General features: G+C 40.7%; 1 protein-coding gene across 1 annotated transcript; it reads right to left on the bottom strand.

The window, feature by feature from the left end:
- Positions 1 to 34,816: 34,816 nt before the first annotated feature.
- Positions 34,817 to 64,314, bottom strand: PPP1CB (protein phosphatase 1 catalytic subunit beta). Its single transcript, XM_065059774.1, has 8 exons — positions 63,995 to 64,314; positions 51,906 to 52,037; positions 48,181 to 48,411; positions 47,732 to 47,836; positions 42,867 to 42,938; positions 39,513 to 39,664; positions 37,793 to 37,927; positions 34,817 to 37,178 (listed from the first exon to the last, which is right to left on the bottom strand). Exons 1-8 carry the CDS (start codon positions 64,044 to 64,046, stop codon positions 37,074 to 37,076), a joined length of 984 nt encoding a protein of 327 aa, XP_064915846.1. The 5' UTR covers positions 64,047 to 64,314; the 3' UTR covers positions 34,817 to 37,073.
- Between the last annotated feature and the right edge of the window lie 2,142 nt (positions 64,315 to 66,456).

The following is a 66,456-nucleotide window of genomic DNA, read 5'->3' as shown; positions in this document are numbered from 1 at the left end:
CTGAGAGCTTTGGTTTCCAGGATAATCAGCTCAGCACCACTGTTAGAGCCCTGCATTTACTGTAATAACACATTTCAAAACCTGCTTTGAAAAAACCCAAGCTTCTGCAGATGAGAAGGCTGCTAGCATGAATTTTGAGAGCGAGCCTTTGTCCACACTACCTAAATGTCCCTCATGTCAGTCTTAGAAGCTTGCCTACCTATGTTCCCCAGAAAGTCAGCATCTCACCACTTCTGTTGGAATATACTATTTATGTCACATACAAAGGATCATGCAGCTGGGGTCAGAGAGATAATTAATTATGCTTAGGAAAGGAAATATGCAGCATTTCTTGTTTCCTTCACAAAAGACCCTTTGTTTTCCCTCAGTTTGGGTCTTGGCTACAAACTACATTCTACTTTTTGACCTTAAGATGTTGGCAAGTAAATTCTGGGCTAGACAATTAGGAAGAAACAGAAACAATATTTGAGTATCGGTGTGAGGTTGTGTGCTTTTGAGCAGAGTGTCCTTGGCCCACTGATGGCAGATAGTCCATCATGCCTACTTGGAATTTTCTGCCTGTCTCACACTGATCCTGGTAGGAACAAGAATTTTCTTCACTGTCTCTAAAGGTTACTCAAGCAAACATTTAGAAAAAAATAAAGATCTGTCTGAAAGGCATCATACTCGTTAACAGAAAGGCAGGGAATTGTGAGGGATTTTTTGCCCATGAGACTGTGCTTGGCAACTCCATCCTGCTATGTCACATGCACACACCACAGTGCTTGGTAGAAAAACAAGAACTTAACAAGGGAAATGGCAAAATCATGCATCTAATAGGGGTGGCATAAAATGAAGCTGTAGAAGCAATAAAAGATGATATATCCACAGATACTGATTACGTTGTGGGCGTTAATGAAAAACAAAACTTCTCTTCGTTGAGCTAAACATTAGTTGGGACTGAACATTACCCGAACTTAATACGCATCAAACAGAGAAATAAAGCTATATTTTCTTAATGAATTAAATTCACTTGGGAGACAGTTGCCAAAAAGTCTAAGCAGAAATTAAGACGCACTTCAATTCATAGAATAGGACTTCAAGCCATAGGCTTCTCTTTTCACCAGGGCTCATTTTATCCTTCAACAGGCAGAGAAAGGAACATTAAGAGAGAAAGCCAACGCAACAGTTTCAGGAAAAAAGAATATCCAACTCACAAGTTGGAAAATAGCAGCTCAGCATGCTTCGTGGGTTCTTTTCCCCCTTTAAATTATCGTAGCATTTATTCCTCCACAGTGTATTCAAGTTCCTTGTGTGTTCATCACTTCAGAAAGCAATTTGAGTGGAGTGGGAGTGCACAGCCAAGTATATGATTTGGATTACCTACAGCTTTCTCCAAAAATGCAGATTTATCTCTGCATCAGCTGATTTTGGAGATGTGCCAACTGAGTAGGTAACACCCAAGAAAAGCAGTAGTCCCATTCTTTTCTTCTTAGCAATTACCTCTTCAATTAAAGTTGGGAGCAATTTTTTTCAAGTCTTTGTCATATTGTTGAAACATGTTCAAACACAAACCTGCTTGTTTTTGCAGCAAATAATCCTTCTGTCATGCAGCATCTAAAACCCTACAGTGACATATCTCTGCACAGGATGCTTCCACACTCGTGTAGAGCTTCATGACTTCACTGCAGCTCTGCAAAACGTGGAGCTTGCTGCACACAGAGTCCAAATCAACAAGAACCATCAATAAAACTTTGCATGTTAGCAATAAAACCCAACAGATTTCCATGTACCTTCCTTGCCAAAGCAGTGCCACTGTGGAAAACCTGAAGTGAAGAGGGCAAAGTTTTTTTTCCTGCTCTGTATTAGAGAGCAAGGAAAAACTGCCTGTCGCTTGCTGCTTTTCTGCTAGGTCTGCCTATTCCAGCCGACCTTTGAGCAAGGCCCAGATCACGGTGCATAAAACAGTGTTGTGGTTCAGCTTCCTCGAACCACCTGGTTTCCAGGTGAGGTTTAACCTCATTATCAACAACCCTCATTGTCGCACTCAAAAAAAAGGCACTTGAAATCCACAGGCTATAACTTAATCAGTGCTGCAACTCCCACAGAGCACTCAGTACTGAAATAAGGATGACTGCATTTCTTGGGAAGTTTGTAATATTTTATTCTGCAGGTCGAAAAATTAAGCTATCATACATACCAAGTTCACCCACTTCAGTTATTTTGCATATAAGTCTTGATTTCACTAGCTGTTCAGTATTCTACACTCATTTTATGCATAAAGATGAAAACCCCAACCAGAGTCAGGTCCTGCTGAAAGCTCTGACTCAGTCTCATATTTCTCTTTGCCCTGGGGCCTTTCTTCCTAACTTTTATATTCTTTCTCTGTAAGAAAGACGAAGAAAAAATATTTTTCCCTCCGTTTACTGATGCTAGTGAGAGTAATGACTTTTGTTCACAGTCCTAATATAGCATCATCACCATTTTCCTCCAGGTTTTCCATGAAGCAGCCCACTTCACATCAGTAGTCACCAAAGTCAGGTGAAACATATCTAAGGGCGCAATGGGCACTGAAATAAGCCCTTACAAAACCCACTTGGATAGTTTTACTAAAATCTACTTTATATTAGGTGATTTTTTATTTTCAGGAAAGATTTTAATCCTTGAGTTTCTTACGTAATTACAGGACCACCCATAGGCCCACAGCTGTCAAAGTGAAAATAGATTGAAGCATTCACTGAAGTCATGTCTGCAGCTCACATGAGAGCTCTGTGTCTTCCGCAACCAGGATGGGAAAGTACTTGTCGGGTCCAACAAATTAGCCATGAACACCAAAAATCTTTAAGAATATTTAGTTAAGCTGGTGGGCAAGCAGTCAGAAGGCAAAAGAGAAGACAGCCCACATACTCTCAGTGGTGTTTGCTGTTGCAGAGTCTAATCCTTGCTAACCTCTAGCAGATGCACCAACAGTCTTCTCTCGAGTTATGTCTCACCTTTGTTCTTATTCACTCGTTAATCTGTTCTAGGCACTATTGAAGTATTTCAGCTACAACACATAAAAAGTACTATGCTCACATGATGAAGTTTGTATCATGTGAACACTTATGGAAAAGGAGGTTTAATTATTTCTTTTTCTTTTTTCAATACAGATTGCATTTCAGCCTGTAGTCTCAGGCAAATCTTCTCACTCACAGTGTGTCTGGCATTGTCCTTGTTGCAAGTATTCTGATGGTGCTGCTCTGCCTTTTCCCGGTTTTGAAAATCTAGTTCCCATTTGCCATGCATAAAACACCTCAGCAGAGGATCAACATTTCAAGGTGGCTCCCATTTTTCTAAATGCCATTTCCTCATAAAGTGCCATTTCCTACATAAAAGTACTTTTGTTCCCTCCTAGCTTATAATGACTTTGGATATGTTACACGGTAGGATTGCTCACGTGGCAGTGCATGCAGAGCAAGGTGATTACCTCTGCTGGACTTAGTAAAGCATAGCCTACAACAACACTGAATAAAGTTTTCCTCAAGCACGGGATTATTTGGTTTAGCCATAGGCTCTTTCATGTCAGATTCTCTCATCACAGGGTTATGACCCAACTGAGGTCATTTAATGTTGGTCTAGAGCTTCCAGAACCAAAATCCAAGCAGGAGAAAAAACAAGCCAACAAAAGCAACAAGCACACACCAAACAAACAACAGTAACTTCAATTTCAAACTTCAGTTTTCCTTCTTTCATCCCCTTTCCTCCTACCTGGCAAGAAAAACAGCAGCACTATACAATCCCCACCCATAGTAGACCCCAGAAGCCATCATTTTAAAGCACCAGGCTCTGCACTCCCCAACTTCACACTATTCCCTGGTGTCTTTTCCCAGAGCTGTAAAAGCTCAACCTAAGGCTTTTGGGCCATTTGACAAGGACCTTTCTTCATTAACAGAGTCCTCACTATCATATCTTCAGTCCTAATCCCTATGTATGTCCTGTATCTCCCAGCAAGCCTGTTTCCTTTCTCATGTAAGTTTATGTCTGCTCTTCTTATCCAGGGCAAATAAACAGAATTAAGGTTGAGCCCTGTTCCTCTGAAGGGTCCAGGCCACCATATGACAGGATGCTGAACATAGATCTGCCCACAGGGCAGTTTGGCCCCTCAGCATTGAAGTGCTCATTTCACGTGAGCTTCTGGGACACTGGCTGCAGCTCAGCAGAGCAGATAGACATGTTTAACTTTAAACATGAGAATAGCCCCTGGGAATCAAAGCAGTGACATTGCCTACTCACCTACCTAAATGCTTAACTGCATCAGAGCTGATGTGACCTAGCTTTGGCTCTGGATTTAAACGCCAGAGGCTGGGTTTTTCACTTGCTGCTTTAAAGGAACATAGCAAACCTCCTTTTTCAGATATTGAACTCCAGCATGTTTAGCTAATGCCAGGGGAAATAATGAGTCTTTTGGAAATCTTTGAAATTTAGGCATATAATGTGTAAAGGAAGATTGTACAAACAATGCAAAGTAAATTTTGGCAATAAAGCAGTCATTTGCTAAGGAAACAGCATACAGGGAAAAGGAATTAACTGGGAAGTAGTCTTTTGTAAAATTATTTGCCCAATTTCCATGTAAGCTATCAGCAAATCTCAGAGATTACCTTGGAGATTTCCAGTCACTGAAGCACTGTTGCCAGCTCTCAATTTCCATGCCACAGAGATATCAAAGACCCACTGAACAATCCTCCCCTGCTTCCACACTGCTTTGAGGCGACTTTTCCACTACTTTCTCTGTGGTGACGTTTTTACACAATAAGAAAGTTCCAGCTGGCATGACACACTGTCCCTCTCCCTCTCTCCGTTTCTGAAGCACTGGAGGATCTGTGATTCACCATTGCTATGTGCACAGAGCAACGAGGGGCTGCAGACTGGCTCTAGAAAAAAAGACATCCAAATCCACTGCTTTGAAACACAAAGCCAACACCAGTAGCTCTGCACAGCCACTGCAGCACACAGTTGTTGGTGCAGAGGGAGTAATGAAGGCTTGAAGAGAGACCCTAGAAAGCTGCATTTATGCCAGTCCTCCTGAGATTCACTGGAGCAGGATCACAAAGTTAGGTCACTATTTATTTCTGCATTAACTCCACTGAATAAGAGTGGGCCAGGGACAAGCAGTAACTCAAGAATAAACCTAGCCTTTAAGCCAAGCCCTGACACTAGACAGAAGCATGAAAATGTAATAGTAAATACCTTTTTTAAAAAGGTTCCATTTCCTTTGAATATATGGATGCACTTATCTCCGGGGTTGCAGCTGTCAGCCAAAATCTATCCATCTCCAGAGATGAATAGGTAGTGAGATTATGAGATCATATCCTCTGAAATGAATTCCCTGGTATTCAGTTTCTCCAGCTTCAATTCATAAATTCTGCACAAAATGTTTCAGGGAACACAGTGCATCTCGGCTAAAGATGACTTGTTAATAAACAAGATTGTTTTATGAACACAGAAATTGGAGAAGGTCAATAAACAAACCCTATTTTAATAACATCTTTTGCATTTTTCCCCAAGAGAACCAGAGCAGCAAGTGAATTTGTGTTTGTATGAAAACTCCAGCTCCACATACTCTGCTGCTGTTAATTCTTAATTGCTCTGGGGCAAGTCCGTTTGCATCAGGTGAGGATGAGGCCTCCCCTGCATTTGATTCACTATTGGGCATCAAAAATAACTATGCTAAAATGAGCAATAGTAATACTCATACCAAACCAAAATAAAGTGCAGGAGAACATAGGCCTCTCCAAAAAGTGCAGAGTGCATTTTGTGCAGGCAGGTTTTGTGTTTTTAGAAGTAGGTCCTAATTAAACCATTTATCATTCAGTGAGTGAATGGTCAGTTTTGGGGGTTGGGCAATAAGCAGGAGAGTTTAATAATCTGTTAAAACATCTTATCCCCTGCATGGCCATTTTCAGCCCATCTATCTATGGCCTGCCTTTTGAGGTATCACTGCATTAAAAATGTTCTTCCCTGAAGGTATTTCCACACTGCAGCAGACGTCACTGACTTGGCACTGTTTGAAAGGTCTATTAAAAGTAATGCAATTAATTACTTGGGTTGTCATCACAGCACTGCTTTTGAGATGTTTAAAATGGTTTATTATTGATAGCCTGATCCTGGAAAGTGCTGAGTACCTTCACACTCAACCATGGACACAGAGACAAGGGCCAGTGCAGGCTCCAGAGTCACCGGGCATCCTCGGGTCCCCTTCTGATGCTCCTGCTCTGCATCCATCCAGCACAGGGTGCAATGCCCCCACTGTTAGGGGACCTGACCCAGCAGCAGGCACTGTGGCCAGCCCTGGGTATTCAGAGCACTGAATCCTGCATTAGTTGATGATTTGGGAAAGCAATATTCACAGCAGCCTGGGGAAGACCCGCACCGGAGCAGGGGAGCACGACAAGAAGGGAGCAGCAGAGAGGAACTGCCAGGTCCTGACCATAACCCCACTCCTCACTAGAGGGACTGATCATAGGTAACCTGTGGTGACAACAAGGGGGTAGAGAGGAAGGTAGGGGGTAGGGAGTGAAAGAGCCAAGTTGAGCCTGGGAAAGGGAAAGGAAAGGTGATTTCTCTAAGTGTTTTGGTTGTTCGTCTTCTTGATTTCCAGTACCCAAATCAGAAATTAAATACATAGATAGTAACTAGCAATATATTAAGTTAATTTTCCTCACATCTAGCCTGTTCTGCCCATGATGGTAACTGATCTCCATGTCTTCGCCTCAACACATGAGCTTTCTCATTCCTGTTCTTCCTCCTCTCTCTCCCCTTCCTGCTGAGGTAGGGGAGCGAGCAAGAAGCTGGTGGGAGTTTGCCTGCCAGCCATGGCCACTTAGGTACCAAACATCTCACATGAACAAATGTTAAATCACGTGCAGGGAAATGGGAACTATAGCACCTATGGAAACCCCAGTGAAAGGCAGTGGCTCCTGCTGCCCACTGAGCTCAGCCAGAGCTAGACTACCAACTTTGCTAAACTGCCTGGCTGCCTCTTATTTCTTCATGAGGAAGTGTCTCTTGGGTTCTGCTAAAATTCTGCCAACACGTTTGACTTCCATCTTGGGATGGAAAGCGCAATATAGCAAAACATCCTTGAAAAATCGCTGAGCTCTGCTCTGTGGCAGTAATGACAGCATCTATTGCCAATAAAACAAAAAGGAACAAATTCTGAGAAGAAAAAACCTATAGGCATACAGAGGATAAGAGAAGAGTAATCTACAACCTTGGTCTCTAAAGCACAAATCTTTGGTTAATTTCTATTGCTGATATTGCTGTTGTTTGTTTCATTTTAGAGTACCACCAGTGAACAAAAAAGAAGCATCAGATACAGGGTTAGATTATAGAAGGTAATTTACACACAGCTTCCTCTCAAAATGGATTCAAATAATCTCAGATAGGAGCCATGTCATGCAAACTAATGTTTCTCTAAATACTGTAAACAGAGAAAGAATAAATATGAATTTGAAATATGAAAAGAGGGGTATGTCTCCAGGCATCTTTTTCAGCATCCTCAGTGATACAGAAGACAGAGTCATTGGCACATTAAAGACAATAACATACAGTATTAAACAGGAACTTTTCTCAAGTGCTACTAAGGGCTAAAAAACACTACAAGGGAAGTAATCTAAGTGTGGTTAAAGTAAAAAGAAAATGCAGCACAGGCAGTTTTAGGATCTCACCTGAAGTCTATTGGATTCAGGGTAGAAAGCCTTTGACTCAGTGATGCTTTAGATCTTTCTTGAGTGGGAAGAATTCAAACTAGCATTTTCTCTGCAGGAAACAAAGCTGCAGATACTCCTCTAAGACTAGAGACAAATGTGGAAAGCAACAATAATGAAAGAACTAGAACTGAAAGCAGGGAGCTAGCTGGGTATGACTATGTCATGCAGTTTGGTAGCTACGCAAGATAATATATTTTGGGTTGCAAACACATACATATATGATGTGGTGCTGTGCCAAGGGACTCAAACTAGCTCTGAAAGAGGTAGTTGTGTTACCAAAACATTTGTGTCTGTGTTTGACACCCCATTTGGCCTCTGAGGAGTGGGATGAGTAGCAGGCAGCGTCAGAGCAGCACACGAGCGTGGCCAGCAGAGCTACATGCTGGCACAACCCAGGCTGACTAATTTTCAGCTACAATGCAGATTCTAAATCTATGGAAGTTTTCCCAGTTATTGAAAGAAGGGCTGTGGGACAAAACAAAAAAAAATTCCAAAACCGAAAAAAAAACATCCCACGCAACACGAAACCAAAAAACATACACAAAACCCCACAACGCGCAAGAATCATCTATACAGACCGTCACAGCTGGCTGCACTCCCTTGAAGAGCTGAAGTGTTCCTCGTAGCTGCTGAAAGATCTGTCAGAGGCTGTCCTCTGGCCATGGGAGTGTTCCCCATAGGGTGAACTCTCTCCTTTGGAATAGGAAAAGGCTGTACTTGATGCCAAAGTAGAGACTGTGGATGAACAGGCTAAAATTAACTCTGTTTGAACTCTATGAAATTACATGAGAAGTTCACCATTTGAGTGTCACACTATTCTGCGGTGATTTCTTTCCCCCCCACTCTTTCTGTGAGTTGAAAGAAATTGAATAAATGGAATTCAGTTGACCTTCTGTTGTTTAAGACTGAATCTTAGTTGTTATGCTCATACAAGTTGGCCCAGAACTGAGCAGACATCTAACCTAGACAGGCAGGTTTTTATGTTATGTAAAGCATAAGCAGATTTCAAAGTAAAGCTACTATTAACCTCTGCCTTATTTCTTCTAAAAGGATTTTTTAGGAATTTGAAAGCGGGGCAATGTGAAAGCTGTGTTTCAGAGTAAGGCCTGTTAAGCAAAGGCCAGTGAGATACTACATGACTCCAGCATTCTGCAATGCTTTCTTTCAGCTGTCTTTCCATTTAGGTTGAATCTCTTACCATCAGGTGGCCTCTCATGCTCTATATACTGCACACCTTGACACAATGAACCCTTGATCCCTGGGGCATCTCTCTATTTATGCAATAGTAATAATCATAACTATTCTGAGATAGCAGAGGTTGTTACTCCAGGGAAGATTAGCTCATGGTGTAGGTTTTAAGAATTTACTACTTAGTTTGGGAAACATCTGCTGAATACAAAGAAGCAATTGTACTGCTACTTTCTTCTTTGTTAATCATGTGCTAGAAGCTTTCTATTAAGGATACTGAAGTGACCTGTGTGACAAATTACTCCCTCAGTGCTTCTCCTCATGGGCACTGCCACAATTGTGCTGTCAAAATCCAGCTAGTAACATTACAGCCTGATCTTTGCAGGGACATTTCAGCACCCGGCCAGGAGCAGACCCAAAAATTAACTAGGACACACACTTCTCAGTTTAGTCCCCAAACAATGACACAGCCAGATACAACACCCAAATCCTCTCCATTTGTACCCAAAAGGAGGAACCGGGTAACCACTCCTGTTTTTCCCTTGCTATTTCATTGCCTACCACTCTGACTGTGGCTTTCAGATGCTGGAAACCAGAAGATCCATCAGGTAATGCAGCACTTCTCTCTCATTTTATAACAACAGGATGATTTCTTCCAGGTTACTGTATTCTAAGCATATATATTATCTGGTGCTCTAGTACTGTCAAGTTATTTTCCTTGTGTTTGGATCAATCCTGTCTTTTTTTGAACCCTCTTTGAACCTTTCCTCACATTTCTGTATCAGTGACAGCTGATCAAAACTCAAACCTTCCATAACGTGGGGAAGCCCAATGATGATGGAGTCCCAAGACTCTACACTAGGATTTGTAACATTTCTAACAGCACTCTGGTTCAGATTCAGCTACAGGTAGGCAGATTGAAACAGCCATCCACTAAGGTCTGACCAAGGTTAAAACAGGTCCTGCAGTTTTAGTATCTATTTTATCTTAATTCCTGCAATCAAACTCCTCCACCATACTACGTAAGGTGCTGACTTCACATCTGCATAACATACTGACAAACCTCAGCAGCACTGACTTCAAAATAGACTTTCCATCCTCGCTGGAAGATGTCTAAATGCTCAAGTTTGATTTATAATTAAAAATACAAAAAATGGCAAAATAAAATTCTGAAATTGCCTTTCAAAGTGCCTTGTACTGACTTACATCGTATGCAACATCTAAAATTATAATTGGAATGAGATGCTTTTGGCTTGTCAAATTAAAAAAAGGTTCAAAAGCTTTCCTTGAAATTTTAAACAGAATGTGTCTGTGTATGTGAAACACTTCCATTTTACTTGATCAGCAATTTCCAATACCAAACTTGTTTGCTTGGGAATTTTCAACTGTTTTGCTTTAGTAATTTTTTTCTTGTCCTCTGAACAGCTGATTATTTCCATCATTTTCTGCTAATAAGCAGCACATAATTAAACATAAGCAAGGTATCACTGCAGCATGACTTGGTAGGAGGCGAGACACCTCACTGGTACCACACAGCATTTGCAGGATTCTGAATTAGATAAAAATAACATTGTTTAGCTTTCCCCCCAGAGTTTCAGTGATTCTGGTCTCGCCTAAAAAGACATGAACAGAGCCAGTACAGGCATTCACACCATAAATCTGCACTGACAAAACAAACTTCAAATTTAAATGCAAACTTTCCCTTTAATCAGCTATGCTTTTTGTCTTTGTAGTCCTGGTACATTGTACATAAGGAATCATTCTGTTCTGATGCCCACAGAAGAAAGCAGCCCTTTGACACCCATCTGCCCAAGAGGTTGGGCTGAGAACAGACTTCCATTTCAAGCTGCATTCTTCACATTTCATGGTGAAACCGATAATACACCACACAGGCCTATTTAAGCATTTCTTAAAACTGCACAGGTCTGTTTTACACCCTTTGCTGCTCCTTCAGGTTTAAGCATTGCCATTTGGACTTAAATATGTTTTCAATACGTGCTTATCTGTCCACATGGTTATATTTTAGGGGAACAATCTTTAACCAACTTCCTGTGTCCCAATCATTGCACTGACTTTTTGCATGGTCAATTTTGAGTGCTTTTTTTTTTTTAATATAGTTTTGTAAAAGCAATCTTTACAGCCACGCATAGTGAAACCAGTTTCTGGAAGAAATTTTGCAGGGCTATTTAGCTTTGAAAGCATAAAAAGCCTGGAGAGGTGTGTGTTCCCACCCGGTACCTAATGGACATCTCGTGTATCAGAGCATCCTGGGCACAGCTGTCAGAAGTGGGCAGACATTCAGGTATTCCCCGATCCCCTGCAGCACAGCAGCGTGGCACCAAGGGGTCATCTGAACACAGAGCTGCAATAATGCAGTGCTGGAGTTATGACAACGCTGCAACATGACAAGCTGCAGACATTACCAAAGCAAAATACTTTAATAACTCATGTCCCTGACTGCCCTCCTGCTGCTTATCCTACCAGACAGTTGTCTACCCAAAATGGGACTTCACCTGGCATGGACTTAATCTGAGTAATAGGGAAAATAAGAGCACCAGAACAAGGTAGAAGGGATCTTTGGAAGCTGCAGCTCACCCCTACTATTTCTTGCATTTCCCATCCTTGAACAGCTGTGAGCAACCATGCAGCGAGCAGCTTTCGTCCTTTACAGATGGGTCTGTCTGGGCTCAGAAGCAACTCACTTTGTGAATTGCTCTGCTACGTGAGTCCTGCTTTCCACCTGTCCTTTACCAAGCATATAGGCAAACAAAGAAAAAAAAAAAGACAAAAAAGAAACCAGACTCACTAGTAGTGTCTCAGTTTAAAAAAAAAATGAGTCAGTGCAAGAGCTAGGAGCTTCTACAGCCAGCCACAGTCCTAGGATGTGTCTGTGTAGCTCATGGTATGTTTTGTCCATCTTTCAGTAACTCCATCTGTACATATACTATAATTACCAGAGAAAAGTTAAAAATACATCCCAGGTGTAGCAATACATAAGGCAGATCCTCACCAGTAAACTAGGAAACGAGTAAATCCCCCACTCTCCCGAACAATCCTTCACAATGACAACTCCCTCCTTCCCACACACGTACACTCTCACACGCCTGGAGGAGCCGGGGGTGGGGGAAAGCTGAGCTTTGCGATGTTGTCTGGAAGCTCATCAGACCCAGGCTACTTCCAATTAAAGGAAGGAAAAAGTTCAAAGCCTCTGCTGATCTCGGCTGTGAACTGGCAGTACGCTCAGAAACGACCATGCTCACTGCCGAGACATGAGTCTCCTGAGCCAGAGGAGAGGGTGTACAAGCCTGTCCTCCTTTGAGAAATAAAACCAGGATGGGAGGGAGCCCCCCAAACCTACTGAGGTGGCTCGTAGTACTGGAACATGAACTTGAACTGACAGGAGGCAATGGCAATTGAACCCAAGTGAAGTGCAGAGGCTCCCGGGCACTGGCAGAAGATGCTGAGGGTGAGCAGAGACTGAGGGGACAAGATGTGCAGAGGGGAGGTGATTCCAGCACTAGTGACATCATCACACTGGATGGATCTGCAAGGTTCCCAGCTGAAGCTGCTTTGCAGCATTGGCTTTTTCTTCCCTACATGTATGTGCTTTTAAAGTCTTTGGGTTTTAGTCCCTAGAAATTGTACTGCAAAATTAAGAAACAGCCTTCCAAGAGAAGACTAAGGTATTTCAGCAACCAGCAGGAAAATGTGCTTGAGGATGAGCTGTAGTTTGTCATATCATTTCCCTTCTACCAACTGTTAAAGGATTCTGAATTGAGATAAAAATTGCCCAGTTTCTGCCATCAGCATGGGCCTAGATTCTTTGCATCACACATCAAATCTAGAGAATCAGCTCACTGACTAGAAATGGATCTACAAACATAGATCTTGCATTCACTGTGACAAGTGCAGTGACAACAGTTGTGGCAGCTCCCCTCTATAAGCTTTATCTGGCCCTTGAATGTCATAGCAGGGAAGAGGAGCAGGGAGAAAATACCTACTTGCATGCTGGTGATAACAAAACAACTTGAAGCAGAGGTAGGTTCCTACTGCCCTCTGCTGTAATGTGTTCATAAAACTTCTGAGAAGGAATCACCAAGCAAGATGGCCTGGACATTACATTCAGACTGTATTAAAACTGTGATAAGTGAAACAAGACAACTGGAAAAAGTAGTCTTTGTTTTCTTCCTGTGGGTGTTAATTCTTGAAGTGAATACACACTTCTTGTACACACACAGAAAATGGACCATAAGCTGATACAGCAAAACCTGGATAACCTTTTCTTCCATTCATTTTCTTCTGTGTTCTTTCTCTTTACTACTCAAAACTAACAAGGCTAAATTCACTGAAGCTGGTTAAGATATCACAGAATGTTAGGGATTGGAAGAGACCTTGAAAGATCATCCAGTCCAATCCCCCTGCCGAAGCAGGAACACCCAGATGAGGTTACACAGGAATGTGTCCAGGCGGGTTTTGAATGTAGGAGACTCCACAACCCCTCTGGGCAGCCTGTTCCAGTGTCTGTCACCCTCACTGAGAAGAAATTTCCTCTCATATTTAAGTGGAACCTCCTGTGTTCCAGTTTGCACCCATTGCTCCTTGTCATATTATTGGTTGTCACCGAGAAGAGCCTGGCTCCATCCTCATGACACTCACTCTTTACATATTTACGAACATTAATGAAGTCACCCCTCAGTTTCCTCTTCTCCAAGCTAAAGAGCCCCAGCTCCCTCAGTCTTTCCTCATAAGGGAGATGCTCCACTCCATCATCTTTGTCGCCCTGCGCTGGACTCTCTCCAGCAGTTCTCTGTCCTTCTTGAACTAATGGGCCCAGAACTGGACAGAATATTCAAGATGTGGTCTCACCAGGGCAGAGTAGAGGGGAAGGAGAACCTCTGTCAACCTACTAACCACCCCCCTTCTAATACACCCCAGGATGCCATTTGCCTTCCTGGCCACAAGGGCACAGTGCTGGCTCATGGTCATCCTGTTGTCCACCAGGACCCCCAGGTCCCTTTCCACTATGCTGCTCTCTAATAGGTCATTCCCCAACTTATACTGGAACCTGGGGATGTTCCTACCCAGATGCAATACTCTACGCTTGCCCTTGTTATATTTCATTAAATTTTTCCCTGCCCAACTCTCCAGCCTGTCCATGTCTCTGGATGGCAGCACAGCCTTCTGGCGTGTCAGCCACTCCTCCCAGCTTGGTGTCATCAGCAAACTTGCTGATAGTACACTCTATTCCCTCATCCAAATCATTGATGAATATACTGAATAATACTGGCCCCAGTACTGGCCCTTGAGGCACTCCACTAGATACAGGCCTCCGATCGGATTCTGCCCCATTGACCACGACTCTCTGGCTTCTTTCCTTCAGCCACTTCACAGTCCACCTCACTACCTGATCATACAGTCCACACTTCCTCAGTTTAGCAGCAAGGATGCTGTGGGAGACTGTGTCAAATGATTTACTGAAATCAAGGCAGACCACATCCACTGCTCTGCCATCATCTATCCACCTTGTTATGTCCTCATAAAAGGCAATGAGGTTGATCAAGCATGCCTTGCCCTTGGTGAACCCATGTTGACTGCCCCTAATGACCCTCTTATCCTTGACATGCCTTGAGATGACACCAAGGATAAGTTGTTCCGTCACCTTTCCAGGGGTGGAGGTGAGGCTGACCAGTCTATAGTTACTCGGGTCCTCCTTGTTGCCCTTTTTGAAGATTGGAGTGACATTTGCTTTGCTCCAGTCCTCAGGCACCTCCCCCATTTCCCAAGACTTGGCAAAGATGATGGAGAGCGGTCCAGCAATGATCTCAGCCAGCTCCCTCAGCACCCACAGGCGCATCCCATCTGGACCCATGGATTTAGAGATGTCCAGATTGCTTAATTGCTCCCTAACCCAGTACTCATCAACCAAGGCAAACTCCTCCATTGTCCCGACTTCCTCTGGGGCCTCAGGGGTACAGGGCTCCTCAGAATAGCCTCTGGCAGAGTAGACAAAGTTACATTAATTAACTCTGCTTTCTCTGTATCTTCTGTCACCAGGGCACCCATCCCATTCATCAGTGGGTCTACATTGCCTCTGGTGTTAGTTCTATCTGCCATGTATTTGAAAAAGCTCTTTTTGTTGTCCTTCACCCCTCTCATGAAGTTCCATGATCTGTAAACTCTCTTCTTCTACTTGAGCTTGCCCAGCAGTTTCCTGTTTAACCACACAGGTCTCCTGGCTCCCTTCCTTGACTTCCTACATGTCGGAATGCTCTGATCTTGAGCTTGGAAGAAGCAGTCCCTGAATACTAAACAACTATCCTGGGCCCCTTAGCCTTCAAGAATCTTTTAGCACATGATTTCCCTAGCAATTGCTTGTAAAGGCCAAAGTTTGCCCTACTGAAGTCCAGGGTTGTCAATCTACTTGGTATTCTGTTCCTGCCTCATGAGATCCTGAACTCCACCATTTCATGGTCGCTGCAACTAAGGCAGCCCTCAACCTTTACTGCTTCAACCAGACCCTCCTTGTTAGTGAGGATGAGATCCAGCAGTGCACCTCTCCTAGTCGGCTCCTCCACCATCTGCATGAGGAAGTTATCATCAATGCACTGGAGGAACCTCCTGGACTGTGGCTGGCTGGCTGAATGGTCCTTCCAGCAAACATCAGGGAAGTTAAAATCACCCACAACAACCAGGTCCTGTGACTGTGAGGCTGCTCTCAGCTGTCTGTAGAAGGCTTCATCAACTTCCTCACCCTGATCTGGCAGCCTGTAATAGACAACCACAACAGTATCACCCCTGCAGCCTGCACCTTAATTCTCACCCATAGACTCTCAACTCACTCCTCATCCGTGCCTGGACAATACTCAATACACTGTAGTTGCTCTCTCACATAAAGAGCAACTCCACCACCACGCCTGGCTGGCCTGTCTTTCCTGAAAAGGACATAGCCACCCATGACCACATTCCAGTCATGTGAGCTGTCCCACTATGTCTCTGTAATTGCCACCAGGTCATAATCTCCTGCCCGACCACAGGTTTCTAACTCCTCCTGCTTATTCCCCATGCTGTGCACATTAGTGTACAGGCATTTCAGAGAGCGACCTGAGCACACTGATTTCACCCCAGGGGTATGGGAGGCCTCCCAGTCTTCATCAATTCTATAGTGCTGCCCCACTTATGCAAGCCCAGCTACAACCCCATCCCCCTTCAAAACTAGTTTAAAGCTCTGCAAATGAGCCCTGCTAATTCCTGTCCCAGCATCACAGAATCACAGAATGTTAGGGATTGGAAGGGACCTTGAAAGATCACCTAGTCCAATCCTCCTGCCGAAGCAGGAACACCCAGATGAGGCCACACAGGAATGTGTCCAGGCGAGTTTTGAATGTCTCCAAAGTAGGAGACTCCACAACCCCCTGGGCAGCCTGTTCCATCCTTTTGCCCCTGTGAGATAAACCCTTCCCACATATCACTATTCAGACAAGTGTCTTGTAAAACCAGCCATTATCATAGAATCCAAAGTCCTGCCTGTAGCACCAGTCTTGCAGACAATCATTTATGGACTGAATTTTTCTATTCCATCCCACGTCACCACCCAAAAACAGAAGGATAAAATAGAAAATAACTTGCGCCCCAGACTCTTTCACCACTATCCCAAGGCCTTGAAATCTTTTTTCACTCCCCTCAGACTGCGGGATGCAGCTTTCTCCCCATCTGTCTGGAAGATCAGCAGTGGGTAGTAGTCCATTGAGTGCATCAGGTTGGGGACTGTCCTGGTGATATCCCTTATCTGGGCTCTGGGTAGACTGCACATTTCCCTATGATGGGGGTCAATTCTATATATTGGGTCCTTTGTCCCTCTCAGAAGGGAACTGCCTACTACAATTCCTCTCCTCTCCTTCCCCCCGCTTTCCTTTCTTTCTTATCTGAGGTGGTCTTGAGGTGTGGAGTCAACCGCCTGTTCCTATGTCACCTTGTAGGCAGGCTTTGCACAACAACCTCACCTACCTCTCCTTCAAGATCCAGGGCCTCAAACCTATTATGGAGGGGGACCTGTGGAAGCAAAGCAGGTAGGGAAGGGTGTTGCCCACAGCAGTGAACTGGAACTTGCTTCCAACCCTCCTCAACAGTGCCAGGGCAGGGGCTGTCTTGGGTCTCCCCACTCTGCCCGACAGGGTGGAGGGTCCATCACCTTTTAGGGGGTATCTCCCTGGGGTCTTTCTGACTGGCACACCCAGGAGTCACTCCACCAGTCAGTCTGCTCCTCGCACTCCCTGATGGTCCTCAGTCTCTAGACCTCCTCCTTAAGTTCCACCACCATGCTGAGCAGATCTTGCACCTGCTCACACCTCACACAGGTGGAATGTCTGCCTCCCTCCCCCAGCAGCAGCAGGCTCTGGCACTCCCTGCAGCCAGACACCTGAACAGCCACAGTTCGGGGCAGGCCCCCTGTGTGGGTTGCCAGAGTCTTTTTTGTGACAAGCTCTCTGTCTGGAGGAGACCATGATCAGCTGCAGTCTGGGCCACTGGCAATAGGTGAGATGGTCTAACAAGCACGAGTGACAACCTCTGCACCCTGCTACACAAGCTACCACACCCGCTGCTGCAGCACAGTGTGGGTGGCACTCACCTGCTTTTCTCTTGCCTCTACTGTTCATGCAAACAAAATCACTTCCTATAGAAAAGAAGATATATTTAGGGACAGTAAACCAGATGCAGCTATTCTGTTTGATTTTTTTTCCCCTGAAATAAAACATCACCATGATGGGAGCATTACCATAACATGGCAATTTTAACTTGGCAACATACATGTGTGAAAGACTGCATATAAGTCACATGTATAGAGGCTGCATGTAAATATAAACAGAGGCTGAGATTCTCAGTGCTGTTTAGATGTATGAGAACTCCGTATGAGAAAGAAGAGGATCTGGGCATTTAAAATCATTCTAGCAGATTTGAAAGCCTCTTCTGTGCACAGTTTTGGATGCCAGCATTTAAGAATGAAATTGCAAGCAAGAATAAAGTATTTTCAATACCTCTAGAAGCAGCTATGTTTAAAGAGGGAGTAGAATTCAATGGGCAAGGCTGCAACACACAGACACCGCATGGGCAAGGTTCTGACCCACAGATAAACACACACGTGCACATATCTCCATCCTTGTACAAGGCTAACAAGATTCCTTGCCTTTCTACCACTCTCCATGAACTTTGGATCAACTTTCCTGTATGAGCTGCTACACCTTCAAAGAACAGAGCACACAACTAGAGCTCCCAAATGGCCCAAGGCATTCACTTCTTTTTTTTTAAGGTTGCATTCAACTTCCACGTAAAGGACAAACAGTAACTAATGAGGCATTCGAGTTATGAGAAGGCCTGGGAACAAACTGCAGAACAGAGCCTGCAGACAACTGCACAAATGTCAGTGAGATCAATAATGTACAGAACACAATGGAAAGGGCTGCAGACACCTGTAGTACACAAGCATCATAAGCTTTGGAGAACGTTTGATTCCCATCTGATGTTCATTCTTAACTTGGGGCACACAAGATGGGAGAGCCTGCTATCCCTCTGTCACAATGTATACATGATCTTAACACTAATGGCAAAGATCGGGGGATGAAATTGTAGGTCAAAAGCCACATTCTGCTTCCAAGTGCAATCATAGCATTTTGCTGAGGTCAAAGAACACTTGAAAAAAAGCCAGTTTTTTTTTTATCTTAAAAAAAAAATAAAAAAGAGAAAAGAAAAGATGGGTGGAACATGCGACAAAACACTGCTTTGCTAAATCCTAAGGGACCAGGAAGCTTCTCAAGGAAAGATCAAACAGGTACTGGCTTAAGTTACTGACTGGAGAAAGCATCCACAAACAGGATAAAGGTGTGAAACAGTTAGGGAAAGATTTGAGGCAGCATTAATGTACTTTGCTGTCATGTCAGAGAGTCTCTGTTTATAATCCTGATCATAACTTCTGTGAAGTTCTGTGTGCAAATAGTCCTAATGCTTTAAAGGGAACCACTTCTATGCTTAATTTTAAGTACAAACTTAGGTGCTCCACTGAATCAGTGTTTAAAAGGATTAAGGACTGCTAATCCATGTAAAAGCTTCCTTCTACCTTATATATCTGACAAACATGATTTAATAAATTGAACTGAAGGGCTAATTTATACTACTGTTCTACACTATATTTCAAGTGCAAAACTACCAAAACATAATGCAAAACCAGCAGAACCCTAACATGAGTAACGCCTGTGGCAGTCGCACTTTCACCCCTGAGAAGTGGTGTGGCAGTTGCACATCCCCCTCTGAGAACTGAAGCCTTCAGTGGGGCAGTTAATGGCTCTTTTGTGGGACCCAGAGTCCGTTGACAGGGTCCTTAGCAGAGGAGGGACCCAGAGAAGCTGAGAAGCTTCTGGAACGCCCACAGACAGATCTGATCAGACTATAAACGGGGTTCCCGCTGAAGATTCCCTTTGTGTGGTCTTCTCGGAGCAGCAGGTCTGTGCCAGAGCCCTGCCCTTAGGCAGGAATGCCATCTAAGGAAACTTACCAGGATTGGGAGCACCTCACCTCCTCATTTGGGTGAGTGATGATTTACTAGATATATCGCTAAATAAGTGATAGTTTACCCTGGAGTCTGAGGGCTCTGGTTTGTTTCTTGTGTGTGCATGTATGCTGTGGATTCTCATTATTCTCATTTTGCTGCACCCCAATAATCTCCTCAACTGATATCCAAACCTTTACGTTATGTTGTCAGAGTGCTAACTAATTGTATAAACCCTGTTTCTAGTCTGTTTATTTGCTGCACTTTTCCGGCCAAAATAAAGTCAGTTTTAGAACTTGTTTTCTGCCTAAAACTGACTTGGGGTGCCTCTGTGACAGGCCCATTGGCTTTAAAAGCAATACTCAAATTACAGGAATGGAGTGATACAGGGAGTTAACAATTAATTAACTAACAATTAACACTTAAAGACACTTAGCTAACCCTTTAACCTACACCACTATTGCCTAGACTTGCTTAGCTCTGTGTAACTTACTGTATGAGAAATGGGACTTCACTGACACCTTGCAAAGATAATAATCCTTGGTGCATCCTTGGGTGAACTAGATATCAGAAACTTGGGCACAGGACAGGAGATACACCAGTTTTAACCAACTCAGCAGTCTGAGACCTAACCAACTCATCACACTAGACCAAAGGTGACCGTGTACAGAGAAAGAGGACCTGGGTTCACGATCACTGTGCAGCTGCAACCAGGAGGAGCCAGAGGTGGAGACTATGGAAATGGTCTCCCAGAACTCATTATAATAAGAACTGCCTTCTCAGGGACAGATTATGAATATGTATAGGCATTCCTAGAACTTTCATGAATATGTAACACTTTACTGCATTTAACCAAGCTCACAGCTACTGTAATTTTACACACACGTATTAGGTGAAATGATTCCCTGTGTGTCCGGTGTCGTAAATAAATAGGTAAAATACATACCTTCCTTACAACCTCAAGGGTTGTAAGGTCATTTCCGTGCCTCAGTAGTACCACGTCAAGTGATGAAGTGTTTCTGGTTTCACTTCCATCTCCATTAATTCTGACATTTGCACAAAGCCTCCTCTTTTGGAACATTTATTTTACCCACTGTAAAAGAATACACATGCAGCAAAACATTTCAAATCTTAAATTTTATACTATTCCTCTTGGCATACAAATTACTTCACAGAGGCTGATTACCCAAGTGGAAAGGCCTGTCCTTTTTCTCCCACAAGCCAGCCTGATTGATTAAACAAGCCAGCCTTAACAACTGATAGCTGCTACTGTCTGCACTCTGCAAAAGCAAGTCCATATATAGACAAGTCTACAATACTTCTTCACCAAAAATTATGATGTCCTCGAATCACAATGGGTTAAAGGCAGATGAAGCAGATCTGCCCGCAAGCAGCAGCATCATAAGGAAGAAGGAAGGACTATCACCTTATTTCCTCTTCAGCATGAGAAAGTGTCTCTGTGGGACAGCTCAGGCACTTGAAGGTAGTCAGGTTTATCTTGAGGTTTCTTCCTCTTCCTTGGAGAAGAGTCTCACAAGAGAGTGGCCAGTTGCCTGCTCGAGTGAGAATTCAATTTCTTAAGGCTGCACTGGATACAGGATTAGGCTTTGGGGCAACTTTCCTAGAGTTCATCTTGTATAGCAATTAGATGCTGAACAGGATGACTACAGGGAGAGGAACTGTTGGCAAGGGCTTGATCGAAGTTGCAACTTAAAGGTGATTTATGACTAAACAGGTTGCATAGGTCATGTTGTGCACTGTCCTTCTGGATGCACTTATTGGTCTTGCAGGACTCACAGTCACATCCATATGAGTAAAGAAGAGAGGGCCAGAGAATGGGGCCAAGCACTATCATGCAGCTGCTGTACTATTTTATTTTCAGCACACACCTAGACACTTTCACTCATGTCAAAAAGCCATTTAGAGATAACATCTATATGTATCCTTTTCACACCACAGAAGAGAGGTTTGCAATGCACAAAAAATTATACTATGAGAAGGCAGAGGATTTTCATTATCTGAACCTGCTACATCTTGCTATAGACATTATTTTGTGAATACTTGACAATATCTAAGACAATAGAAATAGATTGAGGTGAGTGCTTGATCTGAAGAGATCTATTATGTACTAGGGACACCTATTACAGGAACCAACTAGTCAGGTTAGTTTCTTATTTCACTATTATGTATTATAGTAAGTTTTTCCCTCAGGCGTGCCATCTCACCACAACCAACAGGAGGTCAATATAGGCAAGAGGATGCCTAACCTACTCCTGGTTTGCATCAGTGGAAACCTAGACAGAAAGGCGGTAAGAGCAAAGAGGTAGCTGCAGCACTGGGGGCTGCAACAGTACCTGCGGTAGAGAAGCACCTCAGAAAAAAAAGATGCTGTTGCCAGCACAATAGATGAGTGCAAGGGTTCTGGGCATCAGCCTCTGGGCTCCCACAGAGAGTTGGGTTTTGCTCTGGCAGAGCCAGAAGAGGACAGGAGACTCTACTACCATCTGCCCTCCCACAGGGTGGAACTCGTCCTCTGGGAAAGAGGGCTCAGCTGGCACAGGCGGCACAACACACATCTCAGCAGAAGCCAGACAGAGTCTGTTTCGTTTTAGCAGAAATTCCAGCTGCTTCAGATATCCCGATGATAAAGAACAAGCCAAAAGAAAGCAATCCAGATCCTATCTTGTAGCTTAGTTCCAAATTAGCAACTGTAGCCTTTTTATTTGTTGCTTTATTTGCTATCATCTATGAGAAAAAAAGTTGTTTGTCATGCTTCAATTAATACATGACCTGACACAGGTTCTCTGTTGGGATCCAACAAAAGACAGTTTTCAGATACTAATCAGATGACAAGCTCCAAATAAGACTTTTATGTTCAATAAAAGGTTGATTCCATGCAATAGTAGAAAAACCTGGAGCCCAAATAGATGGGTTTTGTACAGTGTGAGAAGGAGACCTTGCCCTCCTGTTTTCTTTTTTGACTAATACTTTTTAATGATCCATGCAGGATTCTGGCCAGAAAGCTGACTCACTAGGCTGGTCTGCCTCAAAATACAACCATCACAGCACTGAAAGCTTCACACTGGGAACGGTTAACATTGAAAATGAGCATTTTTTCAGTGCCCAGGGCACTTTGTGCAGCACTCATTCCTGTTTTGCTGCTTTTTCAAGGCTTTGCATGTACCTTCAACAGTACACTTGCTGTGTGGCAGGGATCAAGGAGAGTTCACAACTTATCTTTACTACTAGCTTTCTTCATGCAAGTGAGACTGATTCCTCATAAGTGCAAGACTGCTGTGCCTGAGGCTTCTGAAATGAGCTGGACACATATGTTCCATTTGCTTAAAAAGTAATTACAGGGATCAACATAAGCTCCTTGCTTTTTATGGAACAGCATTTGGTCTTATTAGTGAAATAGCACTTCAAGAGAGTCAATAACTACAGAAATATAGCTGTATCCACAACCAATATATTTTGTAACTATGTCAGAGTTTTATGATTTTGAAATCAATGAGCATTTAATATGGCTAACAAATCACTTTTTTTTTCTCTGAAGTATCTGCTATGACAGTACTGGTTTGAGTTAATGTAGCATGTGATACAGGGAAATCTCCAAACACAAGATATCACTTGCTTAAAAAAGAGAAAATCAATTCACTGATGCTTTGTCAACAAATAGTTAAATCTCTACCTATCATACATAGGATATTGACACAGGGGATGTTCAGGAACATGCTCATATGCCCAACAGGCAACAACAGATGGTGTATGACTGCAGCTAATGTTCTAATCTACAACAGTTTGGATTTCATAAAAAAACCCAGCAAACCACACAGTCTTGCATTATCCCACATCATAAATAAGGTATGAACTGTTGAAATAGAAGCATGAGGTGGCAACACCTTAAATTAAGAGGTCACCTCTTTGGAAGGGGAAGTCAAAGAGGTTTAGAAATAGGCCAGGTTCAGAGCACATGGACTGAACTATTTAGATGTTTAGGCTTGTGGCTCAGTCCTCTGTTCTCCCTGCAGCACCTCCATAGTTCTTAAGAACATTGCCCCAAGAGAAGAAAAGTGTGTTTGATATACAGATGACCTGCCAATGAAAAAAGCCACATTTTTTCTTTTTTTTCAGATATTCATATACAAGCAACTATTTCTGTAGGACACTGAATTCTTGGGAGATGCTAATTATTAATAGGTCAGCATTTTACCACATTCAGTTTTTCTTGGTGGAAAATGGAGAGACTTGATATAAATTCTAGCAATATCTTTGCTACAGCTTACAGAACTCAACTGAAGAATTCCTTTTAGGCAGCAACAGAAACTTCTAGAGGTTATTTTTCCAAATTACTGCAGCTCAAATGGCATAAAGGCATATCCATTTATCTCTTCATATGAAAGGCCACTTTGTGGCTACTCTTTTGGCCAGCAGGATCACACATTTCAAAGATGTATTTGTTCTTGGGGTTGTTCACACCAAGTTGTATTGTTTATAAAGCAGTATTACTAATCATAATCACCTCCAGCTGCGTAGCTTTAAAACAGGGAGCCTGGATACCAGTAAAACACTTGATGAAGCATTACAAAACATGCAAACACCTCAGCAGGGTAAGTTACCTTTACTTTATGCTACTGCAATTAAACTGCTTCTATTTTTTAAATGAGCTTGGGGGTCTAGTGGCATTCAGTGGTGACCGACCCTCCAGCTGGCTACCCTGATTTTCACTCCAAAGAAAGGAGTCAGAAGATATATTTGAAAATGTATATATACACACCCCACCCCCAACCTGTAAGAAGGGATGTCAGAAGTCACAAGCTAATAAACATGGAGCAGAGGAAACAGAAACAAAGGCAGATTTTCAGGCTGGAGAAAGTGGATACATAAAAATAAAGATCACCATAACTGGGTAAGGAACTACACAAGCAGCTTATTTCCCACCAGGTCTACAATGCTTAGTACTCCCAGAATCAAAATACTAAAGCTGGTTGAAGTCACACGTGGACAATTTTCTTGCAAAAAAAGTCTTACTGAAACAAGGATAAGCATCAACTGCAACACACTCCTTTTGTTTTTCCTATAGGGAAATTTTTAAGAACAATTGACTTTCAAATGTTATTTCAGAACAGAATTTTGAGCAGTAGGCTCAGATGCCTGTCCCAAAGCATGTGTATCATTCCAGTGCTCTCTGCTTTGAAGTTTCTCTCATAAGCTGTACAGGACGATGTGTGCCATCTCCTACATGGACAGATGTACAATGACTTAATATCACAGGCTAACGCCATGTAAATTCAAATATACATGCTGCTTTTCTAACAAATGGGGACATACGCAAAACAAAAGCAAACCCGGGTTTTAGAGAATTACAGTCACTTGAAGTTTGTTGACAAGAAGCACCTCGTGAAATTTCCCAAGTCCAGTTCGTACCTCATGGACAACATGTTGACACAGGGTCTTCCACAGCTGCTGGCAGCCACAGGACACTAACAAGTGGCTCCAAAGAGAAGAATGCAGACAGACGCTTTCAACCCCAGTCTTTGCAGAAAACATCTATCAAAGCCATGTGTAAGATCACTGTGGCATACCCAACAATTATCCCAACACAGCACAGGTCATCCTCTGGTATGTGCTAGTAATGAAGCTGAGCAAGGTTCATCATTTTTATCTTGTCTCGCAATGGTACTGCTGCTTTCTCCGTTGAACTGATTCTAAGAAGTGCAGGCACCAGTTCCAAGTACAAACAGAAGCGATCAATGCCTAGTAGCAATCCAAGGAAGATGAGCAGCCAACAGTCTAGGGCAATCAGAACACTGCACATTAACCCTGCAGTAGGTCAGTGCTACAGCCAATAGACAACACTCTCATGAAGGAGGGATTGAGGGATTGCAATGTTTTCTTCAGCTCCTACTTAGAAGTGTTATTTGTGGGTCAGCAAAAATTCAAGAACAAAGCGGTGTCTGATATGGGTGGAGGAAATGTGGTTTGTTTTGGTTTTTTTTCCCCCTTATCGCTCATTCTTTGAAACATGAAAATGAAGGAAGAAATTAAAAAGAAACCAGGATAAAACAAAGACTGAGGAAGAACCAAAGTTTTGGAAGAGCTCCAAGAAAAAAAAAAAAAAACAGAACACTTTATTAGGAAACTGTGGCCTGTGCTGCCAGTGTTGTACACAGAACACTTTAATTATTGCCTTTAAGTAGGAGTCTAACCCTGACTGCAGGCCTGAGTCAGGAACTCTCCCATCTTCACTCTAGTCCTCACAAGCACTCTATTGTCAAAAAGTCCTTTGATTTTTTTGTTTTCTACCATGATACTCATCTACATTTAAAGATTGTGAGTCAGATTTATTGCTTGGATCCTTGTCGTTTACAGAATATTTTAACATGAAAGGGGCATAGGAACTTACTATATTTGCAACATAGAACAAATATTTCTTGTTCATAAAGCACCAATTTTGTGAACTTCAGCCACTCCAGGTTTCTTCACTTCTAGGACACTAAAACCAGTGACTGAGATCAGTGACCTATAGAAAAAGCCCTACCTGCATTAATTGGTAACCACACAAATGCAGTTTGAGTAACTGTGTACAAAAACAAATACATTCAGTCACCCTAAAAAAAAAAATCTGACCAGAATTGCCAGCAAATATTAGTTCTTGATTTAGACAAGTTCCATAAAAATACTACACTTCACCTATGTAACAAAGTGACTCGTACAGACATGAGTGACTAAGCAAGCACTGGAAAAATGTTCACAGTGAACCTGCCTCCTTTCAGCGACACTTTGAGACTCAAATGCTTTTTGTGGTACATTGATGCCACCTCCCGGCCACTTTGATAACTCAGACACTAAATTTTGTATCTGGTACTGATTCATTTTTTTTTTTTAAGGGACAGACAGCAGTTTATCTGAGTGCAAAAATTACTTAATGCCATTAAAATTTATTACCAGCTTAAAAAAAACCCTATACAACACTGTATGGGAACAAACTCATGTCTGACAAGTATGTGACAGCCAAGATCTTGCATGATTCCTGAAGGTGCCCAACAATGTAAGCCCAAGCCCACCTCCACAAGCTGGCCACAAGTTTCAAAGCTTCTCCATTTCCTCCTCACCTGCTCTGTAGTCTCAGGTCAATATCTCAGAGCCCTGAGGGCATAAGCCATTATTTCTCAACTACCTGATACAACTATAAGAGCTTAACATACATATTTTATAACCGAACAGATATATGCTACTCATCCCATGTGGATGTTTGAGTCAGTAATTCAGTAGAAGCAATCCATTTATTCTAAGCCTACTCTTTGCTGAAGCAGCCTTTTCAGAGTTAGCACAACTTCCAGCTTCACACATGGCTCAGTCTGTAGCCTAGAAAAACACAGGTCAGGAAGTCAGGTAACTTAAGATGGAAACCCACAACTCTGAGTGGTCAGAACACTTGAGCTGAACTGGAATGGTTCAGCAAAAGTGTCCAAACAAAAGTATGTTCCCTGAAAAGCGGCCCATAGTCCCTGTGTGGATGAGCAGAGACAGGCCTTGGGGGAGCCAGTGGAGCCTAGATCTTCAGAGATAGGAAAGAGACAGGAATCACCAGACCAGTATGAACTTCTCCCAGGAGCTCAATGTGGCCCACTAGGGACTAATAACCCAAATTTTCAGTGAGGTCTAACCAAAGGGGCAAGTGTCACACCCCCAGTTCTGAGGAAGTCTGGAGGTCCAGCAAGCACTCTGTATAGTGTCTGCTTCCATGCCGCATTGCCTCATGCTCACCTACATGAGTGGAGAGGGTATTTGATGACCAAAGGTGTATGAAAGCTAAAAGAGCCAAGCTGACATTCCTTTCTTCCTGCAGTTGTCTCATGACTCACTGCCCAAGAGCATGTTGTGGGAATTCTGGAGGGAAATCACATGCCCCTTGAAGATACTAGTCTTCCCACCACCTTCCTGGAGTCTCCTAAGATTTAATAAATCTGGCACACAGGCTGGCCAAGAAATGCTGTAAGGCCTGCTACAAGTTCTAGGTAACTGACCACAACTATCTCCAAGCTCTTCTTTCTCTAGTCCCTTCTCACTTTTGCCTTAGACCACAGCTGTGAACAGCACATCTTCCAGCATGGCCTTCACTCACCAACCAACAGGGATTCTTGTGACACACAAGCTTGTCTACCTCCCAGTCAGCTGCTATATATTTGCAACAAAATCACGCCAGCAAGCAGGACAACACATCCTTTTTCTCCTGCCTTGGCCTACAACCAATCCATGACTGCACATTGCCTACTGAGAGAGCAGTTCTGCACCTGACGTCCAAGCCTCTGATCCCATCAAAGAGTGGTAGGAGGCATCTCCTCTGGGGCAAGCTCCATGCTGCTGCTCCCAGGGCCTGACTAAGGAAGCGCAGCCATGAAACCTTCCAGGCTTGCTGGTATGCGAAAGGGAAAAAAACATTACTGCAGTGTCAGCAGGTAACTGCCTTTCATTCCATGTAAACTGAAACCTCAACCAATATTTGTCATGGCTACTGTTCACAAGGTTACGTCTAGTGTTGTTAGCTCATACCCTACAGCATTTACGGAGGGGAAGAGGCTGTTTTGCCTCTTGGAAGTAGAGGATGGTTACATGAGTACATTACCCTTGTGTGCAGTTTGCTTAGTTTCTTGGACAGACCTCCCACAACAGGAAACCAGCACTTTGGGACAGAGCTGTTTCATGGTAGATTTCTCCTACAGCTCACAGCCATACAGAATTGCTTTTAAAAGCCTAAGACAGCCCTCCTGCTCAGACTAGTGCCTCATTGCCTCTCCACACGCTTGGACCCATGCCCTAGTTCCACCTGAAGCCTCACACACCTGTTCTCCCTCTCCAGCCTAACAACACATATAAGGAAAGCAGGGCTGAATCTCAGCTGCCACAAGCACAGGAGGCCCTGTGCTTCCGAAGAGATCTCTACAGTAGCACTGCAGTAAGGACATGCTATGACACCTCAAAATCCGGTTGTTGCTCTGGTCTCCAAGATGACTTCTTCCACCTTCTTGAACTACACGCACAGCCCAATTGCTTGTCTCCTGGTAGTCAGTGACTATCGAGATACACAGCCTGCTCCTCCTGCTGCCAGGCTATCCAGCTAAACATTTCAGTCCTCTCATGACAGATTGAAAATGAGCATTTCCTTGCAGCCTAAGGTGCTACCATATCAAAACACCTGGGAAGCCAGAGACCTTGACACCATTGGCTAGAAAAGCAGTCAGAAAAGAGAGAAAAAAAAATAAATGGAGAAACAGAAGGTATAACAGAAAGAATGGAAAGGATACTGAGGAAAATGCTGGGTAGATTGTGGAACAGCAGAGTATGACTCCAGCGTGACTCTTGACTGTGTCCAAAGTGGAGATGCCAGTTCCACTTTACAGAGCATGGGAAGCACTGCAGCATCACATTAGCTCTTCACATTTTCATTTAATTCTGTCAGTGCACCCATGTGTCACTCACCCTTACTAGGGGACTTCACAGTGGTAAGGTCCACTCAGTAGTTTGGTTCATTGACACCACAGGCATACACTGGAAACAAATTTCTTTTGGATGAAACTAAACCAAAAGATCTAATTAGCACACAACAGAATGAGCTCTGCAATTCAAACCACTATGTGAGGACAATCAGGTTTCATTTCAAAAACACATAATTGCCCCAGACTAACACACTAGCGTAGATACAGCCTTTCAAGAGCAACTTGTAGACAACTAGGGGAACCTGGCTAAATATCAAGCGACTCCTCCAAATCAGGTTTAAACTCCCAAAAATCTCTTTTCAACAGTATATGCCTGTGATACCATGTCCGTGGGTGGAACAGAGGAAGAACTGCTTAATTAAAAGCAACACAAATTATGCAATACATAGGATGATAAAGGTACTCACATTTAATGCCTATTCTGACAGCATCTCCCAATTAGTTCTCAAAACCTAAGACAGAACCATTTTTTCTATGTAGTTATATTGTTCTATAACAAATGTAAGCATACCTTTTCTTACATATTTTCCACCAGTCCTCCTCCAATCACTGGAAATTTATATAAAGAATCGCACCTTACTTGGTTAGACTTGGGAACAGAAGGTTCCAGAGTGGGGAAGAAACCTGGAAACCTTTGCCCAAGACAAAGCCTGCTTTTCATGGCAGCTTCAACATTTTTTTCCTTTGGAATCTTCAGATAATTTTAAAAGACCTCATGAAGTCTGCCAAACATAAGCTAAATAAATTTGTACATCAAACTGAAGTAAGCCTAGTTTCAATGCAGCAAGTTCTGAGTTATTATGAAGCCATGCACTACGAATATATTTCAGTACTGTTCAAGGGATACGGTTTCCACATCAGATAGGGATAAACATGCAATAAACTGCCAGTTCTGCACCAAGAGCTTTTCATGCCCTGGCCTTCGACCACTAGATGGCATCTGCGTGCTAGACCAATTCTACCATGAAGAAAACAGCTAGGTTACATCTTTTTCATTAAATAACTGTGTTAAATTCTTGTAGAGCATTTGTACAATCAAGGCAGACCAAAGACAATAATGTCATCTTATTCTAGGTGGTGATGGCAAGGCAAAAGCCTCTGAGACTAATATGTCAGTAGTTTGTGGTTGGACCTTTAGGTAAGAACCCTGAGTAGGAAAGAATTACGACATTTGTTCTCCATCACTGCTTTAAACAGAACGGGGCCTTGTCTTAGATATCATCCTCTTAACCCAGCCTCCTGGAAACTAGACTCAATCATGGTGCAATTAAGAAGTTCATTAAAATACAATTCTCATAACATGTTCCCTCTCCCAGCATTTCAGAGAAATGGAACGGGTTCTGTCTTTGTGGAAGGTGCAAGAAACCACTCGGGAAGAGCAACCTGAAATATAAAATATTCTGGGGTAGATACTGGAAAATTACTAATTTATACACGCCCAGAAATTCAACAAGACAATGAAGGACTTACATGAGGCACTGTAGAAATGCTGCTAGGAAGCAGAGAGACAGAACAATGTGAAATACTTGGAACTATTTTTACATTATTACATGTATGTTGGGACTTCAAAGCAAAGCCATCGAGAAGAACATTACATTGGAACATATTTACTTGCCAAGGTTGTCCTCTGCATTCTTCAATGTTGTGCACTCCTCTGCTTCATGTCATGAGCTGCACCAGTTTGTCTGCAAGATAGTATCAGTTTTTGCCTGGCTAAGCCTTTTCAATAGTTAATTGGATCCATCTACAGCATCTCTCTTGCACCCTGAAGATTCAAACCTTTAAAGTAACATGAGCAGGTAGAGCTCTGTACCATGGGGAAAATCAGTGACTCAGTTATTTTGCTCTCTGCAAATATAATGTGTCATTTTTGAATAACAGCTATCTGTAAGAGATAAGAAAAAAAATGTAATCCAGCCTATTTGCTTAACTTCCTCCATTTAACAGCAACTCAGGTTAAAACACTGACATTTAATACCAGGCACATCTACCATATTTCAAAAGGATTTTCAAGTGGTGCTTGTTTCCAGAGGTCTGCCTGGGAGCTGTCCTCATTTTTAACATCCTTACATCTCCACCTCAAGATACAAAATGGCTTTTACTGATCTTTATTAGTAGTTGGATCGAGTGAGCACCTGCTTTCTGATACAGTTGCTTCTAAGATCAAGTCTGCAGGAGGCTGAACAGGAAGCCTGGGCTGCAAGTTCTGTAAATAAAGCAGGAGAATCCAGGGAAGGGGCTGTGCTCAGCCACACGCAGCGCACACACTCTATTTAAAGCTCCCTCTGTTCTGACTGCTTTGGGCAGCAACAAGAGTTCTCCTTGGAAAAGATTGCTATAGCCATGTATTGGCAAGGGCTTGCAGCAAATGGTTATTTTTAATTATGTTTTTAAATTTTAATTTCTTGGGACATACAGATGCAGAGATTAACATGAGTTCAAATGGGACACTGGGAAACAGAATTAAATTTTGTCCTTATGATCTCAAGTTAATTGTTCCTAAGTATTTATTTTAACAAGGCACAATAAGATATAGAACAAGTAACCAGACAGCTTTGCTCATTTCCAACAACTCAAGGGATCTGCAAGGAAGATGCTCAGGCATTACCAGTTCCAGAAATCCAAAAAACCAGCAGACCCATAACAATATACAGTGTCCAAACTTGTGTCTTACCTTGGTGTAACTTATTTACTGCCCCAACATGGACTTACTGTCACGTGGTTTCCCAGTGTTCAGTTCAACATGGCCTGAGGTTCCTTCAGCTTTGACCATTTGATACATGCACTGAGAACGCTTGGTTATAAAGCCCCTGAGTTATCTGCAGCCACCTGGTTAGATGCTGTCACCAAAATCTTGATTAGCCTTTGGAATAAAGCAAGCAAAATCAATGTAGGATCCAGGGGGAAAAAAAGTTTAGAGCTGCATTGAGAGCAAGCTTGAAAATCCCTACTGCTGACTAGCAGAATCAAACAGATGACAACAACAAAAATTATCTAGGGTTATGCATAAATATCCCAAGCCTGACAGTGAATCATGGAGTTCCTTTTTGTTGGTAAGAATGACTCTGTGCTTAGTGTGCAGTTCTTGTGACAGTCAAGGATCTCCACAGACACATGAACTTGGCGCTGGTGAGGCTGCACCTCAAATCCTGTGTTCAGTTTTGGGCCCTTCACTACAAGAAGGACATTGAGGTGCTGGAGAGAGCACAGAGGAGGGTGATGATGCTGGTGAGGGGTCTGGAGCACAAGTCTGATGAGGAGTGGCTGAGGGAATTGCGGCTGTTTATCCTGGGGAAAAGGAGGCTGAGGGGAGACCATATCACAGGCAGTCTACAACTGCCTGAAAGGAGGTTGTAGTATGGAGGGTGTTGGTCTTTTCTCCCAAGTAACAAGCAACTGGAACTAGAAGAAGGGAGGTTTAGATTGGATATCAGGAAGAACTCCTTCACAGAAAGGGTTGTCAGGCATTGGAACAGGCTGCCCAGGGAAGTGGTGGAGTCACCATCCCTGGAGGTGTTTAAGAGACACACAGATGTGACACCTAGGGACATGGTTTAGTAGCAGACTTGGCTGTGTTAAGTTTACCATTGGACTCGATCTGAAAGGTCTTTTCCAACCAAAACAATTCCATGATTCTTAGAACTGGAATTTAAACACACACTAGAACATGAACTTGATCACAACTCTGTTTTGTATTAAAAACCAAAAACCACACTGGTCTCTAAGGCATATTACTAGCCCACATGGACTCAGACATTTGACTGTGCTGTAGTCACCTTTGCTCCAGCATAAGGAATGTTCTCTCACCCCTGCTTTTTCACCAGGTCATTTGAAGCCAAATATCCACATTTACTCTCATGTACATTACAATGCAGATGGATGCCAATCATGAGTCAAGTTACAACTCAAAAAAGTTCAAAAGCAACACCATAATGACAATATCACTTCACCTCTGCTCTTTGCTAAGCTGTAATGTTACCTGTCAGATTTTGTATACAGTGTCATCTCCAAGAAACCTGACTGCAAGGGAAGTTCCAGAAACAGCAGCCACAGATACAACATTGACAGTTTGCCCAGAAGAAATTCAACACCAGTTATAGGCTAGGTTTTTACAGTTATTATCTGCATAAGCCTCCATAAAGCAGATACCCGTTTCTGTTAACCTTTGAGCTTTACACCAAAAGCCACACATAGGATATTTATGTTTGTCATCTACAGATTCTGAAAATTCCAGCTAGAGTTACTCCCAGGTGACTTTCAGTTCAACCATATCTGATAGCAGTAGTGTCTTTAGTATTTCCATTATTACAGAGGAAAAAAAATGTTTACCAAGCCCAAACTAACCACATACAGCTCCACTAATTTAATCTGACAGCTTCAGCAATATCCTCCTGGACTTACCAAAAGATAATCCTTAGACATGAACACTTATTTAAAAGATACCTTGGCTGCTCATCAACTCCTATCATCTGAAATACAGCAGAGAGGATGCCTGTCTTCAACCAACCTTAAAACAGGGAGGTAGGCTACCAACAATAAAAGCAACTTCCTTCCACAGATGTGAAGAATTTCCATCGGAGTTTCCCAGGTAAGTACGTACATAGGAATGCACCGCACTGGGGTACTACAAGCTGTGTCAGATGTACCTATTAGCTCCTCTCTCAACAGAGAATACAAAACAAATGCAAACCATCTTCGTAACAGGATCATGAAGCTTGGTGACACCTACCAGCAGTACACTTGCAGTTAATTTCACAAACTTAGAAACAAAAAGACCAACTCATACTTCGGTGGCCACAGTTACTTCGAGGTGTCCAGACATGGAAAACTGAATACAACCCACCAGTATAAGACTTGTTACAGTGTTTTCAGTGACTCTATTTCTACAGCATTTTTTGAAACACAGATCAGATCAGTACAAGCAAGTCTACCTAAACAGAAACAGTGTTCAAGGTATTAGAGCAGCACAATACCTACAGCAACATGAAACACTATTTTCTTCCTCCTTTAAAGTAGCAATAAATTATGAATACTCCATGCATAGAAAATACTGACTACTACAAAGCATATAAAAAAAATAAGTGATGTAAAACAATCTCATATCAAACAACACAAAAGAGACCAGAGAAGCACTGCTTGCACCAATATTTTAAATTAGATTAAATCAATTATTTCTCTGGTGTTTGAGAATCACAAAGTGCCAGTCAACCTTGTCTTGTTCCTTTTGGGTTATGTGTCATGTTGCACTCTGTGAATCCAGGAATGGATATTACTGACAGATAAAAGCAGGTGAGGGGAGAACATGCAAAAATATCCCTCAAATAGTGTAATGTTTTATACACCCCTTAACAGCTCATTCGATAACCCTCCTTTTAGTTCCCAGAATGCTAACACTGTGCTATTTAGCAGCATTTTAGGCTTGTATGGACAAGATGTTTACATGGAAAAAACTTATTAGCTACTAGACCACTAGCAAATTTCCATGGAAGAGTTAATTTTATCTGAGTATAGTTAAATTCAGGTTCTCTTTTCTACCTCTTCCAGAATGGACAGCAGTAAAAATACTAAAGACCTATATTAACAGTGTAAACATAAGCTGAAGTGGTTCAGTTCTGTTATGTATCTGATACTCCTGACTTGCTTCTAGTATGGAATATCAATAACTGTAAGGGCCAGGTTATTAAATCATGTGTTTTTCCCCAATATAGGATGATGAGGGATGTTAGCAGTTGTCCCAACTCCCCAAAATTCAGAGCAGCACTCAAATCCTTTGCAAGGGATAGCTGTTATACATAAATAACGATTCTTCAGAACACCACCAGATCCGGCCTTCTAGAGCCATAAAATAAACCAAGAATTTCCTGTTTCTTTAGGACACGTAAGAAGGCCTGAAGACTTTATTTTCCTTTTGACATAGCATCTGTAATACAAGCGAGCATGTTAGGTACTCACATAACATACAGCTTTACACCCAGACATTTCATGATACAGAAGACATTGTTGCAGAAACCACAGAAAAAAAAAAATGGAAAAGTGTTAACCCAGATGTTTGGTAACGTGACGCTTCTTTATGATAGAGGCTGGCACTTGGTAAAAACCCAGCATTTTCAAAACTTATAAAACTAAACCTCAAGTAAGCAATGACTTACTTAGAGCAGGAAGTTACCCTGCCAAAGCTTATCGAATACATGTCATCAATTACCTTATCACAAACTGAAGCTATGCTTACACAGCTCTCACCACTGACTTTCAAGAACAGGTGTCTCTGAGCAATATCAGAAGAAATCTACTTCTGCATTTTGTCCTATGCATTGAAACTCTGGTGCTTGCTTCAAGGTGGGGTAAGTTAAACCATTGTTCAGAACCACAGAGCAATCCCATATAAATCAGTAACAGATACATATGACCTTAAGTTATTGGATTTTTTTAAAAAGAAAACAAACTCCACACTTCTTGAGTAACAGTAAGGTATGTTAAAATAACCAGTCAGACTTCATTCAAATGAATTAGACAACTTTTACTAAATGAAAAAACCTACATTTAAAATATGCATTTAAAACAAAATGGAATTAGAAGAGACTTAAATCCATTTTAAAGAACTTGCTCACTGTGTCAAAAATCAATATATCTCTTGCATTATATAATGTGCCAGTTCATAAAATGTAAGTTACCAGAATCCTCAATTTAACATTTTCCAAGACAATACTGAAGTCAAAGTTTTACACCTACTGATGCACATTAAGAATGGTATAAATCTGAAGCCTTCCCCCAAAGAATCTTACAAATTTGACAATATTCAATAAAAGCTTTTGTAGTTGTATCCAATAAGTATTGCATCCTAAAGCATCACAAATCTGTGCCTTTCATTTATCCTACTATAAATGTTGTATCTTTCTGTATCTTGCCATTTGCCAATGTTAACTCTTTTAAGAAAGGAGAGAACTGAAGAGAAATACTGCATAACTCTTGATCATGTACAGAAATTATTGCTACTATAGTACACTACAAAGCAGAAATCTATACAATAGTATACGAAATTTGATCATGAAAATCCAAATGACAATCTGACATAAGCCTTACAATCATGTTGGACATTCACATAGCATTTTCAGCTCACCACTTGTCTGTTGATGAACATCCATTTAAACACATCCTCTTCTGAAAAAGAGTGTCAGGTTTCAAAGGCTTAGCAAATACAGATCTTCATGTTCTGTGGAACTATGCAAGATGAACTCCGATGCAGGTAGGGAGTTACCTGGAAGCTATGCATGCCAAAGGTGTTTCATGCTAATAAAACTAAAGCCAAGGTACCACATAATCAAGTTACCAACTAATAGGCAATACCATTTTTGTCCTAAGTTAAATGAAGTGCCATAGCACAGTGTAACATCAATAATTTAAAATAGTGTAGTGCACAAATTCATTGTGTGGCAGTTTAAATAAAAAAGTCAAGACAGGTATTTCTGTCTCAATTTATGATGGCTGTCCAGCTGTCCAGTCTGGGCATTTCGAACTTAGTTTGCCTTTTAATCACTACCTTACTATAAACTTTGCATTATAATGGGGCACACATTTGGGCGGCATTATTATGAACAACAGGGAGCTAGGGGAAGGATAAGAGTGCTGTGCTAAAAAGCCCTGTCCTTATTTCAATTTTAAAGAGATCTGGGGGAAAAAAAGACTAGATACCATATTTGCATCAATCTAGCTACAAAATAACCAAAGTAAAAGCAATCAAGCAACAACAGGACCACATTACACAAATGGAACATCATGCTCTCATCTGGTTTAACTATTACAGAGAGTTTTAACTGGGATGTTGGTCAACTTTAAAACCCGTGGTAAGTGTGAATACATAGTTGCAATAGTTTTTTCCTAATACTTTTTTTACTCTATGCTGGATATTAGAACTTGGAGCTATACTTGTTACAATACAGTGTCGCACATCTTTCTACTAGAAAAAATTAATAAAGATCCTTTACCCGTCTCTTTAAGTTAAACGTGTGACATCATAAAGGGTGTCAAATGGCTGGATGGTTTTACAGTGCACACTTATTATATACTGTAATATGGAGTTTTGTCCTTGACAAATCTGATGGTGTTTCTACATTATTCCTTTCTTCACCTCTTCTTCGGTGGATTAGCTGTGCGAGGTGGAGTGACTGGACGCCCAGAATTCAGTCCACCATACTGGTACTTGGCTTTCTTTTCAGATGGTTTCAATATCTTAGAGGAAATAAAGAAGTTCTTTTGAGTCAGTGGCAGCTAAGAACATTTCAAACACTGTTAAGCCAACATGAGATCTCATTCAGCAGGAAAAAAAGGGGTGAAGGTGTGAGGGAAATCCCATCACAATCCTACAAATTTCTTAGTTCTACATACAACAGTAACACTACTTCTAAATCCTTCTAGATCTACCACTGCATTGGGGTGAGAAAGGGAAAGGAAAGGGACTAAAAACACATCCAGCAATGAGTAGAGCTTAAAAATCTCAGAGTAACCACACCAAAAGGGTTCCAACAATGTGTTAGCCTGCAGAACCAGGTACTCTGATCACTAGGTATGACTAAAAAGAATCATCCAATTAAACTCTGAAATAACCATCTGAATAGAGAGAATAACTTAATACGCAGGAGTGTGGAAAACAGCAGATCCCACACAATTCTCTGGAGAACAGCTGGTTTGCAGTTCTGATTGTCCACAAACACCGGCCTGTCGTGCAGTCCTTTCTGTAGCTTGAGTATAATTACCCTAGACTAACAAGTATGTCAGCAAGCAGACTCACTCAGTACACATAGCCCAACACCTAATGTGATACTTAATGTACAAATATGCCATACCTGAAAGGAACACATCAGAGTTTCATCCACACTCATCATGCCCCCTGCATTGTCAAACTCTCCACAATAATTTGGAGCTGAGAATAGGGTGACCAACTGCCGTTTAGCAAAGAATTCGTATCCATCTTCAACCACCTGTCACACACAGAATCACAGGATGTTAGGGATTGGAAGGGACCTCAACACCAGAGAAATTAATACAGCTCATATAAGAAAAAATAAACTTTTAAGAGAAAAGCCAGTCTTGAAGCAAACAGAACTTAAAGAGATGACAATAACTCAAAAAGGTACGTCTTGGCTTTCAGACAGGACAGGTTTAGTCACCTTATCTGGACATTGAATGCCAAATTGGGTAGCTTAACCTGTCTGACATTTCCAATGTTAAACATGCATCAGCTTGACTATTCAATATTTTAATATTTGAAGTCCGATAATGCACACTGCTAGTCTAAGGATTCCAAGCATTTTATGGCTTATACACAGAATTTGGATGTTTGACCTGCAAGTCCCAAGCACACAAAGTTTGGATACCTTCTTCATTACAACTGTAACTTTTAAGTTTCACTTACAGTGATGTCCATTGTACAAACCTCAAATGTAGGCTTTTTTAAACATTTTGATGCTCTGAAAGCAAAGTGGTTCTACCGTATTTCCTCTAAGAGCATAATTCATCTTTAAAATAGCACAAGTAGTGTGATGCATCAGCTAAGGATTTTCCCTCTTCCCCAAACAGAAGCCTCATGTTATAACACAGTTAAACTAGTGCACCAACTGCTCAGTTCAGTCCAATCACCATAATCTTTTAGAAAATGTCATATTTCCTTTATAGAGAACTGATATGAGTACATGAATACAGGAAATCAGCAGAAATCTTCATGAGCAGTTAAAATCTTAATATCCATTCCATACACTGACTCTAATGTTTCAGCAGTAAAATTGCAAGGAAAATTAGTGAAGTGTTCTGATAGTATACCCAAGCCTAACAGTGACACAGAATAAAAAGCCTATTTTGGTTTCACAGCAGGAGAGAAATTTTAAAATAGACTAAATAATGAAACTGAAATGTTATACAGGAAATTGAAACCTGGTGTCCATTTAACTAGGACACTTGCTTGAAGTAACTTAATAAAAACTGCAAAAAAGTGTACTTAAACATTGATGATGCCAAAAATAACCTTGCTTTCTGCACATTTCAGTACGTCAATCTATGCCAAGGTTCTCTAGATAGCTGAATCAAAAGGAAGGCAACAGTGAAAGCTTTTATATACAGACTGATTTGCAAAAACATTTGAAATGTATTTAATACTTTCATGAAGTGAAGCAGAGGTAGTTAAGCCACAACTACCAGAAAAATGACTACTACTGGAATGGAAGAACCCTGAAGCTTCAGTGTAAAATTCAAATCCAAGTCACTTTGTGACTTTAAGCCTGGACATTTTACCTCTGATGTTCATGAACAGCAGTCTTAATAAACAGACAGTACAAAAGAAAGATCAATGGGGAAATCTAGTGTTAGTATTTTACTTCACTGACATTAGACATTCAGTTCAATATGAGTCAACAGAAGCACAGAGTCTTATAGCCTCTTTATTAGGAAGTACTTTTTTGTCCTAAAAGTAACACAATGCAAAGTAAGTTTCAAATATATCCTACTGATAAGCAGCAAAGAAGCAGCAAGTCTAGGAGAGGTTTTAAGAAGCAACAGCAGCATAAGTCATACCTGGTGAGCTCGACAGATCAAATCCAGGTCATGACGATTCAGAAATTTACTGACCACATCAGCACCAAAAGTGAAAGAGACTCCACGATCATTTTCACCCCAACCTTGCACATCTTTGTCTGGGTCAGACCACAGCAGGTCACACAGCAAGCCTTTGAAAGACAATACATGTGAAGATGTTAGTCTTAGGAAGCATCATTCTATAATGTAAAATAGTTGTACTCTAATTATCAGAGCATCTCTCCTAAAGAAAAGAAGCCTTAGCAACAAATACAACAATACTTAAACTGCAACTCAGACAAAAGATACGGTCTGTGTATATCTGGAGATTTCGCCCCCCTTAACCACTGGTAGTACCTTGAGATGAAACAAGTCAGACCCAAGTAGTTATTTGAAATAATATTTAATTGTGTGTATATCTGGAGATTTCGCCCCCCTTAACCACTGGTAGTACCTTGAGATGAAACAAGTCAGACCCAAGTAGTTATTTGAAATAATATTTAATTGTAATATTCAGCACCTTTACAGGGAACATTTAAGAGTTTAAAAATATTGCAGTGGATGCATTTTAAAAGGCAATCAATTTCACAGCTCACCATGAAAGCTTAGTTTGAAAGCTGCAGTAAATTTAAAAATCCTATGCAAGGCCAATCATAAATACAACAAATAAATTTGTACAGCATGCTTCTGAACACGGAACAGCTTTGATTCTTACCTTTCTTACCACACGAAGAATCTTATGTGACTAAATCAAAATTTAATATTGCAAAATTCTGATATATTGTTTCAGGTAGCACTTCCAGTTTGCTTGACTATTGTTGAGTTTTCAAAAAGCCTCGTGCCAACCAGTCTGGAATCCAAATCAGAACAATAAACCCCTCTGGTGTTCTAGCACAGGTCAAGACCTTTTTTCCTGCTGCCAAACAAAGGTCAGCTAACTCTAGAGTTAAAACCGGGTATTAAAATAAAAATTCTCTAGATCAACTGCAATGTCTTTATACATAGAACTTTCAAATAACTTTTTTCACATAGGAACCAGGCCAATTCAATTACAACGCAAAGAAAAAAATATTTTATTTGCATTTAGAAGACAAAGAACAGCAAGGACAACTGCATTTTAGGTAAAATATCTATCTAGAAAAAAACTACTGAATGTGGACAGCACATGACAAAAACTGACATTATTGAAATTTAGTTCTATATTGAATAACATGTTTTTCAAAACAGAATAGCTGCACTGCAATGCCTAATTGCTTCTTAACATGAACTTCCAACACATGACAGAAGCTGCATGTCTCAGCTGCTTAGGAACCACTTCCTCTCCTATTCTCTCCCCCAAAAAATCAAATAATCTTTAGGGTTATGAACAGTAGGAGGCAAATCTGTCCTATAGTCTTTAGCAGTGGTGTAACAGAACCCTGAAACAAGTTTACCTATACTAAATAATGCTGCCCAAGTAGGTCTGTATTTCACCATGCAATATCTACCATTGCAATAGCTTGGGCTGACCAGGAGCATACTGTAACACAGCTGATATGCAGCACTCAAGATGACACGAGTTAGTTTCCTAAAAAGCAAATGGTTGCCAGTGCTTACCAAAACACAACATTTATACCTTGGCCTCATAAAATGCAAATACTCTAACGGTTACCGAAGACAACTGATTTAAGTTGGAATACAGTATCAGATTTAAGCTAACAGCTTCCAAACCCCATAGACATGTCACCAAAATAAAGGTATTTAAATTGCAGTCACGGTATAAAAGGATTTTTTATCAAGCTAGAAGAAACCATCATAATGATCTAATCTTCTCCACACAAACCACACTAATATCTACCAAGAATTTCTGTACCAACATTAACATCAGAGAAGTGGCACTCCTCCACAAACGGACAGCTTTTAAAGCTGTGTAACTTTCACAGACGTGAGACCACTTCAGCTTATTTTTCCACAAGATTTATTTCCATTCTGTAATATCAGTTGCCCTAAGTAGGTCCCAAAGGCCAAGACCTTCTGTGTCACTGTACCATACACACACACACCCCTGATGGGACATTTCATTTTACCTCTGCTGGCAAACATCCAGCTATTGCTTCTGAAAGCAAAATTAAGACTGCAAAGCACTCTGTGGATTAATAACCTTTTTTAAAAAATCTCTATACTTATTTTTAGGAGGTGCTAAGAATACATATGATTTCAGTGAAGTGTCCATGGAAACCAGAATTACATTCTGCAAGGGCATTCCTGAAGAGGGGGTGGCTCAAGAAATAGTACTAGTGTGTTGAACAGAACTAGCTTTTCTGAGAGCTCTGATAAATGCAAAGATAAACTCGTTTGTACTGACATTTATTTGGTTATGCATTGAGTGAATTCATAGCATAAATGGAAGAACAATGTAGTAATTTGTACTACAGAAACACTCATACAACAGTCTAGTAATGCTTCTCAGTGTTGTGAGTATACACCAGCTTGCACAGAAATCCTGTTGTTTAAGGTACAGCATATATATTAGTCCAAGTCACTCCTGGGCCTCAGCACTGAGGAACATTACCGGAAGCAGAATTCTATTCCAAAGTTTAACTGCAATTGTAATTTGTGTTTCAAAAAAAGTTTTAGATGAAATATCTCCTCTGAAAGTTAATTTCAGACCACTGTTGAAATCAACACTGGAAAATATCCCATTGTACTGTTTGACAGTCTTTTCAATCCACTAGTAACAAAATTTGGAATAAATTGGACACTGAGGAAGATTATTAATTAAACCATTCAAAAGAATATTGTGCAGAAAGCACTGGCAATTTGCATCCAAGATCTATATTAAAAGAATATATTAGTGGAGGAAAATTTCAGGACCAGCACATTGATACAAGCAATTGAAATCCCAATTGCAATGAAGTGGGAACTGTACTTTACAATTTAAAGAGGAAGGAGACATGGACTCAAGTAGAAAGAAGCTTGCATACTTTAATACTTAGCAGGCTTTAAACAGTTAGGCTCTTTGATAGGCTACAAGGTTTGAGTGTGCCTAAACAAGGCAAAAAAAAGAACTAGCTATTTAGTTTCATTTGATCTTTCATTAGATTTCTAAGTTTGTTTTAATGCAAACATGGGTAATGTAACCCAACTTGGATAATGTACCCTACTCTAATGACAAGCAATAACGACATGGGCAACAGCCTCTAGCATGTCAGGGAACTTAGCAATCATAAGGAACAAGACTCATGCCTTGCACAAACATACATCAAGGAATACTGTACTGTGAACAGAGGTTAAGTCACTGCATTGCCTGTACAGAAATTGATTAAACCTGTTTCATCATTAAGACCTATTTACCGCAAATTCCATATCACTCACCTGTGTCAGGAACATCTGTAGGTCTCATAATTCGCCGGATCTGCTCCATTGACTGGAGGTCTGGAGACAGACCTGTAAGTACAAGAAAACAAGTGACTTATCTATGTACTTTACCTGTAAAAAGGGTTCCAGAGAACACACAATTAGAGGTTCAAAGTCATACAGCATCCATTGTTTCCGCTGTAACATAAACAAAACACAGTTTTCTATAAGACAATTGAGGTCCTGAACAGAAGGACAGAGAATATCACAAGTGAAATTAGTAAGTGGTTTTAACTGTTTTCCTACCATCCTTGTAGCCACAGAGCACAGAACTCTACAGTTAAGTATGTTCTCTTGAAGAGCTTACCAGAGATAACCAGTGAAGGATGTCATTATCTAACACAAACTGGATGCAGATGACCTTCTTTACAATCACCTTACTTTACGAAAGCTAAAGGAAAATGCCTACCCAGCTTTAAAAGACCACAGGTCAAAACAGCCTGCAGGTAGCACTGGAATCATATGCCACATCACTTATTTCAGTGTTTAACCACACATCAGCTGAGCAGAAATCACTGGATGCTATAAACAAATACTAGACTGTGCAACTGCAATAGTTAAGGAGCACAGATGTAGTCATCTCCTATAGCTCAGCTGCTTAGTCATTTATAAAACCAGAGTACCTTGATTACTCAAAACCTCATCACAAAGACACAGCTCTTTTTGTAGTTTTGCCATATTAACATGTAATTACAGCCAAAGCATGGGATTCCAAAGTCACCCTTTGAACAGTTAAAGTACCCACTCTAGAGCTTCTCTACTTGAGGCATAAGGCATGAAAGAGAGCCTAATACATGCTCTAGCATCTAAATATATCCTTTTAGTCAGGGTCCTAAAGTGACTTAAATGATAATTAATAAAGTTGCAAATTTGGACATAGATAAGGAAGACCTAATTTGTGATTAGACACAGTTCACATTAGCAAGCCACCCTCAGTCCAGAACTATGATAGAAGAAAACACATCATTGGAAAGGAGTCACCATGTAAAATAATTTCAGCCGATATCAGAGTTTGCACAGTTGCAATGCAGGTGTTACAGGAACAAAGACTCCAATGCATTTGATATAAAGACATGAGGAACTTTTCTTCAAGTGTTAAGACTTAAGATTGTTTAAGCAGTCTTATGATAAAAGTGATCTATCCTCATCAGCTTGTTAAAGCAGTCTTCACAATATTACCCTGAGGTTGTGAAGGATGGCAGAAGTCTTACATTAAATAGCATATCAAAGGAGTTTTAGTCAATTCTACTTACACAACAATACATGGATACTAATACAAATTCATACAAATTCAGCTTTTACAATTTGACCAGCCTACCTTTTCCCCTTCCCCAGAACTGATCTATTTGCATGCAGATTACATTAGCACAAGACTTGTGGATTCTGCTCTGATTCTCCTCAACACCACACCTCAAGATAGTAAAGGACAATCTCAGTGAAATAAGCACAACCAGTCTGTGACCTTCTATGAGGTTACAGCTCTGCATTTCAGGCTGCACCCGGAACATAAAGTTCTTTAAAAGAAAACATGCTATTAGCAACCATGTCTCAATCCTGTAGCTGTTAATTTTTATACTATTTTACACCACTGTAAAATGGCAAAACCCCAAAGAACTGCCTGCATACTTGCAGACCTCTTTGTAACCACCAAAGAGGTCATTTTTTCCTAAAATAACTTCCGAGCTTATATCTCAAATTCAGACATCCAGACAAAAGTTGTACAAGATCAGCACTATATAAAGGAAATAAGAATGCAAACAAAGTCTTCTCAAGCTCACTGTCAGGCTGCTGCCACTAGTGATCGCTGCAACCAACTGCATACTGAAAAAAAACTGAAAAGTATAAAATTGCATTAAGCTGTCTTATCACATAATGACAGCTAAGCACAGAAAAAAGTATCTTTCAGCATATCATCTTCTTGAAGCATAAGAGCACCCATTCCCTACAGGAAACAAAAAAATTGTCATTACTCCTGGCAGGCTCATCAGATCCAGGCTCTAGGTTTGAACGACTGCTTGATCAGGTGGAAGTGATAAAGAGTGATATTTATTTTTATAGTGTAATCCAGGAAGCTCATCGGGTCTTTTTGGACACTATGTTAAGATTATCAAGTAGACTTCACCTTCAACATACATTTAATTGTAATTTATGTCACTAGAAAAGCAGAATTTCAGAGCTTGAAAATATTATGTATATCCAGTATTCTACTAAACCAACATGACTTCTATCTCTGAGCTTAAGTCCAATATGATAAGAACTATGTGTTCCATCAACATGACACTACAACATGGACTTAATTTATAGAAACTTGAGAGTAATAACATAAGGTCTGTAAAGATTAGAAGGAGAGTGGTGTCATAGATAAGAGGACAATATTTTACAGAATACAAAGCAGAGCAAAAGGGAGAAGTTCAGAATGGTTATGGAATAAGCTTTAACAAAGCAAGATAATGAGCAAAGTCAGAAGTTGAGAGAACCACCTTAAAAAAAGGCCAAAATACGACCTGTTATGTTCCATGTGGAAAGACTGGGAAAAGAGAAGGAAGTGATGAAAAGGATACAATGAAAAATCCTTTCAGCAGCCATGAACATTCAGAGACATGAAAGACAAGAGAGGTTTGATTTGTATTGTGAGATAGCACTCAGAACAGCAGATGTTCAGAAAATCCCAGGTAAGAAAGCTGACTCAAGATTTTAAGCTATTGTATATAGCCTACTGGGGTAAGTTAGGTGCCTTTTGTTTTACTATGTTATGCGGTTTTGCAAAGTTTTATTATGTATCCCAGAGGACAATTTTTTTTAAATAAACTATGCAAAAATGCGCAATATAGTAAAAAAGGCACCTACCTTATATCTACATGCTAGCTTCAACCTCCTGCAGAGCTGAATGGTTTGTGTTGCTGCCTCAGTGTTTATTATAGTAGTATCATGAAAAGGCGTTGACAGTCCATGACTTCATGGGATCTGGAATGCAGTTTGGATAGAATTGGAGAAAAGCAGAAAAAGGGCAAAATTGATATATGTGCTGAATGTCCACTTCCATTTATTAGGAGCCCACAGCACATTTAGTAATCTTTTTCACTTTATTTCACAGCTGCAGATCAATTGTGACAGTAATTTCAGTTACAGACGAAGCCTGTACAAGTTTAAGGGACAATTAGCATTCAGTAAAGTAAATATTGCTTTTTGTAAGAGGATCCTGAAAGAGCACTGCACAAAATCAGTTTTCCTACTTGAGTAAACAATAAATCCCCCCAATACACTTATAATAAAGCTTTATTTTTTTCTTGAAAAATAGCTTTCTAGGCTTCTTAAATTTAAGTCAAGTCTCAAGTACATATACACACAAAACTATCAGTTTTGTCTCAGAACATAGTATTATACAGTACCTGCTAAGCTTCCTTGATTACCTTCTCCCACCCACCTAAGCTTAATTGTTTGCCTAGAACACCACAATATTTTGTCACCATTCATTCTTTACTGTTTCCCAAATAAAATTCATAAAATATAATGCTACTAAAAGAGCAGTTCCTTTCCCAGTTTTTTTGGAAACAAATGTATTGGACAGCCACTGATAACTTGCTCACTCAGTGCAGAAGCACTTTTGTAGCTCACATTCTTAAAATCATGTGATCTAGCTCATAAGACAGGTACCAGCTCTTAAAAACGAAAGACACCACACTGATTGAGAATGAGATGAAAAGATGACCTGTGAGACAACGTGTACTTCCTCTAACACATCAGTGCTACCTGGAGACTGGCACAGACTCAATTGTCTATCATTGCATTATTGCTGTATTTATAGAGACATGACAATACCTCAGAGTATACTACATATAAGACTGATAGCTTATACAAGCAGGCACTGAAGGCAGAACCTTTCAACACAAGGTTCAGAAAGAGCCAGGATAATTTTTACCACACATTCCACACAGGCAGAGCTCTTGCAAAGATACCTGTAATTAATAAGTGCAGGATGGTAGCCATCAATATCACTTCACAAAGCCTGTAAGAGTCTTGCTCAGTGATTTCTGGTGCTTGTTATTTCTAATTCCAAATGGAGCTGTTCAAACTAGAGGTTTCTACAGTGCTCTCACTTCCACTAGTCTCTATCTTACTGGCAATGCCGGTGTGACACCAACCAGACCATCTCTGGATCACTCAGTGCAAGGCATCAAATTGCTCAGTAATGAAGGTAGTTGCAAAGACAGCTGCAAAGAGGCAGGGATGGCTCTTACTACAAGTAATTTGAAATTGTTCTAAGTTGTTCGAGTTCTTGTGACTCTGCAAGATCCCAAAAACCTGTAAGCCATGGCTGATCTGCTCTAATGTTAACAACTGTCTTACTTCAAGCAGCAGGCTTGACGATGTGACCTCAGAGGTCCATTCCACCAACATTTTATGAAACCAGTTCAAGAGACCAAGACTAAAAAGCTGGGGTTACTTGGAAAGTTTTTCTTTCACTCCACTGCCAGGGATGACAGCTAATGCTGCATCAACAGACAGTAACAGCAACAAGTCATGTGGCTAATTAGACAAGAATTCTAGCATTCAATATCCTTTCACACATGGACATACTGACAGGAACAACTAGATATGTGCTTGCCCCTCAGGCACAGAGGACCACGTGTATCAGGTAAGGATGATCTCTGTTTGCTGTCAGGTGCATAGAAAAGCACAAGGCATAACAGCAACCTTTGCAGACAATAAAAGGTTAAACATATCCAGCTAAATATCAGGTATGCACATCCACACTCCATTTTCTATAGCATTAACTCAAAGATCAATTTAGACATAACCTTTAAAAGTGGTCATCAGCTTACCTCCATGACAGCAGAAGATCTTCTCATCCACAATGGCTGCAATAGGCAGACAGTTAAAACAGTCTGTGAAGGTCTTCCACAGCTTGATGTTAAATCTCCGTTTGCCTATAAGAACAGTGAATGACATTAGAAAGAGAAGGCTGTTTTAAGGCCAAGCTGCAATACATATCACAACCTGACCAAAAACGTTAGTGAACTGTCTTTACAGGCCTTTATTTCCATTAGTGTACTTAGGTTTCAATCTCCTGCAAAAGCATTTCAATGACAGCAGAAGAGCCAATAAGAAGTTTCTAAATGACTCTAACCTTGGTTTGAAATGTACTTTTAAAAAGTTCCAAAGCAGGTTCACAGAGTATTGAAATCTTTGCAGTACAAGAGTCACTACTAGAAGAGTCTCCAAAACACAAGATCAGTCTGAAACAGTCTCAAAAAAAATAGGTTTTGCTTACATTCATCATAGAATCCATAGATCCGATTGATGCTAGCACACTCGTGATTTCCTCTTAAGAGAAAGAAGTTTTCTGGGTACTTGATTTTATATGCCAGCAGCAGGCAAATTGTTTCCAAAGACTGTTTGCCTCTGTCTACGTAATCTCCAAGGAAAAGATAATTAGCTTCTGGTGGGAATCCTCCATATTCAAATAATCGAAGCAAGTCTGTATACTGACCATGAATATCACCTGAATAAGAAAATGTTTACCAAGGATTAGTGCAATAAAGAATATAGAAATCAAGAACTTATGTCAGCTAATCACTTTTAATTAATTGATCATAAAGAACACCATTATTTCCTTTAAAAACAGGCCAGCAATAAGTATCAGAAACATGAGAACCACATTAATATTAGAAACTGAAGTGCTCACTAAATGTAAAAAATCCATAGTATTTGCAGAACAGCTATGTCAGTTATGAAAACAATCTGAAAACCAAAAGCTACAGAAGTCTTCAAGTTTACACTTCCTAACCAAACTCTAATTCGCTCAAATTAAAACAAGGTCAGAAAGACAGTCTTTAATTGAACAGTTACATGGCCAGGAAGCCAATGTATTGAGGAAAAGCTGTCACATTATTTACCGCACAAACAAATTAGTAGAGAATCTAGATAGACTGCAGAGAAACTGAACATTGTGCTGGCAGAGAGCACTTCAGAAGTCAACTACTTGTCATCCTGTAACACTGCAGAACTGGGATTCCCATTCCCCTGCATTTAGGGTAACTCCTCCTTGCATACAGTTATTCATATAAAAACAGTACAGAGACTCAAAGACTTACATCCCTTAAAAGATATTCAACCCTGCAGGTATATCTTCGGAAAAATAATCGTAATGGTATTCATCACACTGCCAGCTTTAAAATTCAGTAGGCTTTCCATGAAACAGCTCCGTGTGGCAATTACACCACCACAGTGCATCATATCAGACTAGCTAAAGCTAACTATCTGTGAGCTGCCCGTAAGGTCAAAGAAGACACCAAAGCTGCTCTGCAGTAACTTTTAGAATACATATGTATTCCAGCTGACTGTAGAATTCATTACCGAAATGATGGAATGCAAAAAAGAGTTATGCAAGAAGCCTTCAGTACCTGCTGTATGCTGTTTAAACTTAGTACCTCCTGGTCCTTTACACTAAGCATTCCATGAATGCATTTTTGCTTCTGCTGCTTTTTCAGTGCCAAAATCCTCACTTCATTAAGCACAGCTACCCTCCAGTAGAGTGCTAACTACTATGGTCTTAAAAAAAAAAAGGCAAAAATTGCAACACACACAACTCTCTGCAACTTTTTCTATGATCTTAAAGAAAAAAAGGTTCCCAAACCTATATGCTCTCCAGTTCAATTCCTAAAGCATACAGTGGTGAGTAGAGTATATAGCTATATTTCTCTTTACTATTACAATTAGAAATGCTATACTTCTTCCTTTAGGCAACATTCTTCCATAACTATTCTGAACTCGGGGAAAGGAATCACTTCCCACCTTTCTTCTAATAGTTGGGAACATCTTCCACTATCCAATTCCAGACTAAATCTGAAGTTTCACTGGCTAAAATCATTTTGAAATATGTTGCAATGATTGCTACTCGATATTTAGAAATCTCCAGGTCACAACCAGAAAAAAAACATAGAAGACTCCTCAAGATGTCCTTGCTATGCTGAGTCTAGTACTCCAGAACTACACTACTAACACACTCTCCAAACTTCAACACCACTAGAATTAACTGCCAAGTAAACATACTAAAAAAATACTATAAATGTGTTCATTGCCTAAAATTACTTTCAGTTACACACATGAGCCAGAGGGACCAAAGCACTTTGAGAGTAAAGGAACATTTTATAGAAACAATTTTGTAAATGAACCAAAGCATTTAATATTTCATTAAAGGCACTTGGCATTTTAAAAATACAGCTTCACATGGGCACAAGTTGAAGTCTAACAGATACAGCATCTTACAGTAAAAACTGCACCTATTTTAAAATGAATGTTTACATAAGAATATCTTTCATCTTACATTAAAACACAGCCATTAAAGATGTAAAAGCTTCTTTTGAACTGACTTGATTACAGGAAAAAACAATCCTATAATGGTTCCTCAGGCAATGCCAGAGCAGACTACAATAGTAGTTCAAAGCAGTACAGCTGCATATTTTGCTTTTGGTGAAAGCGATCACCTTTCTTTTGCTTTTATCTAAATGCATCTTTGACAATTGCTCTAATATTAAATTTAGATGCACCTGACACTTCCTGGTGCTATCATGGTGTTTGGAATCCAATTTAAAACTAACAAATGCTTTTTTAAACTGTGCATTTCCTAGCCTATTATTGTGCATCTAACAGTCCCTTCAACCACCTCGATTTAAGCAAATTAGAAAGTAACTCTGAAGGAGGCTAATTATACTTTGCAGACATTGACTTGTGTGCAATCTAAATATTTGAGTTTTCATTTTTTATTTACCTAGGAATATGATGAGACTGTTGTATTCTTTCCAGTGTATCATAAACACAACAAGGTAAAGCTGGATTTTAATTTCAACTTCATGCCATTATGCAAGCTGGTCTGCTTTTTCTTCCCCACCCTACACACAATTGGTCATTTAAAAGTGACTTTGCCATGAGTGTGACAGTTTTTTTTTTTTAATTGGTTCTATCCTACCTTGATGTGAGAAACATTGCTACACTAGGCCTGCCAGGAAGAAGCCTAGGAAGAATCTGATCTATCTTTGAGCATGTTAGTTACAACAAAATCAAAGACTGCTTCAATTTTAATACTAATACAGTTTAAGAAGCCTAATTTCATAAATTTAGTGCTTTCTAAGACTGCATCTGCTTTTAATAACTTGAAATATGATTACAAGCCAGTATTTACAATACTTTTGCAACAGATTTTAAAAAGCTTGCATACCTATTAACAACAGCATACTTTAAGAAGTCTAGAATCTTAAAAAGCTTTAAATAGGTAAAGAACACACACATTCTGGTTTTATCCATGTATTTGTCAGCAATAACAATGTTTGTTAAAATTTGCTATAAAGGTCAAGGAACTTATTACATGGTAACTAAGCCTATCTTAACAGTCTGCATCCAGTGTGGTGTGTGTTTTTTTTTTTTTTTTTTTTGTTGTTGTTGTTGTTGTTGTTGTTGTTGTTTTTGTTTGTTTTCGGCTTTTGTTTGGTTTTTTGTGCCTTTTTTTTAATTGAAAGACTAACAATGCTTTCTTCAACATTATTTTTGAAAGTCTTCCACTTCTCAACAGGTAAAAATCTTTGTTTTGCTTATGCTTTGAAGGAAGCAACTACAACATTAAACATTTGCTATTTTTAAAGAAGTCAACTGCTTTTTGAAATAGCAATTGAAAGAGTAGCAGCTCTGTGCAAGCAGTCCCTAGGGAAGTAAAAGGCACAGGTTGCAAAATCTATACTAGATGAGGGCACAAGCAGTTCTCATTGCAAACAGTACTTGCTCCTAAGTAGTACTGGAAGCATCCACAACCTACTGTTAGCTGCCTTCTCTCAACTTAATCCAATCCAGGTTGAAAACTACATTTAAGATTGTGAAGACCTCACTCTAATCCATATCACCCAAGTCAAGGTCACTTGCCTGTCTTGGTATCCTTCCAATCCACCTAGCAGACAACTAGGTTAAAACACCTACATAAAACACATACATATGAAGTTCACATACCACAAATTTTCAGAGGTGCCTCTAGTTCCAGGAGAATAGGCTGGCTAAGAAATATTTCCCGTGATTTTATGCACAAGCCTCGAACTTCTGCTTCGGTCATCTGAACGATCTTCCCAGGACGACATCCTCGTACTGAAATGAGATTGGTTAACAACTGAAGGTAACTATCACACAGATACACAACAATAGGTAAGTGCAGATGAGCTGTATTTGAAATCTATATTTGACAAAAAGCTGGCAGCACACATCTAGCAAATGTGTTGGAATTATATATTCCAATGAATTCTAAAATTAATCTCTGCTACTGTGGTAATCTATGCTTGAAAGTCTGTGTGCATTCCTGTTAAATCAGGGTCTCAGAAGAGAACAATTTAAGCCTTGCTTTTGTCCACATTTGGACAAATAGCAACTTCAAGAAATGTTTAATTTAACAATCCCACCATACTGTGCATTCACAATAGGCAAAAAAATCCTGAGAATGGAAATCCTGCAAACACTTTCACATTAGCACAAAATAAGCTTCTTTAGGACTATTAAGTTAAATGGGGTTAGCTAAATACAAAAAAGAAAATACAGGCATGTTTACACTTTCAGCAGCTGAAACTGCCTTATTAGGAACTTCACACTAAAATCCATGAAAGTCTGATGAAACCTTCATTCATATAAAACAGCTCTTGAGTTATCAGAACCTTTATGTCCAAAGACATTCTAATTAGAATCAAATTGAATTCCTAAACCAATAAGGTACTCATACCTATATTTAGCACTAAGTTTTCGAAAGCATTCATGTGTCATTGCATTCAAACCAACATTCTCTGTCAAGTTTATATGCAGCTGTTTCTTTCGACAAATATCTATATTATTCCTCTGTCAAAGGCTTTAATGTGTCTTTAGTGAGGCAGCAAAACAGAATAAATGTGTTTGCATTTTGGCTGATCCAGTTCAGTCTTGCATCTCAACATGAACCAAACTTCAAACTAATAAGTCAGAATGTATCAGTGTCGACAACAGGCAAACATCCTGTTCTGCCACCTGCTGTAAATGGGAAGCAACATTCAGAGTTAGACTGCAGTGGTACCTACAAGACAAGGTGGTACAAAACTTTAGCAGTTTAAATCCAAATACTTTCAAACACATACAAGATAATACTTCATAAAAATTTTAGCTGCAACTTCAGGAAATATAATAAGGTTTGAAAAGAGAAGAGCAAAAAGTAGTTCTTCACCATAAAATACACGAGTTCCCCGTTTCCCCTCTCCAAAAAGAGATTAAGCTTGGAACTTTTTTTTCCATAAACTATAACACGCCTTTTCTTTTTATTTCTGCTTAGCTCCTAGAAAAACATACTTTGCAGAGGAGATCAATATCACCATCTACATTGTGCAATTGGGAAAAAAGGATGTGAGGGGAAGTAAGTTTGTCCTAGGTCACCTAGTGTTACAGTCCAAAGTGTTAAGCTCAAAAATATCTACTTTGGTTATCACTGCATACTTCTGTCCCACTGTAGCTGCACATCTGAACCATGCCAACACTGTGCTATGAATTTTTATTTTTTATTATAAATAAATGCCAGACACTTGTTGAAATGAGGTTAGGAAGCAGCCACAGGAGCATGTGAAAACGCAGAAATTAAAAATGGTTTTCTCAAGCAGGGAAAAGAATATGTGAAACTAGATGCTGGGACAGCCAGTTTGAGTGCCAAAATAGCAGGAAAGCTAGCCTATCTGCAGTGAGGACACACTGTAAATACTTCACTCATAGAAGCCCACAGAACAAGGCTGTCACATACAGGACTTCTTTCAGTAAAACTCTGAACCAGTACCAGGTGATATTTACCATATGGTAAGTCACATTCCTTTTGCTAATTAAGATTGCAACTATATTTGAGAAAGCAAATAGCTTTTTATTAACACTTCTTTCTTATTCTTCATGCATGAAAATGCTGCCTTACCTATTAAAAGAAAACAAAGGCAGACATTAGAAAAAAGCAAGGTGACTAGAAAACAAATGCCTACAGGCTTCTGTTTCATCACATCTCAAACATCTACAAAGTGATGCACTTGTAGATGCATCTTCAGCCCCATGGAGACCATTAGCAAAAAAAAAAAGTCAGGCTTGATAGCTTTGCACAGGACTTAAATCCAATTTTGCAAGGTACCAAAATGCTTCAGTAATCTCCTTTTCAAATGCTTACATTCTGGTAGCTTATAATGTTCCCTTTCATAGAGCAGAAACTCATTTTGATAGGCACAACAAACTGTCATTATAGATAAAGCACACACCTGAAAACACAGAGTCTCAATATCACAGCCGTTATTATTTTCCTCTATAAACCATGCATTCTTTTAACCTGTTCTGATAAGCAATTAAATTTTCCCCTGTATTTAACTACTTTCATAATGTTTTACAACACCAGAATTAAGCCAAGAACTGACTTAACTGCACACTTTTTCACATATACTCTAATTTGATACTCAGACTCAGGAAAGCCCACCACACACGATGTTACCCTAGGTAGCTCCAGACCAAGCACAGAGTCCAAAATTGAGACAGCAGTTCAAAGGGACACTCATAATACTTAAAATAACTTTGATCCAATCAGTATTTCTTAGAACACCAGCCTTTAGCTCCCCCTGAAACTCACATGGAGGTTTAAACTTGGAACAATTGTTTTATGGGATTGAGGCTTTAAGTGCTGCTGGATTTTTGTGCCAGAAAATGCAAAGAACGTGCAGTTCCTGACTTCAAAATTAACTAACTGCCATAGTCAGTGCATCCAGTGTCTTCATATTAGTTCTTTATTTTTTACAACAGAGCCTTAAATGTTGCAAGCCTGTAAGAGACAAACCTACAAACAGGGCAGTGACTTATTACCACACTTGGGATTCTCCAGATAAGAGAAGATTCTACAACTATGGCAAGTACATCACTCTCAGAGGAGGTGGCAACACACACCTAATGATTGCAGTTACTTCCAGCCCTTGGAAAGGATACAAATTTGGGCCACCGTACCTTTGCAAAGGCACCTTCTGCCTCCCCATCCCAACAGTCAGCAGGCTCTACACAGCAAACTTGTAAGCTCTGTTACATTTGAAGAAGTAGGAAGACTGGGGTTTCATGAGCAAGAATCATCAATAGAGTTAAGAGAAGTTTTCTCCCACAATCCCTTTATCACCAATAAAGGTACTACATATTGAAAAATAAGAAGCTACAGTGATCCTGGAAACCTCAGCCCTTTACTAGATTCACAAAGACACTGAAAGGTTTGCCAAGCTGGCAAAATTCTCACTTGAAACAAGTGCGCCACAGTTGTGGTACAAGAACATAAGCAAGAACAAGCAAATATTTCACCAGCTTACACTACGACTAGAATTTTGTAGAACTTTCCTTGACTCAGCTGAGCACTGTATCGATTATAAACAAGAACATCTCTCGCCACATCTGGTTTTTCAAAAACCAAATCTCCAAGAATAGATTTTAAAGCAGGTTAAGAGAAGATAGTGTGATGTTTTTCAGACTCGTTTACAAATTACTGTTTCTACCTATTCTTAAAACATACAAGCCATAGTTTCATGCATTGTAAAATCTGTACCTCACAAAAACCTTTAACAGCATTGGGAAAACCATCTCTTTAATGGCTGTCATTTACCCAGAGCAGAAACAGCATCTCAACATTAGACGTAAATTAATTCTCTTTAATCTAAGACACAGATGCAGCAAACAAGCTTTGATTTACATAAAAGTCTTTCATAGGGACAGCAATTCCTATTGTAATACACAATCCCATGTGCATAGTGCTATGTCAGAACAAACCTTTGCTGCAAGGAGCTTAAAGCAAAGTGACATAGCAGCGAATAAAGAGAATTAAAAGCAACTATATTCATTGTACTGTCAGGCCATTATTTTAGCACAATAGATCCTATAGTAATCCAAAAGCTGCTCTAATCAATACTAAAAATGGTCTCTGCACCTACACAAGCTTTGATAAGCAACCACAGCAAGTCTACTAATAGCAATTAGTAATCAGAGACATGAGTTGCACAGTGGTAGGATAGAAAAATTTCAGCAATAATAATCAGTTTTTTTTTTTAATCCCTCCAAATTCATGCCAGGGAGTAGCAGATAATGTAAGGCAATACTGGAGAGGAAGAAAAATAAATAACACTAAGGAAAGTGGGTCAAGAATGGACTGTTCGAAGTCCTATGAGCATCACTTTCTGCCATACTTTTATGAACTGGAGAAAATAAATTTAACTTATTCTTTCACACTGCTTCTGGTGTGCCTTTCACTAAGTAACTAAGCTGCTGATTTTGTGGAATCACTAGTAGAAGTTTCTTCAACTACTAATCAGCTGTTGTATGCACAGCTGTCCTAAACATTTATACTGTGTTCTCTGATATCACACATGTACTATTTACTGGACAAAACGCTCACGGTTTTAGCACAACATGAAAACCTAGACAGACCTCTAATTCTCATTCAAAATTGGGACAGCATTACTGATAAGAAACCTCCTTCTTTCCCTGCTCTTTTGCAGGCATATGCATTTGTGTGGCTGCACAGTAAACTGCATCAGTGAACTGATCTTTTCTTCATAGTACAAAGATGCAACAAAACAAAAACAATCTAGATAGTTCACCGAGCTGGAGAATACATCCACTGTGAACTCGGGCTAGGACTAGTGAAAGAATAAGCAGCTGGTTCTGCTTCTTTTCACAGTAGCTCCAGCCAAGCATATTTCTGAAATTACGGCTTCAGAGATCTATTTTGCCAGAGTATATCTAAAAAAAACCCCCAAACTACAACACAAGACTGCAAGCATGCAATTTTACAAATTGCACACAAGCAATTCCCACAAGCTTATGCTCCCTCCCCAGCTTTCTGTGGAATGTTTAATGTTTGGTGATTAGCAACTATGACATTTAACTATTTCTTGTACTTCAAAGTACTTTGGCTATTTGATGAATCCTTAACAGCTGCTCAGCAGCAGAAGCAGAATGGATTTGGAAACCAAGGGTGGCATTACCAATGACTTGGAAACAAACAATTCTTACACCAATTTTGGAAGCGTTCTGAAGTTATCAACTCCAAGCATTTTTAAATTCAAGTGATGTATATTTGTGGTTTTAAGTCAGAAATCCTACACTGGGTTTAAAAAGTGTCTTTAGTTTTGGAAAGTGAAACGTCTACTCCCTTTGTTATTTAAATTATTCAGCTGTCATCCAGAAGTAACCACTCCCTATCTTGCAGCAAAACATTTGAGAGTTAATTCAGCGTTGCTGTAACAGAATTAAGCTTAGAATAGCTTTCATTTATGTGTTACATGGCTGGACATCAATAATATAAATGAAGCCCTGCTAGAACTTCGCTCAATACAGTAAGTAGGCTATTGCTGAATACACAGCTCCTCTGCATGGTTTATGCAGCAAAGGTTTGTACCTTTCATAGGGCACATCACCCAAACTCCCCACTAAAAACAGAAGACTCGGCCTTCTAGGGAGTTTTTTCCTGAAGAACTGTGCTTTTTATATCCAAGTACTCCTAAAATCTTATTAAATTAACCTTCATTGGATGCCCTTGACATTAAGTATTTTGCTGAAGAACAGAGTGACTGCTTGTGAACTCATTTTAGTAGGACTTATTTAACATAAAAAAAATTCACTGCAGTGCAAAAGACTGCCCAAGCCTATCGTTTCTAACCAGGAAAATAACTAAACAAAGTGTTCTTCTACCCAAACTTGAATTTACATTCTTAAAATACATACTATCCAGCAGAATTAATGCTCATGGAGAAGGAGGTTTGTTAGAAACTAATATCTAAAGTTGCTTCAGGGGATACCCAAATAAGGCCATGAAAAGACAAGTTTCCCTGCATCAGCCTCACCCATTATATTTGCTTTTCATGGACTACTTGCTTCCTTACACAGAGGTTCTATAAACTAATTTATGGTCTCATTCTGGACCATGCACAGTTGCAAGAATTGCTGAATTCAAGGTTGAAAGACAAGATCACATTAGTTACTCTACCTTGTAAGCAAAATGTGTAACCTTAATGCTTGTTATCGGTCTATATTCACTGTCTGCTTAACTACATTTGAACCTCAAACTCACACAACTATAGGAAAGCATGAGGTAGAAGGCACTCACTATGCTGGATTATGCAGCAGCAACATTTCCTGTTCTAGTCCACAGGGAAAGCTAAAAATCTCATGAAACAACAAATTTCAGCTTCTTTCTCAAGTTTGACTTTTCCTCTAAAGCAGGGCTAATGGAATTCCTAAAACTTGAGGAAAGCAGAGGCAAATTACAAAGTTACTTCCTAACTCCTGAAAAGTACCAAGGAAAGAAGTTAAATACTTAATACAAAAAGCTAGGGTTTAACATTAGTTTTTCACCTCTTCAATTTCTCAGGTATTTAACTAATACGGCTCTGTGGCACATACACACAAAAGCTTTGCGTCAACCTTCATATTAAAAAAGCCCACACAGAAGATGGTGCTATGAAACTAAGATGACCTAGCCAACGTACTAGACAGATCATACAGCAGTAAGAGAAGACAGTGAACAGGTTCATTTCTATGTTAAAGTTATGAAGCAGATCCACATCACATTAGAGACACCTCAGGTTGTAGCAATGAGTAGATTCCCCTGTACGCACATCCCCTTCACCAAGTACAGCATCTCACCTTACTGAGTAATAGCCATATATAGCATGCTTGACTTCACAGTGCTAAACCATATATTGTGTTTTGGTGGGTTTCTTTTTCTTTTTTTTTCTTTTTTTCACCCCCAAAACTGACATACCTACATTCATAGTGGTCACTAATGAGTACTTAATTGCAGCCACCAAGTATTACAAATCCTCATATCTACACTAAACGAAAACAGGGTGGTTTTTTTTTCCTTTTATACTATGATTTAGCTGTATACTGAGCAAGACACTGAATGAGTAAAGTAAAAACTATTCTGTAGAATATCTAAATGAAACAGTTACTGAATCATTTAGGCTTCAAGCCAGAAAACAGACGGCCAGAATAAAGGAACACAAGCACACTTTGCCTGTCGCTGGACTCATGGCCTTCAGTGCAATCTTTCAAGCCAACTATCCCATTCGTCATGCACTTATAAAGCTAAAGATGAACTGGCTGATACCTGCACTGCTGTACAAACCCAGAAAAAAATATCCTTCTTTCCATTCCTTCTCCCTGTTTAATACAATACCTACCCTGCTTGAAACATTAAATATACCTGTTATCTTTCTCTCTAAAGCTTATTTCAAAAATACAACCTTTGTAAGAAACTTACTAAATTGTCCTTATTTATTTTTCTAATAACAGATTATCCAGTGATTTCAAACCAAACCAGGTAATCACCCTTGTTTATTCAAGCTTCACCTCAATGGTTTGTGTTTATACTGTTCTGCAACAGATCAATAAAGTCTATTTTTTTTTTCCCCCTACAACTGCCTCTCTTTTTCAGTATCAGTTACTGTGCCTGTGGAACTGCGAGCACTACTGCTGTATCACACCACAATGCCAGGCTGGCTGCACAGCTTAATTAGCTAAGACACTAATCAAACAAGAAAGACATTGTTGACCATAATACATCAGTGCAGTAGCACTACAGCATTTAAAACTAATAAGGAAAATCTCTATTATTTCATAAGCATTTAAAATCCAACTTCCATTTGAAAATTTGAATAACATCAAAATTTCTATTTTTATCACAACATGCAAGACCTCTGAAATCAGAATGAAGTTAAGGTTGCAGCTTTCTTAGAGGACATCACATGACACAGTAAGAAGACTACGCAACCAGCTTTTACAAGGCAATCATAGAAATCACACTTTGAGCTGAACATTGAAGTAATAATCATTCTTCAGGTCTTCTTGGATAAACACTTCCCAGCTTTCTTGGTGGGTCAGTACTATCAGAACTAGCATCCCTCCTAACCTCACAAAAAATAATTTTACTTCAGAGCAGATTCACATTAAGTTCCATCAAGTGAATTCAAGTTGTTAATTTGAAATAGGCTAGCCATATCTAGGCAAGCAAGAGGTCTTGCCTATACAAGGTAAATTTGTTTGTACAGCTATATAAATAAACATTCCTCACAGAAATCCAGCTTGTATTTACAGCTACTATATGTCTGGGTTTCCCCAACTACATCCTCTCTTCCATATGGTAAATTCCTCAGTGTTTACCGAGACAGATACATATATATTTGAAATTGCAGAAAGTCCAGTCCAGCTGGGTTGCCTTATATTCACACTATAAGAGACATATATATAGCACAGAAACAGGAAGCACAACACCAGGACAGAAATACGGCAGTCTCACTTAACACCGTGCACAGCACTCTGTACAAGTAAGGTCACACCTATTCCAGCACCCTTGCTTTGATACAGATGGAACTTTTGCATACATCACCAAAGCTTAAATTAGCTTAGAGCCTGTCTTAAATATAAGCCTAGTGTAACAGTTTAGTGCAGCATTTTTGCAAATTTCAGGGCATTTCCCACAGAGGGATACATGGTATGCTTAGATGAGGCAAAACACAACATATTCCACATCTGCTGTACTCATGACTGTCCCGTGTATGTGCACACTCCTGTGCTGTTCACAGCTAGAAGGGACTGGAAACATCTATCCACCAGGTGGCATAGCCGGGAAAGTAGGAAGAATAATAAATAAAAAATAATAATAATAATAATAAAAAACAAAACAACACACAAACCAACCAAAAAACCCACGACCCGCAAACACAACAAGAAGAAAAAAGTCAGGACACTGAAGCAAAAATGAGAGGATCACCTTTCTATGTGCCATAGTGTGACTAAGTCTGACCCATGACTAGAATTTTGAATACCAGTGCAAGAAGGAAAACAGTCTTAACACTAATTTGGCTCATTCACTTTCATGGCTACACATTAGTCAGAGTGTTTTAGTGAACTATGGAATTTTGTGTTTACATGACCTACAAATCTTTGGAGATTCACTTACAAGTGATTTATTTATCAAAAATATTACAATAAAGATAAAAGTATCACCAACATCAGTCAGGCACACACCTAAGAGCACTAGCATTACCTTCATTTGTCTAGTAAAGAAAGAGGAATAGGATGAAACCATATACTAGACATACTAAAAGAGAATTCAAAACAAGCTTTTATTCTTAAATTCACTAGTTAGTGATACCTTATAAATTAATTCTATTTGGAGAAAAGTAAAACTACAGTGTATACTGTATGCATCAAGTCTGAATGTAGCAATGCCTTCTCTTATTTGCCCTACCTCCCATTCCTCCATGGGAAGAAAAAAAGAATAAGAACATGGTATATACAAAAGAACATGGAAATTGAAAGCTAATGTCCTAGAAGACTATCACGATGCATTAACACTACAGTTCAGTTGAGTCTTTCTGAAAACTATCCCAAATTAAACTAAAGAATTAATCAATCTGACTTTCAACACTCAAAAGATCTCTAAAGTACACACACATTCAGGCTAGGCACGCATGCACACATCTTGAGGGCTGGGAAGATGTTCTTGATGAATTCTCCCAAGCAGCCTGGCTACACCTCACATTGATAGCTCAAAGAAAAGAAAATAAACAACAAACCACAGCACATGGAGGGTAAGATGATCTAAGTAGGTAATTCCAATCAAAGGCAAGTTAATTCGTTATATATCCCAAAAGATATGTAGTCTTGAACAAGGGTAAAATCAGTTAGAGTAACCTAATTAAAGTAAGAGCAAGAACTCATGACAACTAATGTCACAGGCTAGAAACAGGTGTCACCAACCCACAATCCAATGACAGCAGGAAAGTTTCCTGTTGCTGTGGCTTTTGGTATGTATTTGCTAAAAGGACTAAATACATGTCTCATGACATTTCATAAAAATGTCTTTTGATTATTTTAATGCGCATTTTTGCAGCTCAAAAGCCATGTTTCCTTGCCCTTTAAGTCAAAATTGAAGTGTAATGGAGAAAAAAAAAATGCTTTAAACTCATTAATTGCTGCAGAGATGAGAGTCAATAGAAATTTTTCTGTGCAAGCAGCACAGGAAAGGATCCATATTCACTTTACCAGAACAGGTCAGCTATGCAATAGCAGGAGCTCCAGAATATGTGCTACCAATTGTACAAAAAAAAAAAAAAAGCTTCATTGTGAAACACTACTATCCAAATCACAGCTTAAAACATCATACACTAGCAGTATCACAAACAATATGTAAAATTGAAGCAAAAATAATACACAATGCATTCTTTAAGTTGTTGGTTTTTTTTTTTTTCCAAACAGAAACTGCAAAAACCTATTCCCTTTCAGATACAAGATGATGTACAAGGCACTCCTACTACTGTTAGCAGGTAACAAGCAGTGAAAACCCACCCAATTTCCCTTAAGAATCTTCCTCATCTCTGTTCAGAGGGAGAAACAAACCAAGAAACAGAGATGAAAAATTATGAGCAAAGCTTGGTTCAGAAGTTGCACATACACGACCCTAAAGATTAAAGTACTATGGAATACAAAGCACGGATTAGATTGCTCAAACACAAGGCACCCAACCATAACCCAAAAAGGCAGAAAGTTGCAACACAAGTATTTATGGTGTACATAAAAGGTATGAAACATTTGAAAATTCTTATTTTAAAAAGATAAGTAGAGTAATACTTAAACCAACCCACCAAGTTGCATACCAAAACATGACAGAATGCCCTCTTCTTAAAGGAATCTGTGTTTAAGTAACTACACTAACGAGCAATGAGCAAAAGTATCAAACATATTTTTAAGTGTCTCTCAAAAAATCTCACCACCACACATATACATGCATTTTAATATCCCCAAAAAATCTGCACTGCGAAGTCAACTTTTACTAGGTTACTATTTGTCTTAAAAACCTACGTACTAATCTGGGTTTCAACATCCGGAAAAAGGGAGTTTTATCAGTATTAGCGATCACACATAAACATCAACGGATGATACCCAGGGTTTCTACATACCATACTACACTGCATACCTTAAATCACAAACATAAGCACAACTGCCGAAAGTCTTTATGTATTTTAAAACACTGATTTTATTGTTCATAATTAAGTTTCACATCTAAAAAGAAAATATAGGAATTACTAAAAAAATCCTCAAAGCCCTAAAAACTCTGCTTTGCAGTAACTCAGCTGAACAAAACTTTCAGACTTACAAAGCTTGTTTCACTTCCAGAACTGTACATGCTCCAGAAATTCCTTTCCATAAAGCCTCCTGCAAAGTGATCCAACGACCCACGGAGTACAGCAGCCAAGCGAACAGCACATACCCATGCATGTACTCTCATCTCCAGCATACCAGATATTTGTTGAATGTGCAATGAAAGATTAATGTGAGAAGAGGCCTAAGAAGACTAAATATGCGAGACATAAATAAAAAAGAAAACGCTTGGAATAATTCCTCAGCTTCTCCAAAAGCAAGGAGTCAGTTTCCTCGTTCTTTAAAGGAAAGACTCGCTACTTAATACACAAAAAACCCTTCACAGCGTTTATTAGCCATCCGTGAGAGCCACTTTTGGAGACGGCCCCGCAGGCGGGCAGAGGAATGTCAGGCCACCAAAACCCTTTGCTTCCACTGACACGTTCATACAACCCCACACCTAACACACAGTTTTAAACACGGGAGACTGCGACCAACCAAGCCGGAGGAAGGGACCAGGCCACTCACAGCCCCGCTAGCGAGGCTTCTCCAGCTCGCCCCTCAGCCAGGCAGCTGTAGCAGGGGAAAGCCAAGACGGAAAGCAAGGCATTTTTTTTTTAACAGGAAAGCAGCCACCGCACGCACGGCCTGGCCCGGGGCTGCGGCGCGGCGCTCCAACCCCCTTCCGGCTGCCAGCGCGGGCCGGGCGGCGCGGAGGAGGCGATGCCCCGGCCCCCCGGCCGCGGCTCGGGACCGGCCCACCCCGCCCGCTTCCCCCTCACGCCGCCAGCAGCCCCGGCTCCCGCGGGGAGCCCGTGGGGAAGCACGGCACCCTCTCGCCCCCCCTTCCCGGTGCGCGCAGGGGGCGGCGGGCGGGCTGGGCTGCCCGGCGTCTCGCTTACCTTCCAGCAGCCGGGTGATGAGGCTGTCCACGTTCAGCTCCCCGTCCGCCATTTTGTGGCCACCAGACTCAGTCCCGGGCGGGGAGAGGGCGGGGTGGACGGCGCTTCACGGAGGAGGAGGAGCAGGGAGCGGTGGCCGCAACTACACTGGCTCCCCCCACCCCCCTCCGGCAGTCCCCTGCGGCCGCCCGGCTTCTCCCGCGCTGGCAGCCGAAAGCGCCGCGCCCGCTCCCTCACCACTAAATGGGGGGACGCGGCCACCCCTCCTCCCTGCGCCTCCTCCCCGCCTCAGGAGCCGCCAGCGCGCATGCGCCCCCTCCCGCCCGCCGCCCCGCGCTCCAGGCGCCGCGCAGGCGCCCAAGGTGCTGGCGGGCTCCGGGGCGCATGCGCGAAGCGTCAGCCGCCTGCTCTCGCGCGTCCCCGCGGGTCTCCAGGTTGCGGTGCGAGAGCGCGGTCCTGCGGGATGAGACGGACACACCGTCAACTGCCGGTCTCCATGAGGCTGGCAGGGCCGGGGACCCTGCGGGGCGTCCTCTGGGGGAACGGCCTCCGCAGAGTGCGGGGTGAGGAGCCCTCTTCTGTCGCGACGCCAGTGCCGGATCACAGAATCACAGAATGTCAGGGGTTGGAAGGGACCTCGAAAGATCACCTAGTCCGATCCCCCTGCTGGAGCAGGAACACCCAGATGAGGTTACACAGGAATGAGTCCAGACGGGTTTTGAATGTCTCCAGAGAAGGAGACTCCACAACCTCCCTGGGCAGCCTGTTCCAAGCTCTGTCACCCTCACTGAGAAGTTTCTTCTCATATTTAAGTGGAACCTCCTGTGTTCCAGTTTGAACCTATTAACCCTTGTCCTATCATTGGTTGTCACCGAGAAGAGCCTGGCTCCATTCTTGTGACACTCACTCTTTACATATTTATAAACATTAATGAGGTCTCCTCCAAACTAAAGAGACCCAGCACTCAGCCTTTCCTCATAAGGAAGATGCTCCACTCCATCATCTTTGTTGCCCTGCACTGGACTCTCTCCAGCAGTTCCCTGTCCTTCTGGAACTGAGGGGCCCAGAACTGGACACAATATTCCAGATGTGGTCTCACCAGGGCGGTGTAGAGGGGAAGGAGAACCTCTCTCAACCTACTAACCACACCCTTTCTAATACACCCCAGGCTGAGGGGTCAGGCTGACTCCCACTCGGGGGGCAGCTCCAAGGACTTCACCATGGGTGTGGGGACACCTGGCACTTTTGGTGGTGCCCAGCCTCCTCATAACAGGCTGCTGCAGGAGAAGGGTGGCTTTGCCTTTAATTGACAGCCATCAGTTATGCACCAGAGACAAGAAAACGAGGCCTAGTAGGCTGCGTTTAACCTGTGTGTCACCCCTTCTGCTGAAGCTGCACCTGTGAAAGCTCACAGTTTATTTTAAAAACACCAAACTGTCAAAACTGGAATGACAAGTATAGCCCAACTTTAACATGCTCGTCAGAAAAGCCTCCCAACCAGTGTGGTTTAGGTTTCATTGTGGCTGGACCTGCTCAGAGTAACAACAGATGCTTGCCATGGATGGACAAAGAAGTGCTTTAAAATGTGGGTGGTGAAAACGTCCTGTGAACTGGGACAGCAGACAAATACATGTATGTTGACAAAATAACAAAGTGCAGATGTTCTAGAAAAAACAGGCTGCTTATTTATATGCCTAGGCACAGCTGGTGTTAGAGAAACTTATTTCTGTGACCTCAAGCTTGGATTTTTCCATCAGTCCATACAAGCCAGCAAAATGCTGTTACCTTGAATAATTTCAAAATCCATTTTTTTTATCTCTTGAGTATGAGCAAAACTAAAGCAATTAAGACAAGGCGGGGCAAAGATTAGGTGTCGGATGATCCTAGGTGTCCAGACAGGTGGGTAAAAGAACGCTCTTTTGAAATACCTGTGCAATGATAATAAAGATTCACTTGATGCACCGAAGAAAGAGGAAGAAACTCCAGAGAAGAAAATTGATTTTGTATCTCGATTTATAGGCAGCATATTTGGAAATGTAATTCCAATTCATCTGCTGAACACATATACAGCTATCTTTTTTGTTTTTCAAATTCTTCTACTAGTGAAAAATCTAAATTTCTTTTTTTTTTTTTTTGTGAAAGAAGGAAAAATAAATATTCAGCTTTTAAAAGGATCTGCCTTATCCCAATTACTTTATTGCTGCTAAAACTACTAGATCTACAGCCCTTCTTGAGCTTTTAGGAATTGTCCCAGTTTCATTTCACACAACCTAACTGCCCTGAAGGTTGTTTTAAGCCATCACAACATCAGGTTCAGACATAATAATATTGTATTATCACAGAGCATTCTGCATTGACAACAAAATGGGGATATGAAATTATCTTTCACTGTGGCATAAAGATACAATTAATTTGTCTTCTGAAACTCCAGAAGCTACTAAACTTTCAGATACACTGAAGAA

Source organism: Columba livia, chromosome 3, assembly GCF_036013475.1.
Source record: "Columba livia isolate bColLiv1 breed racing homer chromosome 3, bColLiv1.pat.W.v2, whole genome shotgun sequence".
NCBI classification, from domain to species: domain Eukaryota; kingdom Metazoa; phylum Chordata; class Aves; order Columbiformes; family Columbidae; genus Columba; species Columba livia.
Note: the sequence above shows the minus strand (reverse complement) of the source record. Positions and strands in the feature narration are given on the sequence as shown.

Coding starts and splice junctions, on each gene's coding strand:
- PPP1CB (XM_065059774.1), bottom strand. CDS start 64,046: ATGGCGGACGGGGAGCTGAACGTGGACAGCCTCATCACCCGGCTGCTG. Junction 48,412..51,905: donor GGCACCTCTGAAAATTTGTG/GTATGTGAACTT, acceptor TTTCTTATTCAG/GTGATATTCATGGTCAGTAT. Junction 39,665..42,866: donor TACAGATGTTCCTGACACAG/GTGAGTGATATG, acceptor TGTCTTTCAAAG/GCTTGCTGTGTGACCTGCTG.